This window comes from Diachasmimorpha longicaudata, chromosome 5, assembly GCF_034640455.1.
Source record: "Diachasmimorpha longicaudata isolate KC_UGA_2023 chromosome 5, iyDiaLong2, whole genome shotgun sequence".
In the NCBI taxonomy this organism is placed as follows: domain Eukaryota; kingdom Metazoa; phylum Arthropoda; class Insecta; order Hymenoptera; family Braconidae; genus Diachasmimorpha; species Diachasmimorpha longicaudata.
Window position 1 is genome coordinate 1125853 of NC_087229.1, and position 72089 is coordinate 1197941.

The 72089-nt window shown below is 45.1% G+C and overlaps 4 protein-coding genes across 4 annotated transcripts; 3 read left to right on the forward strand and 1 right to left on the reverse strand.

The window, feature by feature from the left end:
* Positions 1–852: 852 nt before the first annotated feature.
* Positions 853–8902, forward strand: LOC135162607 (uncharacterized). Its single transcript, XM_064121254.1, has 2 exons — positions 853–1040; positions 8076–8902. Exon 2 carries the CDS (start codon positions 8245–8247, stop codon positions 8659–8661), a length of 417 nt encoding a protein of 138 aa, XP_063977324.1. The 5' UTR covers positions 853–1040; positions 8076–8244; the 3' UTR covers positions 8662–8902.
* Positions 8903–34410: 25508 nt separating this feature from the next.
* On the reverse strand, positions 34411–35162 carry LOC135162214 (uncharacterized). The gene is made up of 2 exons (XM_064120425.1): positions 34770–35162; positions 34411–34719 (listed from the first exon to the last, which is right to left on the reverse strand). Exons 1-2 carry the CDS (start codon positions 35160–35162, stop codon positions 34411–34413), a joined length of 702 nt encoding a protein of 233 aa, XP_063976495.1.
* A 663-nt stretch (positions 35163–35825) lies between these two features.
* On the forward strand, positions 35826–45095 carry LOC135162215 (cap-specific mRNA (nucleoside-2'-O-)-methyltransferase 1-like). The gene is made up of 4 exons (XM_064120426.1): positions 35826–36154; positions 43093–43211; positions 43581–44814; positions 44906–45095. Exons 1-4 carry the CDS (start codon positions 35826–35828, stop codon positions 45093–45095), a joined length of 1872 nt encoding a protein of 623 aa, XP_063976496.1.
* Positions 45096–45101: 6 nt separating this feature from the next.
* On the forward strand, positions 45102–46212 carry LOC135162014 (cap-specific mRNA (nucleoside-2'-O-)-methyltransferase 1-like). The gene is made up of 2 exons (XM_064120060.1): positions 45102–45625; positions 45708–46212. The coding sequence occupies exons 1-2, from the start codon at positions 45102–45104 to the stop codon at positions 46192–46194; spliced, it is 1011 nt and encodes a 336-aa protein (XP_063976130.1). The 3' UTR covers positions 46195–46212.
* The last annotated feature ends 25877 nt before the right edge of the window (positions 46213–72089 follow it).

Consider the following 72089-nt stretch of genomic DNA (forward strand, 5'->3'; position numbering starts at 1 on the left):
GATTCTGGCTCAAAAAAATTCGGAAAACCAGGGGTCATCCTTCCAATCGGGCGCGAGGAAAGATACGCTTACTCAGCGCCCAGTAACAGCAATTCAAGCATCGGAGTCGGAAGACGACTCCCAGTAATTTCGGTTCATTTTAAAAATAATGATGATATTCCATTCATAAAAATCGGTTTTAACAAAAATAATGATGAAATAAAATTAATGCTTGATTCGGGAGCGTCACCGAATTTAATTAAAAATAAATACGTGGAAGAAAATGTACAAATAAATAAGTCGAATATAATCGAGTTTCACGGAATTTCCGAAATTCCAGTATTAACTTTAGGAAGTATTAATATGGATGTTGTGACGAGGCAACATAACCTCTAGGTTATGTTGACATTCCCCTCCGCACGCCCCCTATTTTACTAGTATCTACTTATTTATTCACCGTTGGAGAACCCCTTCCCATAAATCCTTCCCCCTCCCCCGATCCCCTACTCGGCGCGCTCGGACAGCGGGAGAAACATCGGAAAGAAGCACCACTGAAGGATGGGATGACGTAGGCCGTCCCCCTCCTTCCTCCGGTCCCCTACTCACCACGCTCCCACTTGGAAAAAGAAGCGAATGACGTAGCGCCTCCCCACCGTAGTCCCCTGTTCACCACGCGTTGCAGGACAATGGGCGCACACGCACGTCCCCCGGCCCCCGAAGATGCCCTAAAGCATCGATCGGTGGATCAGGGGAAGCCGAATATTACACCCCGGAAATGGACGAGAATGGGCAGAGGACCCCCGAATACTTCGAGGAGGTCCTCAAGTGGCTAATCGATCGCCACTCGTCGTTCAGCTGTCAATATAGTCAGTACGTCCGTCAATCATTTATTATCAAATCAATCGCGGAGAAATAGTGAAGTGGCCCAGGATCGCCCGAGTCAAAAGAGAGGCTCATCTGGACCAAAGACAACCTTGGTGGACCCCAGGAAAAAGGTGGACACCTCCTAGAAAAACCCGGAGAGAAGACAGAGAAAAATCAGGACAAAAAGCATCACCCGAGTGAGTACCCTTTCTTTCCCCTCATTACCCAGCGGCGTCATTTCCCCTCAATTACGATTCTCGGAACCCCTCCAACGGTGTCAATTAACCCTATTCTTTTCCTAGATATTATTAATATTATTATTGTATTATTCTTATTATTATTATCATTGGATCCCTCAATTCTCCCCTTTTTTCTCAAATGTAGAGCCACCCCCTTTTTCTTTGTATTAATTCAAAAGTGGTCCGACAAGTGACCTGCCTGCCCCCCACCCCTGAGAATTCCCAGAAACAGGCATTATTTCTTTTCATTGTAATTTGGACATACTCTTGTAAAATTCTATTGATTAGTATTGATAATTAAATATATTTGATATTAACAGCCTCTGCCCCTTTTTATTTAATACTTGACCCGTCCTAATAATTAATAATTAGACAAAAGGTCACAAATTGGCGCCCAACGTGGGGCAGGCGCTGTATATCGGCTATTTTTTGTTCCCCCCCCCCGCAAGTATCTGTTTTTTATTTTCACCGTTGGAGGTGGGAAAAAATTTAATAAAATAGGGAGTAGTGTAATTATTTAGAAAAATATTCCGCCTTCATTTTTTCATTAGATTAATTTCATTTTGTATTATTTTGTATTATTTTATTGGATCAGTGATTATTTCTTTGTCTTCCGAGTGGTACGATTTCCCCCGTACAAACCCCTTTTCTCCCCGCGATTTTTTCCGCCCCTCTTTTCCCGTGACCCCATTCTACATTCTATTGTTAAAATCGCCGTGATTTCAAATCGGCTTCTTTTGTTCACCCTCCCCCACTCAAATCGGGAAAATAATACCCGAATATAATAAAATTAATTCTCGGAAATCCTTGTCGTGAATATTTCACAAAATAATATTTCTTTTTGTACTTGACTCGCGTACAATCAAGAAATTCGTTCGCGTGGCCGTGTTTACATCGGCATGTAAACAGACCCGCCCCTCGAGTTATCGAGGCCTCCTCCATTCCCTATCCATTCCAATTCGATAAAATCTTCAATATTATTTCCGCCCCCCTTTCCCCCTGTCTATTCGCTACTCCCTTCACCCATCCGTCCTAATCCGAAAATAATATTGTAATTTCGGGTTAGAAATAATTATAAATTGAAAATTCACCTTTTTTGATTCTTTTGCAAATCCCCCCCTAATTATTTGATAAACAACACTCTATTGTTTAATCTCTCCTGAATAAAATAAAATCTTTCCTAAATAAAATTAAATTATTTTTGAATAATAATAAAAAAAAAAGAAGATTCCCTAATTACCGGTCTTTTTTGTTCAGTTTTCTTTTCCTTGTTTCTCCTCAAGGATTTTTGATTGATTTTCAATAATTTTGAATGTTTTCGACCTTTTCCCCCTTTATTGAATTTTTTGTTTTTCCCCCACCATGGACCCCACAGATCCCCCAATTACCGGAATCCCTTTGTATTCGGAGGTAGTTGCTACTACTACCTCCCCCCCCGTTACCTGTACGAGTACCACCATGGTTACTCACGTTCACACCCCCTCTTCCCGCTGTACTTGTGCTCCCGGTATTACCGCTGCCGCTAGTACATGCGTCATTACGGCGACGTCTATGGACACCTACCCTCGGATGGTCTCCTCACTGCCTCCCCCTCTCCCACCCCCGGAACCAGGTCCCTCGGAAATATCCCAATTCAGATATGAATTGGAAAATCGATATGACGGTCTACACCCACGCGATCACATGATTTTATTAGATTCGCTGGGTCTATCAACAGTCGGGTCATATGTGACCCTTAAGGATCGGTTCGTTCGGGTCGAAATCAGGCGGAAGTTCGGGCCTCATGCCGCTTATTCGGATACGTCTAATGATTCCATGACGGTTCCCTTAACTACGATCGGTTTTCAACTCGTCCCGGAAGTGGACGATTCCATTCGCGATCGGACTCGCGAATATCTTAGAGCAGGGCAAAGTATGGGCATTTATCAGGATCCCAGCCCCCTCGGGCAGACTCAATGTTCCCCTACCCACGACTCCCCTCAGACTGATCACCGCTCCCCTAATCGAGTCACCCTCAACCTCCCTGTCACCACTTCCTCTTACGCCCCCCTTATTACCACCTCCTCCTACAACCCAATTCCCCTTACCACCCCCCAACCCCTCTCTGCCCACACTGATCCTCAGGTCTCCCTGCCTTATTCCCAGACATACCCCATTCAATCCACTCCCCGTCCCCGGCCCACTACCCTTTTCCCCCCTTTCCCTTCTGCCAATTTCTCCACTGAGTCCCATTCCACTGCCCCTCCCGCTACCTACCCACCCCCTCCTGCCGCTCACTCCACGTAGAATGTGGATGAGCCGGTATTTCCTCCTCGCACCAACCCCAGATATCCCTTTCTCCCCAGTAACAGACCCCGTCCCCCTACCCATAGACCTTCCTGTACCCTGAATTTTGCCTCCCGAATTCCCCCCCCCCTCGCCCTTAATGATTACGATCCTTCTGAACAGCCCCAACCATTCTTTCCCCACACTCCCCATCATACCACTTTCCGCGATCAGGGATCGGCGGACCCTACGTCCCGCGAATTAAAAATTCGTTCGGTTTTTAAGAGGGATGGAATCACTTTCTCGGGAGCGAAAAGTGAGGATCCTTATCTATTTCTGGACCAAATCGGTGATAGTTGCGCAGCATACAACCTCACCGAAGAGGAGACCCTTCGCGCCCTCGCCTTTGCGTTTCGGGGAAACGCCAGAACATGGTACCGTACGGAACATCCGTACTTAATTACTTTCGACGATTTTGTATCGTCCTTTACTGCCACTTTCTGTCCCTTCGGAAGGGAAGAGAGTATTTCGCAGGATATTCGACGACGTACCCAGGCCCCCAAAGAATCAATCCGGGATTACATCATTTGTATGCGTGGTCTTTTCGCGAACCTCCACCCCCCTCCCCCCTTAACCAGACAATTAAATATTGTGCACTCCCAAATGCACCCCTCGTTTGCAAAGGAAATCAAACGAAAATCTTTCACCACGTACGCCCAGCTATTAGAAAGCGCCCATGAAGTAGAATATACCGCGATTAATGCATCCCGTTGCCAACCTCCCCCCTCAGTCGAAGACAGTTATGCTTCGGCTTATGCCTTTAGCACTCCAGCCCCCAAAGGACAGAGACGAAACACGACCCATTATTCGGCTCTGGATGCACAACCCCTGAGAGCCCCCGACGTTCCCCCAGCACAGTTTGCCACTAATCCTTACGCCCCCCCTCCTGATCATACTGACCCCTTTTCCCGTCCTTCATCCACTCGTGGAATCCCAACCAGTCCCCCTCACAGTCCTATTCCCCCAAGACGTTCCCGAACTCCCCCCACTTTCTCCACTCCTGATACCCAATATCGTTCCCCTCCCCCTTTAATGAGTCTGGCAATACCACCCCCTCCTTTCACCACCCCTTATAACAGCGGATCGCTGGAGAACCTGACCCCGACCTTCCCCTTCCACCCCCTGAAAATCTTGCCGATTCCCTGATCCCAGTAACCACCCCCTCACGCCCTGTAACTAACCCTGTAAATCCTACCCCTGAAAATTCCACTGAATCTCCTGCTCCGCTAGCTACCCTTTCAAACCCAGTCATCACCTCTATAAATCCCATCCCTGAACTCCCTACCCAAGAAACCATTCCCCCTTCCCCCGGCCGCTCTACCTCGACCCCTTTACCATCAACCCCCTTGCCCCAAACTTCCTGTATCCCCACACCCCCAAACGTCAAAAAACCCCGACTCCCAGCAACCCTCCCCCCGAAGAAATCCTGACCCTACTGACCCTGACAATTAACGACCTAGACAATCCTGACTTTATTACATATGAAGACTTTTTGACCCTTGTTTATGATGACCCCTCCGAAAATAGATATTTCGCGCAACTTAGTCTAGGCAACATGAAATTACGGACTTTGATCGACTCCGGTGCCAACCGATCTTTGATCAGCACCGAAATAGGACCCCATTTGCGAAATTACGCGGTCGACGTCGGCGAAGACGTTATGCTAGGAAGCGGCGAATCAAGGCCCCTCGAAGGATGCGTCGCAATGCGATTAATTTCCGAGGCTTATCTTAGTATTGTCCCCTTTCGACTTACCAATGCCCTGGCCTTTGATTGCGTTCTCGGGATGGACGCCCTTCGGCAATTAGGGCTTAACCTCGAGTGTCGTAAAAATCATCGGGATGACCCTGCCCCCCCTTTGTTACCTTAACCGCTCAACCCCTCACTATCTGGTACCCCTCAGACGGACCTCCTCCTAAACCCATAAACCTCGACAGACCCCCTCCCTGCACCCTCACCTCCCTAGCCATCATCCCGGAAGATCAATCAGCTTCTCTGAGAGAGAAATTTAAAAGCTGGATCAAACCTGCCCCAGAAGTCGCTAACGTTTGTCCCCTATTGACAATGCACATTGACACCCAAGGACATCCCCCTATACGCAGCCCCACAAGACGATACGCCCCCCAAATTCTGAAAGTTGCCCAAGAAAAGACCAAAAAATTATTGAAACAAGGGATAGTAGAACCGTCCCAAAGCGATTGGTGTAGTTGGCCCGTTTTAGTTCGAAAACCCGATGACAGTTATCGACTGTGCATCGATTACCGCCCCCTCAACGCTGTCACGAAACACCTAGCCGTCCCCATGCAGAGTCTTGAAGATTTACTTGACTGTGCTCATGGAACGGTCTATGTGTCCAAAATCGATGTTAGCCGAGCCTTTCATCATATCCCCCTGGACGACGAAAGCAAGGAAAAAACTGCTTTCGCGATCCCCGGACTACCCCCCGGCTTATTTCAATATAAGCGGATGCCCTTCGGGCTGAAAAATGGCCCTGCCATGTTCCAGCTCCTCACCTACATGATAATCCCCGCCCAATGGTCCACCAATGTCCGTAAATATGCGGACGACTTCCTGATTTTTACCCGAACTCTAGAGGAACACGAATGGTTTGTTTCCCAACTCCTCAAAAGACTGCAGGATAATAACCTGACGGTAAATCCCGACAAATGTTCTTTGCTTTGTGACCGCCTCGAATTCCTTGGATATATCCTCACCCCTGACGGATTAGCTGCTGACCCTGAGAAGACTGCTCCTATAACCAATTAACCCCCACCCCGAAATATCAAGGAATTACAACGATTTCTTGGTATGGTAGGGTGGTACTCCCGATTCCTTCCCCAGTTATCCAACGACAAAGTTCCTCTCCTCCTCCTATTACATAAAGAGCAACCCTGGAGCTGGACCGATGATCAACAGACTGCTTTCGACGTCCTTAAACAATCCCTTACCACTACCCCCGTCCTCGCCCGACCCGACTTTGACAAACCCTTTACAATCCAGACTGACACTAGTGACGTGGCCATCGGAGTCGTACTTACGCAGGAGTCCGAATTTGGCTCCGACCACTTAAACAATAAAGCTTCCCTTGGTTCTGACCGACTCAGTTACTTTGCCAGTCGAGTTCTTACCCCTGCCGAGCGAAATTACACAGTGACGGAACGAGAATGCCACGCCGTCCTGTGGGCCATCAGAAAATTCCGCCCCTACCTTGAGGGAAGTAAGTTTAGAGTCATTACCGATCATGCTAGCCTGAAATGGCTAGTGAATTTCAAAAATGCCACCGGTCGAGTATCCCGTTGGGCCCTCGAACTCCAGTCCCATAACTTTGACCTAGTCCACCGTAAAGGATCCCTTCATATTGTCCCCGACGCCCTTTCCCGTATTTGTCCCCATACCCTAGCTGCCCTTGATTTGATGCAGTCCTCCCCTGATAGATGGTATCAGAAGAAAAAGACAGACGTCAAAGAAAATCCCCATAAATACCCTGACTGGACAGTAGACGACGACGTCCTTTACTTTTTACGCCCTTGTCCCCAGATTGACCCGACAGTCCCTGATCTGAACCGATGGAAGACCGTTCTTCCCCCGGGACTCAGACTTGGCACTGTCCAAGATGCCCATGACAGTCCCCATGCCGCCCATGGAGGTATCGATAAGACCTACCAGAGAGTTTCGACTTATTTTTATTGGCCGGGTATTTATCGCGATGTCTCTAAATATGTCCGAGCTTGTCCCTCCTGTCAACGATATAAATCGATTCAAACCGGACCCCGTGGATTAATGCGCGAGCGGACGACCACCGAGCCCTGGTCCACCGTCGCGGGTGATATTATGGGCCCCTTTCCCCCAGTCGTAGTCAAAATCGATATATCCTTGTCCTAGAGGACGTTTTCACCCGGTATGTGGAATTGAAACCCCTTCGGAAGGCCACAGCAAAAAATATTTGGAAGATCCTGTACGAAACAGTGATCCTGCGCAGGGGAAAACCGCAGTTTTTCCTCAGCGATAATGGTACCGAAGTTGTAGGAAAAGATCTGGCCCAACACCTGAGCCCAGCTAGGAATCACCCACATAACCACCCCTCCCTACCATGCCCAGTCCACTCCTGTCGAACGAGTTAATCGATCCTTGAAACCCATGCTACGCATCTACACGGGAGAAGATCATAGGAATTGGGACCAATTCCTCCCCGAATTTGCCTTCGCCCTCAACACCTGAATCGACTCCTCCCTTGGCCTTTCCCCAGCCTTCCTGAATATGGGTCGCATCCCTGCTCCCCCCAGTGCTATTGCCGAACCGACCCCCAAATCACCTGAACCCCTAACCTCGTCACCCCCGGGACCGTGGCAGTCGCGTGTTGAGCGTATGACTTCTATGATCTCGCACGAAAATATATGGGTGAAGCTTTTGCGAAGCAAGCCGAACGGTATAATCAAGGAAGGAAAGATCTCGCGTTCGCGGTCGGAGACCTGGTTCTGCGAAAACATCGCCCCCTCTCCCATGCCGCTACCCATTTCACCGCGAAGTTAGCCCCTAAATACGATGGCCCTTATCTCGTCTTAAACATAATTTCCCCTATAATGTATGACTTGGAAGACCCCCATGGTAATCGAATCCCCAAAATTCATATTTCTGACCACAGACCCTTTGTCTCCCGCTCCCCTTTAGATATCACCGAGAATGCTAAGGATGAGGAGAACTCCCCTCTTCGGAAGAGGGCCGTATCGGGCCCCAGTGGGAGAAGTAACGCCCAAAACTCCTCCACGCACAGCGGAGTGGTGGGAGATGGAGGTAATGCTCCGCCAAGCTCGGATCGAAACGGATCGGTATCGGACGTATGGCCACCCTCCGGTCAGGAGCCCCCCCCCTGACGAGGACATTGGAGACTCCCACGCACCAGACCCCCGAGACGTCGACCAGGGAAGACTCGGAGGAACTCTCCCTCCCCCCCTCGCCAGTTCCCTCAATGGACATCCCCACCCCTCGCTCACTCTCGGGGGTAGAGTATGCTTGGGCAATGCCAGAAATGCCAGAAAAGGTGACGGTCACGTTGGACAAGCTCGGGGAATGGCATTATGACGCGATCTTCGTCACCACTGACTTGATGGAGGTAGCCTTGAGAAGCGGGGGGCGGCTGCCAACGAACGACGGTGATATCTGGTTCCTCAAGGATGAACGTGTGAAGAACATCACGCTGGGGGAGAATCAGGGGGTAGGACCAAAAGGCGTGATATGTGAATTCTGCCCCACTTGAAATACCTATTAGCCTGGGTGATGGAGGAGATGAGGATGCGCGAGGTAGGAGGGGAGGAGGAGCCGACAGCTGAAGTGTTCAGACGGACGGCGGGGTTAGTAGACATGTACGACCCCGCTGATAGGATCATCTTCCTCATACCGACAAAGACAACGACGTCGGTGGAGTTGGGGGGCGAGAGTTACACAGTGTCGATGACAAACCACAGAGGTGAGCCTCCTGCCAACGGAGTGCCTGTCCATGACGTAGATGCGTCTGTGTCCGAGATGGTCCAATCTGTCACCGACCACCAGTACTCACTCAGGGAAGCGGGTTCGGCGATTATGTTGCGGCTTACTTCCTAAGGGGGGTTAATTGGCTTGAGATTAACTCACTCCTAGTATCCCTGACGGTTAGGTGGCACCAGAGGGTCGAGGTATACGGAGATCATCCAGACTTGATGGAAGTGGGGGCGCCAAATCATGTGCGGGAGGCGATGGGTCAGCGCCCGGCACCTACGATCAACGAGGCGTCGTACGAGGGGTACGGAGGAAGGGCGGCTGTGAACGGACTGGACCAAAGGTTTATCACGCGCTTACAAGCACGAGAAAGTCCGGGAATTGGTTTAGGCACGTGGGGCAACATGGCAAGTATCGCGTTGGCGTCGGATTACGCAACCTACGACACATTCAACGTGGAAGACGCTAATAGCGTGAGGGCAAGGCTATATGCAGGGGGGCTGGACAGGCTGGCAAGGGGCGCCGCGCTCAGGGTTGGTTTCGAGCAATTCAAGAGGGCAGCGGCACAGACAGACAGGATCGCATTCCCGGAGGAGGTGCCTGATGCTATGATATACTGGGCGGGTATCATTAACAGAGCAGACGGGGATGGAGCCACCACTGAATGGTTTGCTAGGACATTCATTACCGATTAGGTCGAATGGGATTGGAACATGAATATCGCACCCGGTCAACGGGGGGTAGGTACATTTACCGGTGTGAGGACCATATCGGGTTGGGGGAGATCCTTGATCAATACGGAGTGGTCGACATGCGTTATCCCTGGGACGGGTAGACCCGTTAATGATGCGTACGTCTTTGACGATACCAGGATGTCATGGACGTATAACATGTACCGTCAACTGGGGAAGGGGGAAGACGACTGTCAACTTGAGGATTTGACGTGTTGCACAGACTTGCTGGCAGCAGACTGGGGGTATACGTATATCACCCATCCACAGTACGCGGAGATGGCAGGTATCCACTTCGTGGTGGATTCGACGTACGGGGGAAGGCTTGCTCGAGAGATGGGGTGGCTGGAGAAAGGGTGTCCCAAACCGGTCGAGGATAAATGGGGGTGGGGGTTGTTCTCCCGCATTAAGGATTACAGGGGTGGGACTCTGAAGACCTTAGTGATTCCGAAAGGTACTGGGGGTGTACTGTGTGCAGCCCACTACAACGATGGGACAATACTCTACAGGGGATGTAGGGACCAGGTGGTCACTGGGTTCCAACAACATTATCTCGACCGAGCGATTGGGGTAGACCCGAAGGGTTTTACAAAACGGGGGGAGCAAGAGGACGGCGCGGGAAGGGCGGCCCCCCGTCAGGAGGTGACCGCGGAGCAGGAGATTGCAACGCTGGAGGAAAGGATAAAACAGTTGAAAGCTGCCAGAGTTGCAGAGCAGAGGATGACCTTCAATTTCGAGGATCCCGACGCTCCAGTGAGGGACAATGCCGGTGTCACAGGGAGGAGGGACAGGCCGCAGCCTACACCCTCTGGGGTGGAAGAACATGGACGGGGGGAGGATCAGAGGGAGCTGGCCGCCGGAGCAGCGAGGAGGAATGCGGACACTGGGGGGACGTAGATCCCATACACCCGGAGTGGTGCTGGAGTCCTGCGTTATTTAAGGTGAAGGTGGAGGACAATCTCAGGGAGGACGAGGAGATGTGGACTGCGGATTACAACTGCGGATGCGGGATTAGTGCGTGGAATATGGCCTACGATACCTTCATGGAGCAAAACATAAAGATGAAAATGAGTGATCACCCTAAGTGTGAGGGTTGTGTTTTGGGGCAGGGGGTATTTGAGGACAACGTACATATCCTCGCCCGGGTAGCGCGTCCACGAAGGGGTTTGGCAATGGTGGAGCGGTTCAATCGGCTCCGTCGGAGGTGGTCAGGAGCATGCCGGCATGGGATATGTAAAGTACTTAAGGTCGAGACAGGTTTTCTGAAGATGGGGGCAACGAAGATCACGCCCTATTGGGGGGAATTCTGTTATTGGGAGACCAGTTATGGCTACGTACCTTACAAGGATGAGGAGGAGCTATGGGGGGAGGTTGAGAACTGGCTCTGTACCCCACTTACACTGGGGGGGCCGCTGGGTGAGGAAGAGTACCTGTGTAGGCTTAACGCCGAGGCGAAGAGGTTCATGGATGAGGAGTGGCAGTTGCCCGTCGATGTACCTACGGTGGCAGAGTGGGTAGTGGGGGGCAAATGGATGGAGGGAAATGCCGGCACCGGAGGGAAGACGGAAATAACAATCGACGGCAAGAGGCAACGGTTGGGGGCGAAACCGGTGGATGGTGTGTTGATGCATGACACGGATGTGGGTCTCGACGTCTTGACTAGCTCACGAGAAAGGATGATTGTGATGCAGAAAAGTGAGACGATGAAAGTCAGTAGAAGGCCAGTAGTTAAGACAGGGAATTCGGTCAATAGGAAGATGAATTGCCTGAGTTCTTACCTAATACCGAACAAATAACAAAAATAATAAACAAAGCATAAGAGAACAATCAAATTTAGGAGAAAAATCCAATGGTCTAAATGAAAGTTTATATTAAATTAAATCGTATTGATATTGATTTTTGATTCCCAAATCTCTTCATACAAACACGGCAAATATTGAACTCAGTCATGGGAACACTCTGAGACTCGTAATGCATCCTCTGCTCTTGGACCTACAGATGTTCAGCATGAAGCAATCAACACCTGCGTCCTCCTCTCATTCAACTGATTCTGCAGAGACGCCTCCTGGAAGTGTTATTCAACAAAAGTCCTCGCATAATGATTGTTAAAAATTAGAATTATCTCGAATGATGATGGAGGGATGGGTGATGGAACAGTGATATGATGAATCAGTTAGTGAACAGGGCTGATACTTCTATTTCATTGAACAAAATTTGAATGCAAAAGCAAGATTGCATTCGCAAACGCAATCTTGGTTTTGTTGAGTAAACAAATGCAAGTGTGGGAGGAATTTTTCCGAGGTTGATCGGAGGCTTTAGGGGTAGGGAACAAAGACGGTCTTATACGGGGAACCACCGAAATTGATAAATAGTTACACGAGAGGCATTGGATCGTGGCGAGGCAGGTCGGAACTTGATCGTCAAAACAAATGACGATCGCCCGATTGATGGTGACCGATACAGCATCAAACATCTTCACTGGGAACAAAATCAGTTCAGCTCCCCCAGTAACGCGGGCGTATAAGCTTCCAATTATTTGTGTCTCAGTTTGCGGCTATAACCAGAATTATCCTGAAATAAAAGAGTTGTTACATTATTTATCCACAAGTAAAATATTTTTTTTATTTGTTTATTTCCTTGATGTTATAACGTATTTCCGTTGTTTTACATCTCCTCCCGCCTCTCTTAGCCTTTCTCCTCTCTTCCTACACTTTTTGTTTTTCCCTTCCCCTGCGGTGCCATGGGACCCACTTTTTTCCCCAACTGTACTGCATTTGCACAGGGGTAGGGGGAAACCATGGAAAACCTCTACCGTACAGTCGGCCGATAGTGCAGGGTCCCAGTGTACCCTTCCGTCACACTGACTCGAAGGGTACACTGGGTCTCCATTCCCGTGCCTTCCGCGCAGTAATTTTTGAGCGAGCGAACGGTGTTCCTAAGCGGTCACCCATCCAAGTAGTATCCCAGTGGAACGCTGCTTAGCCTGGATGATCGCCGGAGCAACACCACACTCGCCCAACCATTACAGTCGGTTCACAAGTAAAATATTTACTACACAAGCGTGTGGTTTTTGAGTAAGCAAATTTAATGAGTCTATTAACTTATCCCTGTTCCAAAACCGATCCCTCCACTGTATTGTACCTAAGTAAATCGACGATTCAGAAAGTTTGAAAAATTATTATTGTTTTTTATTCAGATCATATACAGTTCAATAATTATATAGCTTCTTCAATAGGCAAAGGGACGCCCAGCACTGGTATCTATTGAAGATGCCACAAACGTGGTCAGAGTCTTCATAAACTATTTTAAGACTGTTGTACCTGCCCATGACTCCCCAGTTTGGGACCAGATGATTGATTGGCTTAACAATCGAAATAACGACTATAACTGGGAAAATCACAATATCTACACAAATGTTCGTGAGAACCTAAGAGAATTTTTGAGTGAGGCTCGGAGGCTGGAAGGAGTTATTGTTTCCCCTACGATTCCGAACAAGTCTATCAATAATTCCACACTGCTAGAAAGCAGCTTTGAGGATGACCGAAATGATGAAGATTTCGAGTTGGAACTGGAATCTAAAGGGCTGGACAAATTCACAGTCGTTATCTCTCAGGGCGATTGGAAAGACATGCGAGGAGGGATAAACGAAATTGATCCATCTAAAAAAAATAGATCAAGCTTGGTCAACGATATTTGGCAGTACGGTTTTTTTGAGGCGATATGGGCACAATTAAGACTCCTATGTTCTTACACAATCAACAATGTCAATATATTTGAAAGGCCAGAAAGTATGCATTATATGAGGATCAGAGGTTGTTGCAAAAGCAAGGTGTGCCAAAATCCTTTTTTTGCATATGTGTATGAAAAACCAGGTGAGACTGACTTCGAGTTAACTATACGTACTCATGACATACGTTACAAGGAACATGAAGACATGAAGCGTCCTTGCCGAGGATTAGTTCGTCAAAAGATAGGCAAGCAAGTATTTTTTGAAGGCAGTGCCAATTGGAGACGACGAAGACTGGGGGAAACAACGAAATTGGAAGAGAGCAATCCACTGATTATTCCCCGTCTAAGAACCCTTCATAATGTAAAACAGAGTTACATTGATAGCAAACTTGATGTAGGCCCAGATGACGGGAAGAACGAGCTTTTAACTATTTTAAAGATGCAAAATAGCGCAGATTATTTCAATACCATTCTTGACTTCAATGGGAGACCATTCTTCGTTACTTTTAGCACTCCTTCACAACGTCATGCATACAGCCGATATCGAAAAACTCTTGGGAAACGAGCAACAGTAGGAGTGGATGGGACAGGATCTCTAGTAGGGAGCTTTACACGTCTGGATGGCACGCGATCAGGGCACATTTTCTACTATCCTATTGTCATAAATTATGAAGGCCAAGTGCTCCCCGTTCATGGGCTGTTCAGGGAAAGTCAGACGATAGAAACATTTGAAAGATTCTTTAGGATATGGATAAATCCACCTCGAACGTTCCCTGAGCAACCGAAACCATCACAATTGATCTGTGATGGCTCCCGAGCTTTATTGAACGGAAGTTGTCTTGCTCTTAATGACCAACCTATCTCAGTATACGTGGATACATGCTTTATGTATGCATCAGGTCACGAGGAGTCTCCCTATCGACCTCAAATAAGCACATAGATCAGGCTTGATGTAGCACATTTGGTCAAGATGATGCTGCATCGCAATTCTTTGACCAAATTACCACTTCAAACAGTTCGGAGAATGTATAAATTTTGTCTTGGATTACTCATCAACTATCAGACTCTGCCTGCCTTTTGCGGAGATTTTTCGCCTAGTCTGTATACTTCGATTGCATGAGTATTAAGATGAAATTATCACAGGACTCCCCAATAACGCAACAGTGTTGGATGCTCGGAGAAATTTAGAAGAAAAAATAGCACGCCGTGATGAAGAGTTTTTAAAAAAAGATGGTATTGAAGACGGCTCTGACGGAGACATTAAAAACGATTTTTTTTGTGATGAAGTGAGGACCACGTACCGAAGTCACATTCGTGAATGGATTGATACGATAGTGAAGGAAGCCAAGGTCACGAAAGGTCTAGAGTCACCAACAGAACCAAATGCATTCTATGCTCCTGATTTTGTAGCTGATTTGACAAAATTATGCTATGAGTTTCCACTTTTCACACCGGCTGGACTGCCCTTTTTTGCTGATCACGCATCGACGTCGTTCACCGAAGGTTACTTCAACACTTTGAAACATGAGACTGGATAAATGTCTGAAACTACAATTGCAAGACAACCCGAACAGGGCTAAAGCAGTTGAATCTGAACTAGCAAAGTTTGTTATCCAAGGTAGAAGCGTTGAAACTTCTATGACGAAAAATGTCCAGTTTGAAAAAAGGAATGTCTTAACGCCTAAACCAGGGTTGAACCCATCAGGGCACTGCTCAGTGAGTCCGTGTGAAAATAATTCTCAAGTAACAAAAAAATGTAAATCATCAGCCAGATTCCAGCTCTTCAGCTTCAAGTCAAGCCTTAACGTCTCTACTTGAAGAGAAACCTCGAACGCCAGAGCGACGAAAATTTATTTCTGAATCGGATTCAACTCATTCGGTTGCAGCCACTCTGAACTTGGACATTGGTGATTGGTCGCGGAGATTTGCATCAGATGGCATCCAATTCAGACAGTATACTACTAGACAATTGGAGAAATCGCGGCATTGAAAGGCAACAAATTCAATTATTAGCTATCAAAAATAGAACTAATAATGATGACCCTCAGAGGAACCCGGATAGTCGAAAGACGCGAAAGGCAAAAGGAAGTTCCTTTATTCCGAATCCCGAAATTTCTCATCAAAACAGCCACTTGAAAGATATAAGCAAAGGTCTACTATTACAGAATGGAAACAATGTTGGTGTTTTGGATCTGGATGATGGTACTTATTTCTTTTACGGTACATGCCATTATGATGTTGTTAGTCAGATAATCATGTGTGCAGCATACGATAACGATGCAGTTAAAGATTTCATCGTCAAGAATAAAAATGCAACATTCCAGTTTGTAAGTAACTTGATAAAGCAAGGTCATATTTCTATCAATACTTACGAACAACGAGCAATGATCCTAAGGAATCTATTTAGTAATAGGATAACAGTTGTTCAGGAAACAACAACACGTGTTTTATCGTACGAAGTTGATACCCACAACAATTGTTCAGAAACGTGGACTCAGTCACTTCCCGAATTCCCCAGCCTTTCAATCCAACACCACTGCCAGCATTGCCACAATCAGAGCAAATGCTATCAGCCCACAGTTTTTGTCCCACACTACATTATCAACATTATTACTTTTATTACATTATCTCCATCATTACTTTGATGCTGAAGAAATTCAATGCGATAGTTGTGGAGCCTTTAATTGCTAGGTGACTCGGGAGCCAAATTTTCAACTACTTATTGAATTAGATACCAGTAATGAGACAACTCAGGGGAAAAATTGCTCAATCCGAGCCATCCCAACTCGTTTGGAACTTCCGAAATCATACAGGTAATTTCATTAACTGATTACAATCGAGAAAAATGCCATTCAAAAACATAGTCCATTTACTGAAAAATTATATTGCATTTCTATTCTAGTTTTCAATAGTGGTTCGCCAATTTTATTTAAGGATTTTATACTTAGTTTGAATTTGAGTTCAACAGAAGTGTTAAGCGAAAACCTTACTATGAAGAAAGTTAAGGTACCTCGAGCTTTTCTTGCAACTTACACTATTACGATACTTTCGATAGAAAGCCTCCTTTCAAATTCCAAATATTTTTTTGTTAGATAATGTAAATTCCATGGGGAGAACAATGGAGTGGAGAAAATTTCCCAAATTCAGATTTGGTAGTTATTATGCTATAAATTGACTGAAAAAAATATTGCAATAGAAAAATTTGTGTAAAAATTTGAAATTCTACTAGTTTTTCCTATAGCAGCATAGTAGATCCTCGGACATTTTCCAGTAAGCGATGAGGATTCTCCTACAATACTATTGAATTTGTATATTAGTAATTTGTTGTACCTACAATATTATTGAATTCGAAATGTGATAAATTTTCAGATTGAGCGGTGTTGTTGAGTTCAAAAAGGAAGCTACCGAAAAGAACAGTCATTTCATTGCTCACTGCCGAAGAGCCAATGAACGATGGCAGATTTATAATGATCTGAATGTTAGAATGCAGCCTAGTAGCTCAGGACGTCAAATATATCCGCATTTAGCGATTTACTCAATCGAGGATGTCTCAGCGTCCGCTGTCTTCGAGGGAAAGGCGGATTCTTACATTATTGAAATGGATCGAGGACTCTCAGAGACTGCACTCGATACACAAAGGAATTCGGAAAGTTTAGGCAATACTTCAGAGATTATACCAGCTTCATCAAATGTTTCGTTCGACATATTGGCTCCCCTAAATAATCCCAATTATCATGGAAAGTTGGACGAGATTTCCGAACATGATTTGACAGAAGAGCCTGGAGTCAACTCCAATGACATGATACACTTCCAATGTCCTGCTGACGCTCACACAGATTCGGAACATCTAGACAATGTTGCAGAAACCACGTTCGCATCGACGGATGCTCCTTGCGAAGACATATCGACTGAAGACCCCACAGTCAATTACGATCAATTAATCCAATGCAGCGAAAAAATTGATTCAGGTATTCAACCGGTAAGTTTTGAGGAAATTGACAGATTTATGAACTGTGTGGAGCTCACGGAGAGAAAGTACCACGTGAAATTTGGATCGACTTATGATTGTATTTTGCAAATGTTCGCTGCGACAGCTAACGAGCACGTGGAGACACCGCATGTGAGTGACACCGCATGATCGAATTGACGTATACCAAATTGATGTTTCTGAAAGCATTATAGAGCTCTGGGAAGTCGCTATGAGAAAAAATCCCAGTCTGTTAAAACAATATCTCCGCTACGGATGTGAGGAATTCTACTGCGAAAGTCTGCTCGCATTTACAGCAGTATCCTATTAGCCGCAAAAAAACGATTTTTGAACAAAAAAATTTATAGAATCGTTTGTACTTCGTTAGCAGGTGATTGTACCTTCGTTTTGAACGTTTAAGAGTTGATTATTCTTCTTTAATTCATTAATCAAAATAATGCGTGAAGTTAGCCGACGAAATTTTGAAAAATCAATTATTTTGAGTTTTTTTTTTCATTCGATTCTAAATCGTTTGTACAATCAGCCTCTATAATTATTATCGTTTAAGAGTCCATATTTTTTTATGAATCATATATTTTTCTCAATACCATTTGACATAGGCTCCCCCCCTGTACTATATTAGCCGACAAAGGTCAGAAAAATACAGTATCATAATATTCTCTTCCTGTTATCCACCATTGCCACCGCGGAGGCGGCTGGATCCAAAATACTGTTCCGGAAAATTGTCTGGACGGGCTGGGCTCGGATCCGGAATAAAAACGCCACATTAACAAAGAATCACTTATTTAATCAAATTCTTAAACCCTCTCTCTCATTATCCAGTAGCCGACATTCTCGGTATTAAAACAAACCATCACAAATAAATTAATGATATTGATCCACATTTACAATTAATCAGTTTACCGCTTACAATTGATCAGTCAAAACAAGATAAAATCTAACAGTCGCAGTCGCCTCAGCGACGTCCAAAATAAGATAGATATCAATCACGCAAATTAAAATATTAGTCAAAGACTTTACAATAGGACACCGAAATATATTACAATAAGAAACCGAGAAACTTGAGTTCACTGACACACAATAATATTCGAGACCGAGCAAGGAATTCGGGAATTATCCGGCGATAAGTGAAATTGTCTCGAGGGACGAATACAAAGCCGTGACCTTCAACGGTAATTAAGCAACGAACCCACAAATTCACTCGAGCGTCGTTACACGCTACAATTTCACTTTCCGCGGTAATTTATGGCGAGCGATTCCCCGACTTAAAAATATTATAATTTACTGAACAAATTTGAAATGTCCGACATGAGAGAAATGCGAGTCACATACTATCCGAAACGAGAGTTCCGTAGTTGCACTAGGGTCACTGATTCTCATTAATAAATTTTACAAAATAATTGAATTAAACTACAGAATAACAACGAATGCCACGGTTGGGGCTAAATTTTAAACTCTCCACCGAGCCAGGGGGAAGCCGACAGCAAATTGAACTCCCTCACTAATGGCCTTACAACGCCTGACGCAAAGCGTCTAAGATCAAAAATTTAAAAAATCCAAAAATGGTTGAACAGAAATCACCATTGAATACGAGTCAGTTCCACGCTCACCGTCTCCTCCACTTCAAATCCAAACCTCCAGGATGACCGGGGGAGGATTAGCCGTCCAACTCTCCGCGTTGCCTCTCAGCTTCCACAATTAACACGCGGTGACAGAGACACACAATTTTCCTGCCACACTCGCTGTCGTCCAAACTGGAAGTCACCCGTCACCGTGCTTTCCCGCAGGTGACGGTTCCTTATCGATACTAGCGGGCTCCCCATTGGTCGGTTCTCTGCATCGGTAAGCAACCGATGCTCTAATTGGGTAACTAAACTCGGATCTCTGAACCCTGACCGACTGAGAATCCAAATCCGTTCTCAATAAAACGCAAGGGCTCAATAAAGAGCAAATCTCGTTGCTCCAGCCTGCTGTCGAATCCCAAGCATCCTGAACAATTTCTCGAGGACTTACCCATAATGAGTGGACCCCTAGCCCACGTCCAGGATTTCCACAGATCGTCACTTGACTCCTCTTCCGCTCTGAGACCCCCCACTACCACGGTAGAGTCCAGAACTTTCCACCCGTCAGCTGGCCACATCCTCCCAACGGCTGTCCCAGAACAGGAGCGCGGCAACTACTCAACAATTCAAAACTGCGTTTCCAGCTGCTCGCGCCTTCAGCCCGGTCTACATCCTCCAACAGGTCTCCATAGCCACCAACTCCTCTCCAACGGTGGACGGAGACGGGATGACTCGACGAAATAATAAAAAAACAAACAGTCCAAAATAATCGGAACAAAAAAAACATAAACGAATAAGTCTCGTCTCGCCCTGGTGACTTCCCGCCTGGACGACATAATTTCACCGTCGAACGGTCGAATTAAAATAACACGTTACACTATATATATTATGTGTAGTAGAGTGTACGGTGTGGCTTTTCACGCAGTTCCACGTGGTTCTTTACTACGGTACACATAATCTGTGTTTTATTTAATTTTTCATTTCAATTTTTGACAATAAAATATGTGTGATAGTGATAACTTAGAAGATCAAAGTGATCAACCGTGTGCGAAGAAAGGGAAACTACACTATGGCATACTACCAAGTCATCAGTAATTAGATCGTATTTTTCATGTCTCCATCAATGTAATTATTATATTCATATATTTAATTAATTATATTCATATCAATCATATTAGTAATTTATAAATTATATTAGGATTAATACTGTAACGTGACATTTTCTATGGGGGTCGGAAAATCCCCATCACCTTCGCCCTCCTTCCCCTTTATCTAATTAGACTCAAAAATTTTAATCAATGGGCGCCAGATACTTTTTAAGCCGGAAGTATCAAACCGGTGCTTTGACTGAACCTCAATCGTTAAATCCCAAAATACGCAAAAACGAAAACGTAACTAAAACATATATATATGAAATGCAGGCAGAAGTGAAAACTTCAACTTATGGCGCGTTTGGCACTTTTTTGGGTGAGCATTTTTAGGTGCGCTCGCGACATGAGAAATTGTACATAAAAAATCAAGTTTATCAAAGCAATGTGGGCACTTTTTGAATGGACATGAAGTATAATAATATAGAAACTATATTCGAAGGAAGTGGTTTTATTTAAATGAGTAAATATTAGTAAATAGTAAATACAAAATTTATCAATTCTCATCCATGATTTCAACAACTCTTACATCATCATTATCTGCATTTTCATCAAATTCTATAACTGAAACAATAGGTCTATGGCAACTAAAGTGTGAAATGAACAATTTTTATTTAAATCTATTTATATTTCTTGTGAATACTGCACCACTAGTAGTTTTGTATTTTTTGTGCTAACATTGCGATCATTGGACATCGTTAAATCAAATTCTTCATATAAAACCGCATCCATTTTCAAGACAAATCTATAATCAAAAATAAAAATGTAGATTTTTTTGAAGCTATAATCGTAGCATATATATTTTTTCCGACCATCCGAATTTCCGATCGTCGATTCACGTCCCTAGTGAAATTCTCTACTAAATTGAGTATATTTTCGATTTTTCGGGTTTTCCTACTTTTCCGGCTTTCCCATAATTTTTAGCGATTTCCCGACCGCCGATTCACGTCCCTAGTGAGATTCTCTACTAAATTGAGTGCATTTTCGATTTTTTGGGTTTTTCTACTTTTCCGGCGTTCCCATAATTTTTAGCGATTTTCCGACCATCGGATCACGTCCCTAGTAAAATTCTCTAATAAAACGAGTATATTTTCGATTTTTCAGGTTTTCCTACTTTTCCGGCTTTCCGATAATTTTTAATTCTTAGCTGAAATGAGCATACTGATAATTTTCCTAATTCCCCAAAATTTCGAGATTTTCTGTAATTTTGTGGAAATTTATCAACTTCAAACTTTAAATGCAGCGCCTTTTTAAACGCTAGCGTCAAACTTGTATTCTTTTAATGTAACTGTTGCTAAAACAGGAAGTTGTTTCCCTAGCGGAAGAAAGAAACAGCTCATATATACCTATGCGTATACTAATAGCAGTGATGCCAGACGGGGGCAAAAATCCCACGCGTGGGGGGGTTTCATGCGCAACTCCCTCGCGCAACTACTGCTGCGGAGTGGGGCAGTGGGAGACGTGAGGGTCCCACATCTGGCATCACTGTAAAATCTCATCTGTCGCGAATTTACGAGAAAATGCTCACCCACAAAAGTGCCCAACGCGCCATAAGAAGTTTTCACTTCAAAAAAAGGAGACAATTAGATTTCGGGGGAAAGGTAACGGTCCTCAGGTCGCTCAGTATGCTCGGTTGTGGAGAGAGGGGTGGATTTCAGGTGGAACTAGATGTATTGGCTACAAAATAAGAGGTTTAGGAGGGAAAAATAAAAAAAAAGGAGTCACTAGAACAATTAAATTATGTATATTCTTCCAAATTTTCCGCCCTCCCAATTATCCACAAATGATATGCAAAACTTTCCTAACATTATTTTTCTTCGACATTCCCCTTAATTTCTTTTAATCTTAGCCAGGATTAATAAGCCTGGATAATCTTTAATAAATCCTTAATTACTATCAAAGCTACGGGATAGGTTACCAAATACTTCGCCTAATTCCCTAAATATGTGCCCCTTAAAAATTTCCCTTCAAACAATGTGGAAATAACCAATAAATATTAAAGATCTTGCAGCAAATCTAATATAACGCGTGCGGGAGAGAGAGAGATAGAGAGCGAGAGAGACGGATGCGAAACCCACCACGCATGGGGGAGATTCTTTGGAAGGCCGGAAATCACGCTTCCGGAGATTCACGAAAACGCCTAATCCGTAGAGGCGAACATCAAACATTTTAGCCCATTAAAGCGCGATATTCTAGTAGATGCTCCCAGTAAAATTTCAACGATTTTTAATCATTTCTGGCCGTACAGGATCATCGTAATCCTGTCGGAAACGCGAACACGCTTCAATGGGCCCACCCAAGGTGTTACACCAAGGGGGGAATTAACCGGTAAACCGGCGATTTAACATATCTCGAAAACGGCTGAGTGGGTATCCGAAATCCAAAGACCCATCTTAAGAGAATACCTCCCCGAGCAATCTAACAAAATATGAGAGATTGCGGATCATTAGTAGCCGACCGGGAACTATTATAAGTTCCGGCGGAATTTCGATCGGGATATCGAACGGGTGGAGGATGCAATCCCCACCCCGCTCTATCCTTCACACTACTACGCAGTACCGTAACCATTATTCTATCTTTTATTTACTCATTACGGCTCGGAATTACACAAAAAGAAACACTAATAAAACGCTTCAAGAGGATTTTTGGGCCAGGTAAAACCTGGAGAACACCCGTACTTCATTGACGGGTAAATCGTCATAACTTGGGAAAACATCACTAACTCTAAACATTAACCACCCGGAAGTGGAGAAAGGGCGCTTTGGGCTTAACACAAGGCGAATAAATAAAATAACTAACTCACCATTAAATCTAGGCGTCAACGCCTGCCTTTTCCCTTCATTCTCGATTTCACCGACTATTCACAAATGATTCTAACTCTTACTCCTTACCCCTTCGATTCGCAGATCGCAACTGATCGATCACGTCGATGTGATCGGATGGGGAAGAACCGGGAGGCTCCGCCCTATTTCCCGAGGTCCTCCCGAAATTTTCCGAGGGCACCGGGTAGTGTCATCCTCTCTATTCTAATTAGTCCAATCGTGGTCCTGACTCTCCCCTTTACCGACCGGGTTCTAGGGACGTGATTACTCACTAGTGTTTCTGGGGTTTTGGCGCTTCCTGCGGGTTTGACTCTCCGGGATCTAGGGGGGTTAAATAAACTTAAGCAAAATCAAAAACTAATTCTCCAAATCCAAAACAGCCTGGCAATTCGTCGAAGACAGGGGCTGTACCTGCTTTGAGCGACCTTCCACCAAAAACTAAAACGTAAACAATTAATCCCCCTAAAATCCGTTTTTTGGAGCGCCGGTATTTCAACCGGGCTTATTCAAATGCCCGAACGATTAACTAAGGGTGAACCCCACCAAAATTACCGGATGACTCGTATTTTGGCCCTTCTTCGCGATAATTTTAATGGGACCACAAAACTCCTACTTGGGTCGGTAAAGGACGAGCAAATTCCTTCATTGACCACCCGAGGGTGGAGGGGAAAATCTAAAAATCCCTATTTTCCGGGTTTAGCCACACCGGGGTGGAATAGTACAAAAATAAATAAAAATATTCTCTCTCTCTTCCCTCTCACTCACGCTCTTATTCTATTCGTCGTCTCGGGATTTGGTGGTCTTCCTCCCGTCTTTGGGGTTCCAAACAGACATCCCCAAATGTCTGCTACAATACTCACCCCTGACGTGCTCGATAAACGAGACGAAGGGGACGGTTTGAGTCACCGACTGAGCGCGTCCCCAGGTGGCGGATAGGGGGAAGGCCGGAGAATGGGTGGCAGCTCGGGAACGGAGACAGGAGGCTGAATAACAGCACCTGAATCCGGGATCCTGGGGCCCACTTCGGAACCCGGCTAGCGACGGCTATAACGTCGACCTACGGGAGTACAGACCCGTCCGGAAGACCCAAGGCGTCGCCGCGGACCAGACTCAGGAAGCCAAGGTGGAAATAATCGTGCCGAGGGCTGAATGATACTGGGGAACAGTGTCTCAAACGATATCCTTGGGGAATCAGGCAGCACCCCATTGTATTCATGCCTTACCCCCGTATTCAGGCTCTGTGGAGGTGGACTTCTTTTTGCTGATCACTGGTGGGAATTTCATTGGAACAAACCACTAATAAAAATTTTAACGCCGATGACGGTGCCCTCTCTGAGGGAACGGCAGAGGCTTACAGGGTAGAGGAGAAGATGATCTGCGGTAGGGCCCCAGAAGGGGAACAAGCGCGGATGCAGATGTTGGTGGAGGGGGAGCCAGCTTCAGAGGGGCCTAGCCTTGGTGGGCCCGCTGTCGCGTGACCCTACTCAGGGTAAAAGAAAGAAGGGACGGACGGGCGCGGAGAAGCGCAGGGCCCGCCAGGCTAGGCTGAAAGCCGAGGCCTCCCGGGATCTGCAATCCCCGCAGGTAGCGACCGCGTCAGAGGGCACGGAGGAACAGGGGACAGGGCCCAAGAGGCCCAGGTCCTCTGGTTCCACTCCCCCAGATGTGGCCATGCCCGCGAAGAGGGTGCGGGCGGTGGAAGGACTGGGGGCAGCTTCCTTCAGGGAGGCGGCGAAGGGTGGAGGCAGGGTGGCCGTAGTGTTAACTGGCAACCCTGAGCTGTCCCTGAGGAGGGAGCAGGCCGACCTGGTTCAGGAGGCGCTGGTGGCAGCACTGTTCGGGGCTGACCTAGACGGTCAGCTTCCGAGCTTTGATGGCTACCGATTCGATGATGGTGTGCGGTGGGTGGCATGCAGGGATAGTCGGCCGAAGGACTGGCTGAAGACCGTGGTGCCCACCCTGGAACCCTGGGAAGGGGCCTCCCTTATCCTAGTGGATAAGGAAGCGCTCCAGAAGCTTATCAGGTTTAGGGCCTTTCTGCCGGAAAAATCCGTGGGAGCGGCGGTGGCCCTTGAGAGGCTCAGGTTGCAGAACCAGCCCCTCACCACTGGTAAGTGGAGAGTCTGGGACTGCCGAAGCGGGGGCGAGGGGCTCAATCTGGTGCTGGGAGTGGACCCTAAGTCCCTAGAGGTCCTGAAGGGTCTGGGGATGGCCCCCTTCTACTGCCTCGGCCGGGCTCGTTTTTACGTGACACAGCGGAGAGCGGTGGGAGAAAAGGCGCCCCAGGCACAGCGGGACCCTGGGAACGCGGTCACTGACCAAAGTGGGTCAGGGGCTGCAGGGGATAAGGGTGGGTGGAAGGGAGCGCCAACTGGATCAGATGGTCCGGAGATGGCCCCTGCAACTGCCGGGGAAGGCGGCCGCGAGGGTGGCGCGCAGGAGAGCGGTGAAGATTCTCTCTTACAGAGGGACCCCCTCGCCGTTACACGACCTCCGCTGTGCGGACGTCGAAAGGGCCGTAGAGGAAGGCCGCCTCTGGTGAGAGGGGGCTCGGCGGGAACTGGAAGGAGGTCTCAAGGGACCCTCAACTCGGCCCTGCCGGGTTCATCTCACCCGGGGCAGGTAAGGGGGACAACAGGCGACCCTGCCTAAAAGGCCCACCAATGGCCAGGTTGACGAGGGGTGGAGGAGCAGGAGACGAGATGCGGGAAGACGGCTTAGTCTCACTGCTAGTCCACTGCTCCCAGATCAACTAGGAGCACTGCAAGGCTGCGACTGTCCTGCTGAGTCGCAGCCTTGCGGTAGAGCACGCAGACATATGCCTTATACAAGAGCCCTGCCATCACGGAGGCTCGGTTAAAGACTTATCTGGAGGCGAGGTGGACCTATTCTATGCCCAGGGCGACCTGGGCCCCAGGGCCTGCATTGCTGTCAAAAAAGCGTGCGGAGCCAGGAGAATGGCTAACTTCTGCCACGGGGATTTGGTGGCGGTTGTCGTGAGACTTCGGGGGGAGGTTGAAGCGGAGGACATTGTGTTCTGCTCGGCTTACTTCCTGCATGTCTCGCCGACACCACCACCTACCAAGGAACTGCGTGATTTGGTGTATCACTGCAGAGCCAAAAAGTTGCTACTCATCATATGATGTGACGCAAATGCGCAGAATGTGGTGTGGGGCAGTGAAAGATGTAATGACAGGGGAACTGCTCTCCTGGAATTTATGGCAGACGTGGACCTGGAGATCCTAAACAGGCGCTCGAGGCCGACGTTTGTCACGTTACGCTGTCAATGTATCATTGACGTAACCATGTGCACCCGCCGGCTGGCGGGGCGATGCAGGGACTAGAGAGTGGACCGGGAGGACACACTCTCCGACCATCGACGCATTAGATTTAGCATTAAGGACTGTGCCAAACTACAGCGGGACTGCCTGCCCAGAAACCCAAGGGCCACCGACTGGGACTCCTTTTGCGGGGAACCTGGAGAAAAGGCTCAGGGTAGGGCGCGTAAGGCCCTGCAGGGAGGACAGGTTGGAGGACGAGGTGGAGAGAATCCACGTTGCCCTAACCGAGTCCTTCTAGATGGCATGCCCGGCTAAACGATGCAGGGAAGGAAACCAAGTGCCTTGGTAGAGTCGTGAACTGGATAGGCTGAGAAGCCAGTCCAGGAGACTCGGGAATCGAGCGCACAAATCCAAGAGAGCCGAAGACTGGACACTGTACAGAAATGTGCAGAGGGAGTACGAGAGGCTCATAAAACAATTAAAGGAGCTCACCTGGAAAACATACTGTGAGGAACTGGAGGCGCTTTCAAGCATTTCCACGCTTCGCAGGGTTTTCTCGGGGGGCCCTGCACAAGGGCTGGGTGGAATCACGCTGACAAGCGGAGATATCATCACAGAACTGCGAGAGGTCCTTGAGCATCTGGTTCGCACGCACTTTCCGGACTCTACTATAGAGCACCCTGGGGAGTGTCCTGAGGCGGACTGGACGCGAACAGGAGGCGGCGATCCTGACTGGGAACTAGCCACAAGAATAGTAACGCTGGACAGGCTGCGATGGGCGGTGGACTCCTTTGACATGTACAAGAGTCCGGGTCCGGATGGGATACATCCGGCCCTCTTGCGAAGAGGGGGTCCATGGCTCCTGCGCAGACTGTTACCCGCACTTAGGGCCTGCCTAGCATTGGGCTATGTGCCCAGCAGGTGGCGGGAAGTCAGAGTTGTCTTTATCCCCAAACCGGGTAAATGCAGCTATGACAATGCGAAAGCCTACAGACCAATCAGTCTAAGCTCCTTCTGCTCGACAGGCACATTAAGGAGGGGAAAGGCTGCTCGACAGGCACATTAAGGAGGGGGCACTGAGGTCAGCAGTATCCTATTAGCCGCAAAAAAACGATTTTTGAACAAAAAAACTTATAGAATCGTTTGTACTTCGTTAGCAGGTGATTGTACCTTTGTTTTTAACGTTTAAGAGTTGATTATTCTTCTTTAATTTATTAATCGAAATAATGCGTGAAGTTAGCCGACGAAATTTTGAAAAATCAATTATTTTGAGTTTTTTTTTCATTCGATTGTAAATCGTTTGTATAATCCGCCTCTAAAATTATTATCGTTTAAGAGTCCATATTTTTTTATGAATCATATATTTTTATCAATACCATTTGACATAGGCTCCCCCTCGCCCCTTGCACTATATTAGCTGAGAAAGGTTAGAAAAATATAGTATCTCGATTTCCTTCTTACTATTAATGGCAAATCGTTTGTAGAATGTATTGTAACGTGGTATTTTACCGCGTTACTGGTCCTCGACCGTTCCGCGATTCGGGAGACGTCCACCAGGCGGGAAGTCACCTTCGATGGCGAGGGTTCGAGCAGAGAGGAGGATAGAGTTGGTTATTTATGATTTTATTTTGTTTTAAATTGAACTACGTGCCACCGCGTTCCCGCTGAGGACGACGGCGAGGATCCTGGGGAAGCCGGGAGATGGCGTGAGTCTGCAGGAGCATTGAGAGGATGAAGGAGAGGTTGGGTTGGCCGACGTTGGAGCCACCCTCCAGGAATCCTCTACCCGGAAGTGACGCTGTGGTCGGCGAACTCCGGATTTTGGCTGATGACTGGATTTGCAATGTGGTCTATGAGGGAGCCACAATCCAGCTATTAATTAACACGGAAGTGACGTCTCACCAGAGCACGAGGTCTCGCGATTAATGGGAATATAGGACTACGTTAATCAGTAGGGTTACTAGTCTCATGGGTAGTAATTAACGCACGGATGATGTGGTTAATTGAGCCTAGTTGTAGTTGATGGCACATGCGCAGTAATGAATGGGCATATTGCGCATGGCTGGTCGTGGGGGATTGGTGGGAAATGACGACGATCACCCCCCCCCCCCACTCACAATCACCTGAAATCATCAGGTTGCCGACCTGTTGCGGATTTTCACGTGGCGAGGGAAATCCCTTCCTGGTTGGTGGACATCCAGAGCAGACCTGTGTGTTAATTGTGTGGTGCCACGCGCGCCGTCTCGCACGAGGATCCCGTTGAGGCTGTAAAGCATTTTTGAGGACGGATCCGAGGGAAGGATGGAGTCTCAGGGTGAGCGTGGTGGCCATTTGTCTAGTTTTTTTGGAATTTGTGTAAAGATTGTGGGCAGAGATCCCAGTTTTGTTGGTGTTCTGTACACCTGGGTCCTGCGGACCGTTAGTTGAATTCTTCTGTCCAGGGATCTCTGGCCACTTCTCTCAGCGGATTTTTTTTTACCTCTCTCTCATTCTGCAGATCATGTTAGAATTAGTTTAAATGGGAATTTGTTAATTAACGGTCTGGAGTGAGTCCTGCGACTTCTGTTTGATGATTTGTGTCGCGGACTCGTTACTCTCTCGCTCTGAAAATTTGTTGAGATTTGTTTAAGGATTGTTAAAATTCGGGGCTGTGGAGAAATGTTGGCGAATTTTCTATGATGAGTATTGCGACTTCTGTCCGATGATTCGTGTCGCAGAACTCATCAATCTCTCGCCATCGAATTCTAGTCTGATTTCTGTAATTTCAAGGTCGCGTGACCTCTGGATCATTGTGTATTTATTGATTGGAATTTTGGTTGTTCGAGGTCACGCAGATTTATCGATTTTTGCGTTACGGTTCCGAATCACTGGAGCATTTTGACAATATCATAACGTTTAGATTCTGATTAATTTATCTGACTTTTCCGACAGCGATGGAGCTTTGTGACTCCGTGGTTTGATTTAAATTATGTTTTATGTTTCGGACTATAGCAACCTGCGTCTTGGACCGCGGTTGTTCATTCAGTATTTATTTATGACTCAGTTGACCGTTTTAACCTCTGTGAATTGATTTTCTTGTTGGCTGACTTCAGAAGCGTTTTACTTGATTTTAATTGGACACCAGTGACAGTATCGTATAGGTCAAACTTTTGTGTGATTACGCTTGATCGATGTCCGGGGATTTATCTAATTGATTTCTTTTGATTGTATCGATTATTTTCTTTATGTTCTTTTATTTATTAAACATTGTGATCCCCGACAATTTTGACAATTGCGTTGTTTTTTTTTGCGGCTTTCAAGAAAGTCCCAGTTGCATTCCCCCTTTCAGCTTTTGATTAATTGAATCTCAACGAACCGAGCTGCCGCAGTTATTGAAGCTGAGAGCGGAGGAGTATTTTGTGTACGGTGGTCATTCCGTTTTAATGACCTGGCGCCTAACGGATTTTTCTGATTTGGTTGAGGGGTGTTCCGGTGCCAGAGGGGGGGCGGATGGACGAAGGGTTCCGCGAGCCTTCGAAAATACGTCACAGTATATATCAGTTGTTTATCGTTTATGAGCGAATTTTCTCCTCATTTCAAAAAAACCTTTCAAGGGAACGTGCATGCGGCCCAGATTTGAGAAATAAATGTATTAGTAAATAGTTTAAAGTCTATGCAATACTCTCCAATGAAAAATGCATTCTAATTCATTGCAGTTTTTTTTAACAATCAATCGAAAATTGCATAATTTTGAACCCCGTTTGGGGGGGCTCCGTTTGTACTTTCACAACTGTACAAATGGATGAACTGTAGAGAGAATTTTCAAACGTTGAGAGCACCGGTGTGCAGGGATCCAACTGTCGAGACCAAAATATGGCTGTACATGTGGACCCAGCCCCATATGTACAGCTTAGCTTTTTGTCTCGACAGTTGGATCCCTGCACACCGGTGCTCTCAACGTTTGAAAATTTTCTCTACAGTTCATCCATTTGTACAGTTGTGAAAGTACAAACGGAGCCCCCGCCCGTTTTAACGCTCGTGACGTCATCAGGCGGTGACTCCGGGTTCTTATCGCAGTCGCTAGATGACAGCACTGATGTTTTTCTAAACGTCAGCCGGTGTCAACATACAGCAGAGCTTATCTTATTAAATATAAATAAATAGCAGTTCAGGATTAAATAGCTCATTGCTGAAAATACTAAAAATGTAATTATACGTTCAATTTTATATACCGACGGTAGGAGTGTATGATCCGGTGGATGGCGCCACATGAGGAAGTATAGGACCCACCGAAGACGTCATGAGAGCTTTTGGAACATTTGAAAATTACATTTTTTGAAAAATCGATAATTAATTGTTACCATTAACTATGTAAAAAAATTATAAAAAATCATGCAAGTTCCCTATTATTTTTCTTTTTCACAATACTTGTCTTGATATCTCCTACTTGAAACAAACTCCGCTTTCGAGATGGTTTAATCCTAAACATGTGCTGAAATTTCAACAATGGACCGCGTTCATTTTGAGTCATAAAACTGTTTTTCTTTTCCCTGAGAGCGTTTTCCCTTTGATATAGTTTTCAGTCTCTGGACAACGGTCCTCTACCTAAGACGTGTCTTCCTTGTGGTAATAAAGACTATTCTAAAAAGTATTTTCACTGTGTCTCAAATACTTTGCAACAAGTTAACATTAAAACAATAAAAATGCCACCAACGTGTAGAATTTCCGATGAAGAAGCACTCGCGATTCTGATGAAGTACGAAATTTATTTCCGATCAGGAGAGATTCCGATCTACTCACATAAGGTGTGGAAAGATCTTGAAAAAGAGAAAGACAATGCTTGGTCCCATCATAATTGGTACAATAAACTGAAATAAAATAAAAAGCGTCAAAATAAAGCGGGTTTATGGTCGTGGCTCATGAAGAAATTGTCAGTTGAGTCAGTCCAAAACGAAATGCTGGACAGTACATTGGAGTTATCATGGAAGACCATTGATATTCGATCAATTTGCTTTGATAGTCAATATCTATTTTTTTATTAATTAAAAACTTTTTCAAGCAAAAGTGAGCACCCCATTTTTTATTTTTCGATTGGAGGTCAAAAGTAACCTCGTCATTGGATTGAAAATTGTTTGTAGGTCATATACAGGGTGGCGATCAGGTAGGGGCGAACTCTAAACAGGCATGTTTTGGGGGTGATTCTGAGCAGAAAAGTCCTTTTCTACTTTTCGATCGGACTCACCCCTGCAGAGATATGGGGGTGAAAAGAACGGACAATGGGGCGCGAGCATTGCGCGGCTCTCCGTCCGTGTGCCGCGGGTAAGCAGTGTGCGTGCTTCCCCTTCTCCTCGGGCGGACGTTCCATTCCGCTAGTGAGTAAGAGAGAGACAGGGGGAAAGATATTTCATGACAATCCTTTCAGGGGGGGGGGGGCGCTAGGATGATTAAAAACCGATTATTATTTACCTTAGTATTATTTATTAAAAGACAAGATTCTGAAAACCGCGGGCATCCTCCTTGGCGTTCCAAAGCTAATTATTTAAATGTTAATTATCTCATTATGCAATAGCCCTACAGTGCTTTGTCAAGAGATCTTTTTTATTGTAAATTTAATTTACAACAAGAAAGGTCTGTTTAGTTGAGGAACGTTGTTTTGGGTGGTCGGGCGTCGGAAAAATTGGGATTGGTGTAGTGAGATGCAATTGAAGACACACGACACTAAGTTATAAAAACTTCGTATGTTTATTGTCACTAATTGTAAAAAACTATACAAGTTTCACAAAGTTCGTTGGGTTTCACCCGTGTGAAATCCTGGATCGCTGATATTCTAATTGTAGTTGAGAGACGTTGATAAAGGCGAAATTATAGAATTACGTTGACCGGTACGTTGAAGATACGTTGAAAGACTGATTTGGGGGGGGGTCTCAAGTTGGTGACCGAGACCGATGACCAGTGACCCGATGAACCCCGGAAGTATCCGAAATTCATCGATCACATGTCGTTGAGTTGGGGGGCGTTTTTTAGCTATAGTTTAAACAAGGTCTCTTGACAAAATGCTGTAAAAGAGCCTATTATCGAGATAATTAATAATAAACAATCGCGGGCAAATTTCAGAGGGGATAGCTCGCGATTTTCGCGGAATCCGGAGCAATAACCGCGTTATCTTGATTATCACGTAAACAAATGGATTTACGGCCTTTTGTCACAAGACATTTTTTGCAGAGAATAAAATTATCTACAATAAATGTCTCCTGGTGGAATCCCGTAAATCCATTTGTTTATTGAATAATTGGATTTGAATTTTAAACAACAATCCGCGATTAATTATCAAATTAAGACATCTACGCGATTTTTCGATAAGATCATTAATGTTTAAAATTGCATTTCTCGCAAAAAAGCCGTCTTGACAAAATGTTGTAAACCCATTTGTTTACAAGATAATTGCCAAAACGGGTTTTTTGTTGGAAAAATTCGGAAAATCGTGGGCATCCCCCTTGGCGTTCCAAAGCTAATTATTTAAATGTTAATTATCTCATTATGCAATAGCCCTACAGCATTTTGTCAAGAGACCTTTCTTGTTGTAAATTAAATTTACAATAAAAAAGATCTTTTGACAAAACACTGTAGGGCTATTGCATAATGAGATAATTAACATTTAAATAATTAGCTTTGGAACGCCAAGGGGGATGCCCACGATTTTCCGAATTTTTCCAACAAAAAACCCGTTTTGCCAATTATCTTGTAAACAAATGGGTTTACAACATTTTGTCAAGACGGCTTTTTTGCGAGAAATGCAATTTTAAACATTAATGATCTTATCGAAAAATCGCGTAGATGTCTTAATTTGATAATTAATCGCGGATTGTTGTTTAAAATTCAAATCCAATTATTCAATAAACAAATGGATTTACGGGATTCCACCAGGAGACATTTATTGTAGATAATTTTATTCTCTGCAAAAAATGTCTTGTGACAAAAGGCCGTAAATCCATTTGTTTACGTGATAATCAAGATAACGCGGTTATTGCTCCGGATTCCGCGAAAATCGCGAGCTATCCCCTCTGAAATTTGCCCGCGATTGTTTATTATTAATTATCTCGATAATAGGCTCTTTTACAGCATTTTGTCAAGAGACCTTTCTTGTTGTAAATTAAATTTACAATAAAAAAGATCTCTTGACAAAACACTGTAGGGCTATTGCATAATGAGATAATTAACATTTAAATAATTAGCTTTGGAACGCCAAGGGGGATGCCCGCGGTTTTCAGAGTCTTGTCTTTTAATAAATAATACTAAGGTAAATAATAATCGGTTTTTAATCATCCTAGCGCCTCCCCCCCCTGAAAGGATTGTCCGCCCGAGGAGAAGGGGAAGCACGCACACTGCTTACCCGCGGCACACGGACGGAGAGCCGCGCAATGCTCGCGCCCCATTGGCCGTTCTTTTCACCCCCATATCTCTGCAGGGGTGAGTCCGATCGAAAAGTAGAAAAGGACTTTTCTGCTCAGAATCACGCCCAAAACATGCCTGTTTAGAGTTCGCCCCTATCTGATCGCCACCCTGTATAGTCCATTGTCATTAGTCTATCAATCATCATTTATGGGCTATTAATTAATTAAATAATATTATTCTGACGGACGAGTGCGCATGCGGATGAGTACATGCGCTACAATATAAGCAAAATATCTACTCTTAAACAATAAATGATTTAGATTTAGATACTACAAACGATTTCTTATTGATGACAGGAAGAGAATATTGCGATACTGTATTTTTCTGACCTTTGTCGGCTAATATAGTACAGGGGGGGGGGGAGCCGATGTCAAATGATATTGAGAAAAATATATGATTCATAAAAAAATATGGACTCTTAAACGATAATAATCATAGAGGCGGATTGTACAAACGATTTAGAATCGAATAAAAAAAAAAAAAACTCAAAATAATTGATTTTTCAAAATCTCGGCGGCTAACTTCACGCATTATTTTGATTAATGAATTAAAGAAGAATAATCAACTTTTAAACGTTAAAAACAAAGGTACAATCACCTGCTAAGGAAGTACAAACGATTCTATAAGTTTTTTTGTTCAAAAATCGTTTTTTTGCGGCTAATAGGATACTGCTACTGAGGTCTAACCAAATATGCTCCTCACAACATGCATACCAAGCTGGCAGATCAACTGAGACTGCGCTGCACCACTTGGTAGGCATAATAGAAAACGCAAAGGAAAGGGGGGAAGACACCCTTGGTGTCTTTATAGACATCGAAGGGGCCTTCGATAACACTTTCTTAGAAACGATGGAGAAAGCGGCGGCATTTTTTGGGATCGAGGAGTCGGTCCCCAAATGGATAGCCGCCATGCTCCGAACTAGAGTTGTCCACTCCACCGTTGGCGACAGTGCGGTAAGGGCTGTGGCGAGGCGTGGCTGCCCGCAGGGGGGTGACTATCTCCCCTCTGCTGTGGCTCTTCGTTGTCGACGAACTCCTCACTGGACTCGAGGAGCTGGGGGTAAGGACAGTCGTCCCGCAGGGGGTGTAATGGCTGGTAAAACCGCCCTTACACACGGGGTGTGACGACCCCGCGGACGCTGAGTCCAACTTGGTGTAAGGATTGGGATCCCCCTTTTGGGGGGTCTTAATAATTATACCAAAGGGGGGTTACGGGTGCAGGGTGAACCCCTGCGCCCAAGGGGGGGCTCGGAGGGGGCGGGTCGCGGATTTGGTCCCGGTGGGGTGGGCCGGACTTCAGGAGTCGCGGGGGATGTCCAAATCGGCGGGTGGAGGGGTGGGTCTACGCGGTGGAGGACTGGGTCCACGTGGTGGTGGGCGAAAGCGGCGGGTGGTGGGGCGCGAGACCTACCTATTGGTGGGTTCGGAGGGGGAGGGTCGCGGATTGGACTTCGGGAGACGCGAGGGAGGGCGAAATCGGCTGGTGGAGGGGTGGTTCCACTTGGTGGAGGGCGAAATCGGTTAGCGGTGGGGTGGTTGCACGCGGGGGTGGGGGTTCGGGGGGATAGGCTGCTTCGCAGTGCGAAGGGCATGGACGCTGCGGTTCTCGCAAGTAGTTCCAGCTACGCGTTAGTAGTCGGAACCTCCCGCAACGGTGGAGGCCGGCGAAAACGCGACGCCACACGTGGGGGTTGGGTCAGGGGGAGTGGGTGGGTATCCCTCGGAACAGGGACGGTTCGCGGGCCGGTGCGGGGGAGGGGGGACTGGCTGCTTCGCAGTGCGAAGGGCATGGACATTGCGGTTCGCGCAACTAGTTCCAGCCACGCGTCAGTAGTCGGAACCTCCCGCAACAGTGGAGGCCGGCGAAAACGAGACGCCACACGTGGGGCGGGGCCTCAGGGGGAGTGGGTGGGTATCCCTCCGGAAAGGGACGGTTCGCGGGGTGGGTCGTTGGGTCCAACGGGTGGGTTCCCCCTTTCTGTGGGTCTGCTCCCTCTCTGCTCCTCTTTCGAGGGGAGTCGAGGTGGAGCATCCCGCAGCGCCTCCGCCGGGCCCCGATCCGAGCTACGCAGCTCGGCGGGAACCGGAAGGCCCGTCAGGGACGGTGCCCAGCGTCCCGAGCTACCCAGCTCCGTGCCGCGGGGAACCGCCCCATTTAATCCTTAATCCTCTTATTTTCACTTTCTGTTTTACTTTTCAGCTTTTCAGCTCTTGCCTTTTGGCACGGCCGGCGACCGTATCGTCTACTTCCAACCATGGCAGGGCATTGTTGCAAATTTTTTCCAGAGGCTAAACTGCCCCCAATCGGATCTCCGGGGGGGCACAATAATGCGTCCGTCGTGCGGCGAAGTCTGTGCATCGCTTCCCAGCTTGCCAGAACATCATCTCCAGCGACTACATCGAGGGACCCAAGGAGGGTGGTTCCCTCAAGGGTTCGTAGTCGCCCGCCGTGCGCCGGGGTACTGCCCTCCCGACGAAAGAAAGGTTCCAGCCTTCGTGCTGTGCCACGAGGACGTCGCAGACAACGCGGAATTGACTGCGCAGCCGAGCCAGCCAACGCCGGGATCTTCAAGACCATCAACCGGTGAGTTCACTCATTTATTAGGTAGGATTCGCGAGTGCCACGTTAGTTTAAGTAGGATCGATAGTCATCACGCCGCGACCGGAGGCTCACCGGTACCCCCCGTCCCAATAGGTCATCCTCCCCGGACCCCTGCGATCGAGGGACAGGACGCGCAACGCGACGTTAGAATACTGCAATTGAACATGTCCCGCTCAATTGCAGTAACCGGGGAGGTCTTCCAGCTAATTCGCAAAGAGCGTCTGGACATATTGTTGCTCCAAGAGCCGTATGCCATTCGTGAGGTGAACACCTGGGCCATCCGCGGCCTAGGACTCGGAATGCGTATTGCCGCGAGCTCAACGGAGCGACCGTGGGCGGCCGTCGTTGCGTGCAACTCCATCGTGGAGATTGCTTACGTGTCCCAACTTAGTACAGCACATTGCATCGGTGCTGAAGCCCGCGTCCCCGGTCGATCCTTCTTCGTCGTCTCCAGTTATTTTCAGTACTCGGACGACATGGAAATCCACCTGAGGCAGCTTGAAAAGGTTCTCAGCTGTCTCAGGGGTCGCCGCGTTCTGGTGGCGGCCGATTCCAACGCCCAACACTCCCTTTGGAGCCCCAGGACCACTGACCGTGGTGTCCTCCTGGGTGAGCTCATCGAGTCTTTCGGTCTCCGCGTCGCGAATGATGCTAGGCAGGGCCCAACCTTCAGGAGTGCGGCAGGTACGTCGTTCATCGACGTCAAACTGGCCACTCCTGGCATGTATAAATTCATACGTGCATGGAGGTTGGAGGACGAGAGGTCCACCGGTGACGACACGTCGGTTTTCTTTCGTTTAGCGATCCGGAGTTCCTCACAGCGCGTCAATAACTCGGGAGTCGGCGAGGGATCTACCATGCGGTTCAACGTTCGTCGGGCCGACTGGGAAAAGTTCGAGGCGACCCTCGATGAGGAGGCCCGTGAGAAGCACGCGGACCATCCGCTGGATTCCACAGCGGATGTGGAGAGAATGGCAGAAGTACTGGCTGACGCACTCACGAAAGCCTGCCAAGATTCGATGCCGCGCCGTAGACATTACTGTCGCGCGAATCCGTGGTGGACCGAGGAGCTGACCAGCAAACGCAAACTGGTCAGTCGTCTCCGAAACGGCTACCGAAGGGAGACTAAGTCTGACGCGCGAAAAATTAAACAGAGCAGGTATCGTGTAGTCCTGCGATCGTATACCAGGCTACTTAGGACATCTAAGGAAAATAGCTGGCGCGGTTACATAACGACCGAAAGTAACGCGAATCCCTGGGGCTGCCATTATAAATACGCGGCTGATAAATTACGTGTAGGCACGGTACTCAGCACACTTAGAACCGCGAAAGGCACGACACTTACGATGCGTCAGACTGCTGAGGTATTGTTGGACACACACGTACCTGACGATGACCCCAACGAAGACACACCCGAACAGACTGACATCCGCGAACGCGAGAGGAACCTAACGGTCCAGACAGAGGACGCACGAGACCTGACGGACGACCAACTTAAGGGCCTCGTAAAGACCCTTAAGAATGACAAATCCCCAGGATGCGAATTAGTAGAAGTTAGGGTCTTAAAAGTCGCCGTCATGAGGATGCCTCACATCTTTACAAGACTATTCAACGCCTGCCTTAAGCACCGCGTTTTCCCCACAGTTTGGAAAGTCGGCACACTTCGTGCTCTCCTCAAAGGAGTTCACAAGGATGTGTCCGACCCCAAATCCTACCGTCCCATTTGCCTCTTGTCGGTTGTCGGGAAATTTTTCGAAAAGGTCCTGCACGGGATCCTTACGGCGAAAGTCCTTACTGAGGACAAATTATCAGGGCGTCAATATGGCTTTCTGTCTGGACGCTCCACGGAAGACGCGATAGTAGAGTTGCGTGAATTAGTCGAACGCGGTAACGACAAGAGGTACGTCATTGGACTCCTCTTCGATATCTCAAGTGCCTTTGACAACGTGTGGTGGCCCCTAGTGCTCCAGTCTTTGGCGGATCGAGACTGTCCGAAGAACGTCTTTGAAGTGCTCCGGAGCTACTTCGACAATCGGACCGTCAAGATCGCCTGGCGCAACCAAGAGGTTTCCAAGCCGGCCACCCGGGGCTGTCCGCAAGGATCAGTCCTGGGCCCCGCTTGCTGGTATCTCATGTTCGATGCCCTCCTCAAGAACATCGAGCAAAACTTCGGCGAAATCGAAGTCGCGTACGCGGACGACCTTATCGCGGTCGTATCGGCCGACTCGCGTAAGGAATTAGAGAGAATAGGCCAAGCCGTGGTTAATCACATCGCCTCGTGGTGCGCATCGGCGAGGCTCGAACTCTCGAAGAGCAAGACAGAGGCAATAGTCCTGTCATGCAATTCGCAGAAGAGAGCGCCGCCGACGCAGTACAGGTGGGATCGGGCGCGAAAGCAACGCCGACACGTAAAACCGGTGTTAGATATCCGCCCACCTGAAATTAGGCTCGCCGGGGAGAAGATTCGGTTTAAGGAAAGCGTTAGGTACCTCGGGGTACATTTTAATAGGAACATGCGGGTCCGGACCCATACCGAATACATATAAGAAAAGGCTCGGGTCCTTTTCACTCGGCTATCGGCCCTAATGCACAAGCATTGGGGATTCCGGTACCGATCGGTAAAGATCGTATTTCAGGCTGTCGCGTCGTATGCAGCCCACGGGTGGGTGGACCGGTGTATATCGTATGACTGGCGGAAGCTCCGCACCGCACAGAAGAGCGCGCTGCTAACAGTGACTGGCGCGTATAGGACGGCCTCACACGAAGCACTCTGCGCAGCGGCGGGAGTTCTTCCTGTGGACCTTTTGTTGAGGGAAAGAGCAGCGCGTTACCAAGCCAAGAAAGGCATTCCGGTCAGAATAGAAGATTTAGATATAGACCCCGCGAATCCGCGCAGTGGTAGCAACGGCCGCCCGATCGAGGCCGTCGACGATATAAAAGCAGAGATCCGTAATCTCTGGAAAGCTCGGTTCGAGCGGGCTTCAACTGGGAGGAACGCCTGTGCGTTCTTCCCCGGTACTGCGGCGCGCCTGGAAGCTAAGTGGGTCGAGTGCGACCACTGGATCTCGCAGGTCCTGACAGGGCATGGGCAATTCCGGTCTTATCTTCACGACCGGTGCCTTGCCCAATCACGCAACTGCGAGTGCGACCAGGCTGATGACACAGTCCAGCATCTTATAATGGACTGTCCGATATATACACTACAGCGGGAGTGCATCGCGGGAATAATCGGCAATCGCCCATGGCCCCAGGCGGCACAAGCGCTAGTGTCGTCGAGGGAGTCATTCGCCGTGTTCGCGGAATTTTGTAGAGAATGCATGTGGTTAAAATGCGTGGAAGCTTACGCAGAAATTAGAAATCGCGGCGACGATGAGTGAACGAATGAATGGGACCAACCAGCTCTCGTTGTCGGAGACGAGATTCGTGGGACAGGAACCCGGTAACCTTCTCTGGGTAACCCGTCCCGGTTGGAGATATGAATGAGTATTAGAGTCACCTCTTCTCCTTTCTTCCTCTTCTTCTATTCTATTTCTTTTAATCCCAAATACCCTTATCCACCTTTCACATTCTGGGTGTCAGGCTGACACCAAGGACCACCGCCCCGAGGTTCCCCGTGGGAGCCATTCCTGCGTCAGTCACTTGTGACCCGGCGCCGTCATGGTTGCAAAGTGTCCTTCGGCCATCTGAACCACCTGACAGTATGGATTTTTCCAAACCCCCCCTTTGCAGTGGGTAATGGCCTAAGTGCTTGTTATCATGTAAGTAGAGTAGATTAATAGGCCATGCGAGGTTTCCGAAAACCATAACCTGGCAAGTTTGTTTTCATACCACCGCATTGGGTAAGGCCAGTCGCATACGCCGATGATGTGGCACTGCTGGCAACTAGCAGGGACGCGAGAATGCTACATAGTGAAATGCAGAAGGCGCTGGACTATGGTCAGCACTGGTGGACATCGAAGGGCCTGAGGGTAAACCCAGGCAAGACGGAGATGGTGCACTTCACAAGCAGAAGGAGGGGTGCCGTCAAAGCTCCTTTTATTTATAACACAGTGCTGACATTCTCTGGGGAAGTCAAATACCTAGGTATTTGGCTCGACAAGGAGCTCTGCTAGAACAAGCATATCGCCATGCAAACCAACAAGGTCACTATGACATACTGGGCATGCAGGCGAATGTTCGGGAGCACATGGGTTCTAAGGCCGAAGATGGTCAAGTGGATCTACACGGCTATTAGGACCCCACAGCTAACATACGGAGCCGTAGTGTGGTGGTCAGCCTTGAAGAAGGCCTGCCACAGGAAAGCGGTGGACAGAGTAGGCAGGCTTGCTATGCTGGGCATAACAGGGGCCCTTCGAACGACCCCGAGCTCAGCACTGGAGGCCCTGCTCTTGAAGCAACCGCCACACCTGATTATAAGGGAGGAGGCGGCAAAAGCGGCTGCAAGATTGCGGCTGCAGAGAACGTGGAAGGGAGCCAGGAATGGGCATGCTAGTGTCCTCCGCGCAGACAGAGAGCTGGAAGGGCTACTGTCGCGAGGTGTTGACGCCTGCAGACCCAGATGGCACTTTCGCAGAAAGTTCTCTGTCAACCTTGGATGGGGGAAACCCCGTCAGGAAAGGACGCGGACTGGGCCCCGCCCCGTGGACTAGTCTGCTATACGGATGGATCACGGGTGAGCGGACAGTTAGGAGCGGGGGTCTGGTCAGAGGGGCCCGCAATAGCGAGGGCCATCGGGCTGGACTCGCACGCTACCGTGCTCCAGACTGAGCTGCCCGCCCTAAGGACCTGCGCCAGGAGGATCCTGGAGAGAAGGGACAAGGGCAAAAAGATCTTCATCTACTCAGACAGCAGACGCGCGCTGAGGGCAATACTCAGGTACGAGTGTTGCTCTAAGTCAGTGGGTGAATGTGTTGAGCTGATGGAGGAAATTGCCGTAAATAATCGGCTTGAGGTGGCTTGGATTCCGGACCACGCTGGCATCAAAGGCAATGAGAAAGCTGATGAGCTAGCAAAGAACGGTAGCAGTAGGGCCTCTCAGGGGGAGGTGGAGCACGTAGGCGTGCACACCGACTTCGTGAAGGACCTGGTCAAGGAGCCAGGGGATACCAGGATTGTGGAGAGGTGGGACTGGGAGACGGGTGCCAGACACACGAAATCCCTCTTGGGAAAACCCACTAGGAAGATTGCAGAAACTTTGTTTGGCCTCAACAGGGCAAAGTTCCGTGCTATTGTGGGGCTTATCACTGGACACTGGCCCCTGGCTCTGTATTTGTCAAGGATAGGCAAGGGGACCCCTATGCAAAAGATGCGGGTTGACGGAGGAAGATCCTCTTAACCTATGCACAAGATGCAGCGGGCTCGATCAAGCCAGGTGGGATGTTTTTGGGTCGGCATGCAAAGATATAGGTGTCGACAGGGACGGGATCAAGGGGTTCTATAAGTTAGCTCGTAGGGCACAGATACTGGAGACCAGCGACTAGACGGCCGCCTAACGGCAGGGTGTAAAATGGCCGAGAGGCTGATTCCACCTCTGGTTAGGACCGTCTCAAACAATAAAGTCAATAAAGTCAATAAATATATTTGATATTGATTAGGTGTTTTATGATAAATATTCGTAAAATAATTATTTAACTAAGATTATTTGAGATGTAACAATGAGCCACTCAACAAATTCTTCTTAAACTAATTGTTTAAACGTATCAATGAATCTATCATTCAATATAAAATCTGGGGGCTTCGTTCAGCGCTCGGACTTTTATTACTATTCTTCGAAAACAAAACGGTCAATCGATTCAATTTTTTTTCCGGCATTCAATGATGAGCCTTCAATTTTAAACAATTTTTATTTATAAAATTATCGAGCCGTTATTTTTTAAAAATACTGATCCGTCACGCTTCCTTTGACCACGAGAAAAGCTGTCAAAATTAAACAAATTTCTATGTCAACTTTAAAACAAACAATTTCAAACATCAAGTCATCATTTTGCAGCTATTTATTTAAATTATTCACGATAACAATTAAAAAAAACTCCAGTAAATATTTTACATGACAAGACCTCTAAGGTAAATCCAATATAAAATACTCTACGTTTATTTTATTTTTAATAATAAAAAATATTTACTTCTGTGACCACCAGCGATGAAAAATTATTTGATATAATTAACAATATAATAACGACCAGTATAATCATTAGGCACCTTTGTCTTAATACATAAATTTACAGGTGGAGGGGGCAGGTCTAGTGTCACGCCATAGTGTCGGGCTCCGGATTATTGGGAATTATACGGCCCCTGGGCTGGGGCCGTCCCCACTCTAATCCCCAACAGGCGACCTTCCTTTCCTCCTTCCGTCCTCATAATGACCTATTCCACCTCTCTGATTGGTTCTACTTGTCCACATTTTTGGACAAGTGGAGGGAATAGTCAGGTCTATCGAACTTCCAATTTTGAAAATCATGTCAGATTCGCGCCATCTTCGGTCGTGAGCTTATACCCGTTCGTTTGTATCATGAATCGTTTGAAAAATAGTAAACAATTCACTTCGTGTAGTGAACGAAAATTGAACAATTGAACATTGTCTATTGAATTCTTGTGGAGTATCTTGCTCTGTTTAACTTGTTGGTGAAGTAGTCGTGTGAGTGAGAAAACTATACTCGTGTTAGAAACGCCAGTGCAAAGTGTAAGTTGATATTTTACCAAGTTGTAGAGTTCAAGATTTTAATATTGTTAGATGTTTATATTCTTGAATTAATTTCTTAAAAAGCTAGTTATTATAACGTCTTTTTGGGAAATAATTTCTATTCAGAAGTGTTGAGTTGATTTTTGAGGGAAATAAATTGTTGGAAGTAGAGTTATGGTGGGGTAAATTATCAAACAGTGATTGAATGTTTAACGAAAATAGTGTTAATTGTGTTGTTCAGGTGGAAAATGGATACTGCCAGAGCTTTTGGAGATAACTTGCACGAAGGATCGTCTGCTAGCCTTCCGAGTGAAAAGGACCTGGTGAAAATTGGATCGAGGAAGAAGTTTGGAATTATTGGTATGTATCAAAAAAGTACTAACTAAATTAATAACGCGACAGCTGAATTAGTTTAATCGTCATATTTCAGGACAGATTAATTTTTTAATCAATACAGAGAATTCCGCGGATTCTTGATTATTTTTCTATTCGTTTGAGCTTTTGTCATTTGTTTATTTTTCAGATTATTCGCGAAACGGGAAATAATTTGACAATAATTCGATATCATATTATAAATATTTATTTGATTATTTTTGAAAATTCAGATTAATTAGTTTTATCGTAACATTTCATTTTGAATTATCTAGAAAATCTCATTAATAATGATAAAATCCGATAAATTTACCTCGAGTTCCGTAGCTAGAATCGATTGTTTTCTTGATATTTTAGAATCGTCGCACGGCGATGTCGTCCAGGCTTCCGCTTCGCGCAAAAGGTGTTACGATTACGTCGCTAAACCGGAAGAGACCGGAATTCCAACTTTTGATAATCCTTCGGATATGGTTAAACGGCGAAGAGGATGTGGTTCTCTCTCAACCCCAATGACTCGGGATGGCTCCCTTCTGGAGGAATCCTCTGCTTCTTGCCACGTGACATCAAACCTCGTCCATATAATAATGGAAAATACGGACTTTACTCGTGGCAAGGGCCTGGGTAAGAAAAATCATGGTATCAGTGAGTCCATTCAGGCTTCCTTGCATAAGGTTAGACGAGGTTTGGGTCATAGTAATCAAGCTCTTATCAAAGCCATTGGGAAATGGGATCCATCCCAAGAAATCATAAGCGTTAGGGAAAAAATCTACTGGTTGAGGAATGATCAGGAACCACCAATCGCAGAGGATTTCAGGGGTTGGATGCGCAGGGCTCCCTGGAAAAAAACCATTGATGATGAAACTTTATTTTGCGAGCCCCAGATCCTTCACCAGGTCATAAGCTCGAAGAGCATTTTTGATGGTTTAGAAAAACGTGAAATACAAAGGGCGAGGATTCATTCCAATCCTTTTGAAACAATCAGAGGTGTATTTTTTCTTAATCAAGATGCTGTAAAAATGGCTAATATTGACAGAGCCTGCAATTTCATGTTCACTAATCCAACAACTGCAAATCCACATGAGATTCTCTACTTCGCCGACGTATGCGCCGGTCCTGGGGGTTTCAGTGAATATGTCCTGTGGAGGAGGACGTGGCATGCAAAGGGCTTTGGATTCACCCTGAGGGACTCCAACGACTTTCAACTACATGAATTTTACGCTGGACCACCAGAAACTTTTCATCCTTTTTATGGATCCAAGGGTGATAGTAATATCTATGATCTGGAGAATCAACTCGCCTATCAACAACTTATCATGAACCACACCCAAGGACAGGGTGTTCACTTCATGATGGCTGATGAAGGATTTTCGGTTGAGGGAATAGAAAGTATTCAGGAGATTTTGTCGAAACAGTTATACTTGTGCCAATGCCTGATTGCCCGTAAGATTGTGCGAACAGGTGGACACTTTGTTACTAAGTTGTTGGATCTGTTCACACCATTCAGCGTGGGATTGATTTACTTGCTATACAGATGCTTCGAAAAAATATCAATTTTCAAGCCGAATACTTCAAGACCTGGCAACTCTGAAAGGTGTGTATTGTCTTATTTTTACAAAATAAAATACATTTTTTTTTTCTAAATTTTCCAATAATTTATTTAATTTTTCTTTCCTGTGTTCTAGGTACTTGATTTGCGGGAAGAAGAAGAGTGAAATTGAGGCTGTGATCAACTATCTTTCATATCCTACGGAAGTTCTTCTGAGGGTAGACGGGAACGGCGATATCAGGGAATTGGTACATGTGGAGTTGCTCCAAGATGCCGATAGCTTCCACAACTACATTTGTAGTTCCAACAACGATCTCGGAAGGTAACAAGTGATGGGACACGCTGCCTTTGCCGAGAATCGGCACCTCTCTGAGCCGAAGCAGACGCAGATGAGTAAGGAGTGGCTTGAATATTGGCATCTACCGGACCAGACTAGAATAGTCCCCAAGCACTTGAAACCAGAGGAAAGACTTCGCTCAATCGTCGGAGAATCTGTTGTAAAGTACCTGAGCGCTCCTCCCATGATTTTGACTTCTAAAAATATGACAACGACTATCCTGGAAAATCCCTGTGATTGGTATGCAGTAGTCTGTGGATCGGATCCCAGTGGAACAACACCTAGCAAACAATTGACTTTCAACTTGGGTATGGGAATAACCAAAGTCTTTAGGTTGGTGCAGAATACCTGGGAGAGGGCCGACAATATTGAACTGCCTCCTAATACATTTGTTTATGCTGAACTGGTGGAGGAGTTGAGAGGAATGGAAAATAATATCCGGAGAACTGAAGCAGTGCATATTGTCGATGCTGATCTCCTGGGACGAGAGGATGTCAGCAGAAATTCAGTTCCAGAAAGGTATGTTTTGGACTTTTTAAAAAATTTTATACTGACGTTTAAAATTACTTTTCTAATCTATTTGAAATCATTGCTTTTTTAGGTATGATCTCATCAATAAATTCTGTGAGGCTCTGTGGAAGCCCAAAAACTCTACGTCTTGTCCAGTTCGTGCCAAGGAATTGCATCCAGTGGATCGTGAGTTACCCATGACACTTCATGTACAACCCAGTACATTGATAAACAAGAAGAAAATATTAGTACATTATCTACAACAGTCATACCCGAGGAGGACACGCCCCGATAACGATCCACTATCCTTTGTACCAAATAGTGTGGTATTCTTGAAGACAACTAGTGCACCCTGGACACGTGTTATCAGCAAGAAAACTAGAGATCATTATTACTTCAAATCTATGACGAATGAAAATTTTTATGCTAATTGTCGACCAGAATCAGCTTGTGCCAGCTTCCTCGAGACATTTGTCACTCGAGTGCAGTGGCATTGGCCGGGGGATTCATCTCTGTCAATTAATTATACATACGATAATGTAAAACAGAGGTGCCCTGTTTTACTACCGCAAGATTAGTGACATAGATTCATCAATACTTAGGAAGAATTAATTTTATAATTTCTCATTGAGGTATTTATTGGGTGGTCAGGAAGAACTTATATATTTTTTGTTTAGCAAAATTCTTTCTAAAAAACATTTTTCATTTTTCTTATGATCCCTTAAATACTTAATATATTAAAATAGTAATTAGTTTAGTTTCTCGTATTAAAACCATATTATTGGCTTATTATTGTACATAATTAGTAGCCAGTAAGTGGCAAAAATTGATGAATTCATAAAAATTCATTGGTAAAATTATTCATTCCAAGTTTGCGTGGGAACGATTTGTCTTTGAGAAAAATTCGATTATACATATGCGTTTTTACAAATCGTGGGAATCACTTTTTTTTGGCTGCACCTAGACAAAATTTGGCATCATATTCGGTTTCAGCACGTCGAATAACCAAGGAAACTGATCCAACATCGTTTTGTTCGCGACAACAGCTCACGAAAAACTCAATCATAGAAGTTGATATTCGTGTTAGATACGATGGCATATAACTTGAGTACACATTGTCGTAGGCCAATGAAACCGCAGCTCACGAAAAACTCAATCATAGAAGTTGATATTTGTGTTCGATATGATGGCATATAACTTGAGCACACATCGTCGTAGGCCGATGAAACCGCGTGCAATAGCTTCGTCTCGTCGAACTACATGAGGGCAATGCGCGAAGTTTGCGTGTGAACGATTTGTCTTCGAGAAAAAGTCGATTATACATATGCGTTTTTACGACATCGTGGGAATCACTTTTTTTTGGCTGCACCTAGACAAAATTTGGCATCATATTCGGTTTCAGCACGTCGAATAACCAAGGAAACTGATCCAACATCGTTTTGTTCGCGACCACAGCTCACGAAAAACTCAATCATAGCAGTTGATATTCGTGTTATATACGATGGCATATAACTTGAGTACACATTGTCGTAGGCCAATGAAACTGCGTGCAATAGCTTCGTCTCGTCGAACTACACGAGTGCAATGCGCGAAGTTTGCCTGTGTACAATTTGTCTTCGAGAAAAAGTCGATTATATTGTGACGTATTTTCCAAGGCTCGCGGAACCCTTCGTCCATCCGCCCGCCCTCTGGCGACAGAACACCCCTCAAACCAAATCAAAAAAATCCGTTAGGCGCCAGGTCATTAAAACGGAATGACCACCGTACACCAAATACTCCTCCGCTCTCAGCTTCAATAACTCCGGCAGCTCGGTTCGTTGAGATTCAATTAATCAAAAGCTGAAAGGGGGATGCAACTAGGAATTCAAAGAGTAACACAATTCTCAAAATCGTCGGGGATCACAACGTTTAATAAATAAAAAAAATAAAGAGAACAATATCGATACAATAAAAAAGATAAATCGATTAAATCTATCCCCGGACATCGATCAAGCGTTATCACACAGAAGTTTAATTTATACGATAATGTCACTGTTGTCGAATTAGAATCAAGCAAAACTCTTCTGAAGTCCGCCAATATGAAAGACCAGTCATGAATGTTAAAACGGTCAAAGGAGTCATAATAAATACCAAATGAACAACCGCGTTCCAAGACGCAAGTTGCTAGGGTCCAAGAACATAAAACATAATTTAAATCAAACGACGGAGTCACGAAATCCCATTACAGTCAAATAAATGAATCAGAATCTAAACGTTATAATTTTGGTCAAAATAACCCAGTGACTCGAAACAGTAACGCAAACATCGATAAGGCTGCGTGACCTCGATCAAACAAAACTCCAGAGATAATTACAATACCAGAGACAGCAATAATCCGAAGGTCACGCGACCTCGAAACTATCAGAATCGACCACAATTCGATGGCGAGAGATTGATGAGTTTTGCGACACGAATCATCGGAAAGAAGTCGCAATACTCATCATAGAAAATTCGCTAACATTTCTCAACAGCCCAGAATTTTAACAATCCTTGAACAACTCTCAAGAAATTTTCAGAGCGAGAGAGTAACGAGTCCGCGACACAAATCATCAAACAGAAATCGCAGGACTCACCCCAGACAGTTAATTAACAAATTCCCATTTAAACTAATTCTAACACAATTTGCAGAATGAGAGAGAGAGTTAAAAAAAAAATCGCTGGGAGGAGTGGCCAGAGATTCCCTGACAGAATCATTCAACTAACGGTCCGCAGGACCCAGGTGTACGTAACACCGCCAAAAACTAGAATCTCTGCCCACAATATTCAAAAATCTAAAAAAAACCAAAAGAAATGGCCACAACCCTCACCCGAAGCCTCCACACTTCCTCAAATCCGTCCCACGATGCTTTACAGCCTCCAAAAGCTACTCGGCCGGAAAATGACGTCCGTGGCAACACGAAACTGTCACAGGTCCGCTCTCACTCTCCACCAAACACGAAGTGATTTCCCTCGCCACGTGAAAATCCGCAACAGGTCGGTAACATGGTGATTTCAGTGATTATGAGTGGGGGGGGGGTGATCATCGTCATTTCCCGCCAATCCCCCACGACCAGCCATGCGCAACAGGCCCATTAATTATAGCACATGTGCCTTCAACTACAACTAGGCTCAATTAACCACATCATCCGTGCGTTAATTACTACCCATGAGACTAGTAACCCTACTGATTAACGTAGTCCTATATTCCCATTAATCGCGAGACCTCGTGCTCTGGTGAGACGTCACTTCCGTGTTAATCAATAGCTGGATTGTGGCTCCCTCATCGACCACATTGCAAATCCAGTCATCAGCCAAAATCCGGAGTTTGCGCGACCACTGCGTCACTTCCGGGCACCTGCCCCCGGGATCGTGGCTCCGCTGTCGGCCAACCAATCCGCTCCTTCATCCTCTCAGGTATCCTGGCGACTACTGCCATCTCCCAGCTTCTCCAGGACCCTCGATGACGTCCTCCGTGAGAACGCGGTGGCGCGTCATTTGAATCCAAAACAAAAAAAATAAATAATACGAATACCTCAGCTCATCACTATCACCTCGAACTCTCGCCATCGAAGGTGACTTCCCGCCTGGTGGAGGTCTCTAAAATCGCGCAACGGTCGAGGACCAGTAACTGGTAAAATACCACGTTACAATATATATGCGTTTTTACGACATCGTGGGAATGACTTTTTTTTGGCTGCACCTAGACAAAATCTGGCATCATATTCGGTTTCAGCACGTCGAATAACCAAGGAAACTGATGCAACATCGTTTTCTTCGCGAACACAGCCCACGAAAAACTCAGTCATAGAAGTTGATATTTGAGTTCGACATGCTGGCATATAACTCGAGCACGAATTGGCGTAGGCCGATGAAACCGCGTGCAATAGCTTCGTCTCATCGAACTACACGAGTGCAATGCGCGGAGTTTGCGTGTGAAGCATTTGTCTTCGAGAAAAAGTCGATTATACATATTCGTTTTTACGACATCGTGGGAATCACTTTTTTTCGGCTGCACCTAGACAAAATCTGGCATCATATTCGGTTTCAGCACGTCGAATAACCAAGGAAACTGATGCAACATCGTTTTCTTGGCGAACACAGCTCACGAAAAACTCAATCATAGAAGTTGATATTTGTGTTCGATATGATGGCATATAACTTGAGCACACATTGTCGTAGGCCTATGAAACCGCGTGCAATAGCTTCGTCTCGTCGAACTACACGAGTGCAATGCGCGAAGTTTGCGTGTGAACAATTTGTCTTCGAGAAAAAGTCGATTATACATATGCGTTTTTGCGACATCGAGGGAATGACTTTTTTTTGGCTGCGCCTAGACAAAATCTGGCATCATATTCGGGTTCAGCACGTCGAATAACCAAGGAAACTGATGCAACATCGTTTTCTTCGCTACCACAGCTCACGAAAAACTCAATCATAGAAGTTGATATTTGTGTTCGATATGATGGCATATAACTCGAGCACACATTGTCGTAGGCCGATGAAACCGCGTGCAATAGCTTCGTCTCGTCGAACTACACGAGTGCAATGCGCGAAGTTAGCGTGTGAACAATTTGTGTTCGAGAAAAAGTCGATTATACATATGCGTTTTTACGACATCGTGAGAATCACTTTTTTTCGGCTGCACCTAGACAAAATCTGGCATCCCATTCGGTTTCAGCACGTCGAATAACCAAGGCAACTGATGCAACATCGTTTTCTTCGCGAACACAGCTCACGAAAAACTCAATCATAGAAGTTGATATTTGTGTTCGATATGATGGCATATAACTTGAGCACACATTGTCGTAGGCCGATGAAACCGCGTGCAATAGCTTCGTCTCGTCGAACTACACGAGTGCAATGCGCGAAGTTTGCGTGTGAACAATTTGTCTTCGAGAAAAAGTCGATTATACATATGCGTTTTTGCGACATCGAGGGAATGACTTTTTTTTGGCTGCGCCTAGACAAAATCTGGCATCATATTCGGGTTCAGCACGTCGAATAACCAAGGAAACTGATGCACCATCGTTTTCTTCGCTACCACAGCTCACGAAAAACTCAATCATAGAAGTTGATATTTGTGTTCGATATGATGGCATATAACTCGAGCACACATTGTCGTAGGCCGATGAAACCGCGTGCAATAGCTTCGTCTCGTCGAACTACACGAGTGCAATGCGCGAAGTTAGCGTGTGAACAATTTGTGTTCGAGAAAAAGTCGATTATACATATGCGTTTTTACGACATCGTGAGAATCACTTTTTTTCGGCTGCACCTAGACAAAATCTGGCATCCCATTCGGTTTCAGCACGTCGAATAACCAAGGAAACTGATGCAACATCGTTTTCTTCGCGACCACAGCTCACGAAAAACTCAATCATAGAAGTTGAAATTTGTGTTCGATATGATGGCATATAACTTGAGCACACATTGTCGTAGGCCGATGAGACTTTTTTTTGGCTTCACCTAGACAAAATCTGGCAGCATATTCGGTTTCAGCACGTCGAATAACCAAGGAAACTGATGCAACATCGTTTTCTTCGCGACCACAGCTCACGAAAAACTCAATCATAGAAGTTGATATTTGTGTTCGATATGATGGCATATAACTTGAGCACACATTGTCGTAGGCCGATGAACCCGCGTGTAATAGCTTCGTCTCGTCGAACTACACGAGTGCAATGCGCGAAGTTTGCGTGTGAACAATTTGTCTTCGAGAAAAAGTCGATTATACATATGCGTTTTTACGACATCGTGGGAATCACTTTTTTTCGGCTGCACCTAGACAAAATCTGGCATCAGATTCGGTTTCAGCACGTCGAATAACCAAGGAAACTGATGCAACATCGTTTTCTTGGCGAACACAGCTCACGAAAAACTCAATCATAGAAGTTGATATTTGTGTTCGATATGATGGCATATAACTTGAGCACACATTGTCGTAGGCCAATGAGACTTTTTTTTGGCTTCACCTAGACAAAATCTGGCAGCATATTCGGTTTCAGCACGTCGAATAACCAAGGAAACTGATGCAACATCGTTTTCTTCGCGACCACAGCTCACGAAAAACTCAATCATAGAAGTTGATATTTGTGTTCGATATGATGGCATATAACTCGAGCACACATTGTCGTAGGCCGATGAAACCGCGTGCAATAGCTTCGTCTCGTCGAACTACACGAGTGCAATGCGCGAAGTTTGCGTGTGAACGATTTGTCTTCGAGAAAAAGTCGATTATACATATGCGTTTTTACGACATCGTGGGAATCACTTTTTTTGGCTGCACCTAGACAAAATCTGGCATCATATTCGGTTTCAGCACGTCGAATAACCAAGGAAACTGATGCAACATCGTTTTCTTGGCGAACACAGCTCACGAAAAACTCAATCATAGAAGTTGATATTTGTGTTCGATATGATGGCATATAACTTGAGCACACATTGTCGTAGGCCGATGAGACTTTTTTTTGGCTTCACCTAGACAAAATCTGGTAGCATATTCGGTTTCAGCACGTCGAATAACCAAGGAAACTGATGCAACATCGTTTTCTTCGCGACCACAGCTCACGAAAAACTCAATCATAGAAGTTGATATTTGTGTTCGATATGATGGCATATAACTTGAGCACACATTGTCGTAGGCCGATGAAACCGCGTGTAATAGCTTCGTCTCGTCGAACTACACGAGTGCAATGCGCGAAGTTTGCGTGTGAACAATTTGTCTTCGAGAAAAAGTCGATTATACATATGCGTTTTTGCGACATCGAGGGAATGACTTTTTTTTGGCTGCGCCTAGACAAAATCTGGCATCATATTCGGGTTCAGCACGTCGAATAACCAAGGAAACTGATGCACCATCGTTTTCTTCGCTACCACAGCTCACGAAAAACTCAATCATAGAAGTTGATATTTGTGTTCGATATGATGGCATATAACTCGAGCACACATTGTCGTAGGCCGATGAAACCGCGTGCAATAGCTTCGTCTCGTCGAACTACACGAGTGCAATGCGCGAAGTTAGCGTGTGAACAATTTGTGTTCGAGAAAAAGTCGATTATACATATGCGTTTTTACGACATCGTGAGAATCACTTTTTTTCGGCTGCACCTAGACAAAATCTGGCATCCCATTCGGTTTCAGCACGTCGAATAACCAAGGAAACTGATGCAACATCGTTTTCTTCGCGACCACAGCTCACGAAAAACTCAATCATAGAAGTTGATATTTGTGTTCGATATGATGGCATATAACTTGAGCACACATTGTCGTAGGCCGATGAGACTTTTTTTTGGCTTCACCTAGACAAAATCTGGCAGCATATTCGGTTTCAGCACGTCGAATAACCAAGGAAACTGATGCAACATCGTTTTCTTCGCGACCACAGCTCACGAAAAACTCAATCATAGAAGTTGATATTTGTGTTCGATATGATGGCATATAACTTGAGCACACATTGTCGTAGGCCGATGAAACCGCGTGTAATAGCTTCGTCTCGTCGAACTACACGAGTGCAATGCGCGAAGTTTGCGTGTGAACAATTTGTCTTCGAGAAAAAGTCGATTATACATATGCGTTTTTACGACATAGTGCGAATCACTTTTTTTCGGCTGCACCTAGACAAAATCTGGCATCATATTCGGTTTCAGCACGTCGAATAACCAAGGAAACTGATGCAACATCGTTTTCTTGGCGAACACAGCTCGCGAAAAACTCAATCATAGAAGTTGATATTTGTGTTCGATATGATGGCATATAACTTGAGCACACATTGTCGTAGGCCTATGAAACCGCGTGCAATAGCTTCGTCTCGTCGAACTACACGAGTGCAATGCGCGAAGTTTGCGTGTGAACAATTTGTCTTCGAGAAAAAGTCGATTATACATATGCGTTTTTGCGACATCGAGGGAATGACTTTTGTTTGGCTGCGCCTAGACAAAATCTGGCATCATATTCGGGTTCAGCACGTCGAATAACCAAGGAAACTGATGCAACATCGTTTTCTTCGCTACCACAGCTCACGAAAAACTCAATCATAGAAGTTGATATTTGTGTTCGATATGATGGCATAAAACTCGAGCACACATTGTCATAGGCCGATGAAACCGCGTGCAATAGCTTCGTCTCGTCGAACGACACGAGTGCAATGCGCGAAGTTAGCGTGTGATTAATTTGTGTTCGAGAAAAAGTCGATTATACATATGCGTTTTTACGACATCGTGAGAATCACTTTTTTTCGGCTGCACCTAGACAAAATCTGGCATCCCATTCGGTTTCAGCACGTCGAATAACCAAGGAAACTGATGCAACATCGTTTTCTTCGCGACCACAGCTCACGAAAAACTCAATCATAGAAGTTGATATTTGTGTTCGATATGATGGCATATAACTCGAGCACACATTGTCGTAGGCCGATGAAACCGCGTGCAATAGCTTCGTCTCGTCGAACTACACGAGTGCAATGCGCGAAGTTTGCGTGTGAATGATTTGTCTTCGAGAAAAAGTCGATTATACATATGCGTTTTTACGACATCGTGGGAATCACTTTTTTTGGCTGCACCTAGACAAAATCTGGCATCATATTCGGTTTCAGCACGTCGAATAACCAAGGAAACTCATGCAACATCGTTTTCTTCGCGATCACAGCTCACGAAAAACTCAATCATAGAAGTTGATATTTGTGTTCGATATGATGGCATATAACTTGAGCACACATTGTCGTAGGCCTATGAAACCGCGTGCAATAGCTTCGTCTCGTTGAACTACACGAGTGCATTGCGCGAAGTTTGCGTGTGAACGATTTGTCTTCGAGAAGAAGTCGATTATACATATGCGTTTTTACGACATCGTGGGAATCACTTTTTTGCGGCGGCACCTAGACAAAATCTGGCATCATATTCGGTTTCAGCACGTCGAATAACCAAGGAAACTGATGCAACATCGTTTTCTTGGCGAACACAGCTCACGAAAAACTCAATCATAGAAGTTGATATTTGTGTTCGATATGATGGCATATAACTTGAGCACACATTGTCGTAGGCCGATGAAACCGCGTGTAATAGCTTCGTCTCGTCGAACTACACGAGTGCAATGCGCGAAGTTTGCGTGTGAACAATTTGTCTTCGAGAAAAAGTCGATTATACATATGCGTTTTTACGACATCGTGGGAATCACTTTTTTTCGGCTGCACCTAGACAAAATCTGGCATCATATTCGGTTTCAGCACGTCGAATAACCAAGGAAACTGATGCAACATCGTTTTCTTGGCGAACACAGCTCACGGAAAACTCAATCATAGAAGTTGATATTTGTGTTCGATATGATGGCATATAACTTGAGCACACATTGTCGTAGGCCGATGAGACTTTTTTTTGGCTTCACCTTGACAAAATCTGGCAGATATATTCGGTTTCAGCACGTCGAATAACCAAGGAAACTGATGCAACATCGTTTTCTTCGCGACCACAGCTCACGAAAAACTCAATCATAGAAGTTGATATTTGTGTTCGATATGATGGCATATAACTCGAGCACACATTGTCGTAGGCCGATGAAACCGCGTGCAATAGCTTCGTCTCGTCGAACTACACGAGTGCAATGCGCGAAGTTTGCGTGTGAACGATTTGTCTTCGAGAAAAAGTCGATTATACATATGCGTTTTTAAGACATCGTGGGAATCACTTTTTTTGGCTGCACCTAGACAAAATCTGGCATCATATTCGGTTTCAGCACGTCGAATAACCAAGGAAACTCATGCAACATCGTTTTCTTCGCGATCACAGCTCACGAAAAACTCAATCATAGAAGTTGATATTTGTGTTCGATATGATGACATATAACTTGAGCACACATTGTCGTAGGCCTATGAAACCGCGTGCAATAGCTTCGTCTCGTTGAACTACACGAGTGCATTGCGCGAAGTTTGCGTGTGAACGATTTGTCTTCGAGAAGAAGTCGATTATACATATGCGTTTTTACGACATCGTGGGAATCACTTTTTTGCGGCGGCACCTAGACAAAATCTGGCATCATATTCGGTTTCAGCACGTCGAATAACCAAGGAAACTGATGCAACATCGTTTTCTTGGCGAACACAGCTCACGAAAAACTCAATCATAGAAGTTGATATTTGTGTTCGATATGATGGCATATAACTTGAGCACACATTGTCGTAGGCCGATGAAACCGCGTGTAATAGCTTCGTCTCGTCGAACTACACGAGTGCAATGCGCGAAGTTTGCGTGTGAACAATTTGTCTTCGAGAAAAAGTCGATTATACATATGCGTTTTTACGACATCGTGGGAATCACTTTTTTTCGGCTGCACCTAGACAAAATCTGGCATCATATTCGGTTTCAGCACGTCGAATAACCAAGGAAACTGATGCAACATCGTTTTCTTGGCGAACACAGCTCACGGAAAACTCAATCATAGAAGTTGATATTTGTGTTCGATATGATGGCATATAACTTGAGCACACATTGTCGTAGGCCGATGAGACTTTTTTTTGGCTTCACCTTGACAAAATCTGGCAGATATATTCGGTTTCAGCACGTCGAATAACCAAGGAAACTGATGCAACATCGTTTTCTTCGCGACCACAGCTCACGAAAAACTCAATCATAGAAGTTGATATTTGTGTTCGATATGATGGCATATAACTCGAGCACACATTGTCGTAGGCCGATGAAACCGCGTGCAATAGCTTCGTCTCGTCGAACTACACGAGTGCAATGCGCGAAGTTTGCGTGTGAACGATTTGTCTTCGAGAAAAAGTCGATTATACATATGCGTTTTTAAGACATCGTGGGAATCACTTTTTTTGGCTGCACCTAGACAAAATCTGGCATCATATTCGGTTTCAGCACGTCGAATAACCAAGGAAACTGATGCAACATCGTTTTCTTCGCGAACACAGCTCACGAAAAACTCAATCATAGAAGTTGATATTTGTGTTCGATATGGTGGCATATAACTTGAGCACACATTGTCGTAGGCCGATGAAACCGCGTGCAATAGCTTCGTCTCGTTGAACTACACGAGTGCAATGCGCGAAGTTTGCGTGTGAACAATTTGTCTTCGAGAAAAAATCGATTATACATATGCGTTTTTACGACATCGTGGGAATCACTTTTTTTTGGCTGCACCAAGACAAAATCTGGCATCATATTCGGTTTCAGCACGTCGAATAACCAAGGAAACTGATGCAACATCGTTTTCTTCGCGAACACAGCTCACGAATAACTCAATCATAGAAGTTGATATTTGTGTTCGATATGGTGGCATATAACTTGAGCACACATTGTCGTAGGCCGATGAAACCGCGTGCAATAGCTTCGTCTCGTTGAACTACACGATTGCAATGCGCGAAGTTTGCGTGTGAACGATTTGTCTTCGAGAAAAAGTCGATTATACATATGCGTTTTTACGACATCGTGGGAATCACTTTTTTTTGGCTGCACCTAGACAAAATCTGGCATCATATTCGGTTTCAGCACGTCGAATAACCAAGGAAACTGATGCAACATCGTTTTCTTCGCGAACACAGCTCACGAATAACTCAATCATAGAAGTTGATATTTGTTTTCGATATGGTGGCATATAACTTGAGCACACATTGTCGTAAGCCGATGAAACCGCGTGCAATAGCTTCGTCTCGTCGAACTACACGATTGCAATGCGCGAAGTTTCCGTGTGAACGATTTGTCTTCGAGAAAAAGTCGATTATACATATGCGTTTTTACGACATCGTGGGAATCACTTTTTTTTGGCTGCACCTAGACAAAATCTGGCATCATATTCGGTTTCAGCACGTCGAATAACCAAGGAAACTGATGCAACATCGTTTTCTTCGCGAACACAGCTCATGAAAAACTCAATCATAGAAGTTGATATTTGTGTTCGATATGATGGCATATAACTCGAGCACACATTGTCGTAGGCCGATGAAACCGCGTGCAATAGCTTCGTCTCGTCGAACTACACGAGTGCAATGCGCGAAGTTTGCGTGTGAACGATTTGTCTTCGAGAAAAAGTCGATTATACATATGCGTTTTTACGACATCGTGGGAATCACTTTTTTTTGGCTGCACCTAGACAAAATCTGGCATCATATTCGGTTTCAGCACGTCGAATAACCAAGGAAACTGATGCAACATCGTTTTCTTCGCGAACACAGCTCACGAATAACTCAATCACAGAAGTTGATATTTGTTTGCGATATGGTGGCATATAACTTGAGCACACATTGTCGTAGGCCGATGAAACCGCGTGCAATAGTTTCGTCTCGTTGAACTACACGAGTGCAATGCGCGAAGTTTGCGTGTGAACGATTTGTCTTCGAGAAAAAGTCGATTATACATATGCGTTTTTACGACATCGTAGGAATCACTTTTTTTTGGCTGCACCTAGACAAAATCTGGCATCATATTCGGTTTCAGCACGTCGAATAACCAAGGAAACTGATGCAACATCGTTTTCTTCGCGAACACAGCTCACGAAAAACTCAATCATAGAAGTTGATACTTGTGTTCGATATGATGGCATATAACTCGAGCACACATTGTCGTAGGCCGATGAAACCGCGTGCATTAGCTTCGTCTCGTTGAACTACACGAGTGCAATGCGCGAAGTTTGCGTGTGAACGATTTGTCTTCGAGAAAAAGTCGATTATACATATGCGTTTTTACGACATCGTGGGAATCACTTTTTTTTGGCTGCACCTAGACAAAATCTGGCATCATATTCGGTTTCAGCACGTCGAATAACCAAGGAAACTGATGCAACCTCGTTTTCTTCGCGAACACAGCTCACGAAAAACTCAATCATAGAAGTTGATACTTGTGTTCGATATGATGGCATATAACTCGAGCACACATTGTCGTAGGCCGATGAAACCGCGTGCAATAGCTTCGTCTCGGCGAACTACACGAGTGCAATGCGCGAAGTTTGCGTGTGAACAATTTGTCTTTGAGACAAAGTCGATTATACATATGCGTTTTTACGACATCGTGGGAATCACTTTTTTTTGGCTGCACCTAGACAAAATCTGGCATCATATTCGGTTTCAGCACGTCGAATAACCAAGGAAACTGATGCAACATCGTTTTCTTCGCGAACACAGCTCACGAAAAACTCAATCATAGAAGTTGATATTTGTGTTCGATATGGTGGCATATAACTTGAGCACACATTGTCGTAGGCCGATGAAACCGCGTGCAATAGCTTCGTCTCGTTGAACTACACGAGTGCAATGCGCGAAGTTTGCGTGTGAACGATTTGTCTTCGAGAAAAAGTCGATTATACATATGCGTTTTTACGACATCGTGGGAATCACTTTTTTTTGGCTGCACCTAGACAAAATCTGGCATCATATTCGGTTTCAGCACGTCGAATAACCAAGGAAACTGATGCAACATCGTTTTCTTCGCGAACACAGCTCACGAATAACTCAATCATAGAAGTTGATATTTGTGTTCGATATGGTGGCATATAACTTGAGCACACATTGTCGTAGGCCGATGAAACCGCGTGCAATAGCTTCGTCTCGTTGAACTACACGAGTGCAATGCGCGAAGTTTGCGTGTGAACGATTTGTCTTCGAGAAAAAGTCGATTATACATATGCGTTTTTACGACATCGTGGGAATCACTTTTTTTTGGCTGCACCTAGACAAAATCTGGCATCATATTCGGTTTCAGCACGTCGAATAACCAAGGAAACTGATGCAACATCGTTTTCTTCGCGAACACAGCTCACGAATAACTCAATCATAGAAGTTGATATTTGTTTTCGATATGGTGGCATATAACTTGAGCACACATTGTCGTAGGCCGATGAAACCGCGTGCAATAGCTTCGTCTCGTTGAACTACACGAGTGCAATGCGCGAAGTTTGCGTGTGAACGATTTGTCTTCGAGAAAAAGTCGATTATACATATGCGTTTTTACGACATCGTGGGAATCACTTTTTTTTGGCTGCACCTAGACAAAATCTGGCATCATATTCGGTTTCAGCACGTCGAATAACCAAGGAAACTGATGCAACATCGTTTTCTTCGCGAACACAGCTCACGAATAACTCAATCATAGAAGTTGATATTTGTTTTCGATATGGTGGCATATAACTTGAGCACACATTGTCGTAGGCCGATGAAACCGCGTGCAATAGCTTCGTCTCGTTGAACTACACGAGTGCAATGCGCGAAGTTTGCGTGTGAACGATTTGTCTTCGAGAAAAAGTCGATTATACATATGCGTTTTTACGACATCGTGCGAATCACTTTTTTTTGGCTGCACCTAGACAAAATCTCGCATCATATTCGGTTTCAGCACGTCGAATAACCAAGGAAACTGATGCAACATCGTTTTCTTCGCAAACACAGCTCACGAAAAACTCAATCATAGAAGTTGATACTTGTGTTCGATATGATGGCATATAACTCGAGCACACATTGTCGTAGGCCGATGAAACCGCGTGCAATAGCTTCGTCTCGTTGAACTACACGAGTGCAATGCGCGAAGTTTGCGTGTGAACGATTTGTCTTCAAGAAAAAGTCGATTATACATATGCGTTTTTACGACATCGTGGGAATCACTTTTTTTTGGCTGCACCTAGACAAAATCTGGCATCATATTCGGTTTCAGCACGTCGAATAACCAAGGAAACTGATGCAACATCGTTTTCTTCGCGAACACAGCTCACGAATAACTCAATCATAGAAGTTGATATTTGTGTTCGATATGGTGGCATATAACTTGAGCACACATTGTCGTAGGCCGATGAAACCCCGTGCAATAGCTTCGTCTCGTTGAACTACACGAGTGCAATGCGCGAAGTTTGCGTGTGAACGATTTGTCTTCGAGAAAAAGTCGATTATACATATGCGTTTTTACGACATCGTGGGAATCACTTTTTTTTGGCTGCACCTAGACAAAATCTGGCATCATATTCGGTTTCAGCACGTCGAATATCCAAGGAAACTGATGCAACATCGTTTTCTTCGCGAACACAGCTCACGAAAAACTCAATCATAGAAGTTGATATTTGTGTTCGATATGATGGCATATAACTCGAGCACACATTGTCGTAGGCCGATGAAACCGCGTGCAATAGCTTCGTCTCGTCGAACTACACGAGTGCAATGCGCGAAGTTTGCGTGTGAACGATTTGTCTTTGAGACAAAGTCGATTATACATATGCGTTTTTACGACATCGTGGGAATCACTTTTTTTTGGCTGCACCTAGACAAAATCTGGCATCATATTCGGTTTCAGCACGTCGAATAACCAAGGAAACTGATGCAACATCGTTTTCTTCGCGAACACAGCTAACGAAAACCCAATCATAGAAGTTGATATTTGTGTTCGATATGGTGGCATATAACTTGAGCACACATTGTCGTAGGCCGATGAAACCGCGTGCAATAGCTTCGTCTCGTTGAACTACACGAGTGCAATGCGCGAAGTTTGCGTGTGAACGATTTGTCTTCGAGACAAAGTCGATTATACATATGCGTTTTTACGACATCGTGGGAATCACTTTTTTTTGGCTGCACCTAGACAAAATCTGGCATCATATTCGGTTTCAGCACGTCGAATAACCAAGGAAACTGATGCAACATCGTTTTCTTCGCGAACACAGCTCACGAATAACTCAATCATAGAAGTTGATATTTGTGTTCGATATGGTGGCATATAACTTGAGCACACATTGTCGTAGGCCGATGAAACCGCGTGCAATAGCTTCGTCTCGTTGAACTACACGAGTGCAATGCGCGAAGTTTGCGTGTGAACGATTTGTCTTCGAGAAAAAGTCGATTATACATATGCGTTTTTACGACATCGTGGGAATCACTTTTTTTTGGCTGCACCTAGACAAAATCTGGCATCATATTCGGTTTCAGCACGTCGAATAACTAAGGAAACTGATGCAACATCGTTTTCTTCGCGAACACAGCTCACGAAAAACTCAATCATAGAAGTTGATATTTGTGTTCGATATGATGGCATATAACTCGAGCACACATTGTCGTAGGCCGATGAAACCGCGTGCAATAGCTTCGTCTCGTCGAACTACACGAGTGCAATGCGCGAAGTTTGCGTGTGAACAATTTGTCTTCGAGAAAAAGTCGATTATACATATGCGTTTTTACGACATCGTGGGAATCACTTTTTTTTGGCTGCACCTAGACAAAATCTGGCATCATATTCGGTTTCAGCACGTCGAATAACCAAGGAAACTGATGCAACATCGTTTTCTTCGCGAACACAGCTCACGAAAAACTCAATCATAGAAGTTGATATTTGTGTTCGATATGGTGGCATATAACTTTAGCACACATTGTCGTAGGCCGATGAAACCGCGTGCAATAGCTTCGTCTCGTTGAACTACACGAGTGCAATGCGCGAAGTTTGCGTGTGAACGATTTGTCTTCGAGAAAAAGTCGATTATACATATGCGTTTTTACGACATCGTGGGAATCACTTTTTTTTGGCTGCACCTAGACGAAATCTGGCATCATATTCGGTTTCAGCACGTCGAATAACCAAGGAAACTGATGCAACATCGTTTTCTTCGCGAACACAGCTCACGAAAAACTCAATCATAGAAGTTGATACTTGTGTTCGATATGGTGGCATATAACTTGAGCACACATTGTCGTAGGCCGATGAAACCGCGTGCAATAGCTTCGTCTCGTTGAACTACACGAGTGCAATGCGCGAAGTTTGCGTGTGAACGATTTGTCTTCGAGACAAAGTCGATTATACATATGCGTTTTTACGACATCGTGGGAATCACTTTTTTTGGCTGCACCTAGACAAAATCTGGCATCATATTCGGTTTCAGCACGTCGAATAACCAAGGAAACTGATGCAACATCGTTTTCTTCGCGAACACAGCTCACGAATAACTCAATCATAGAAGTTGATATTTGTGTTCGATATGGTGGCATATAACTTGAGCACACATTGTCGTAGGCCGATGAAACCGCGTGCAATAGCTTCGTCTCGTTGAACTACACGAGTGCAATGCGCGAAGTTTGCGTGTGAACGATTTGTCTTCGAGAAAAAGTCGATTATACATATGCGTTTTTACGACATCGTGGGAATCACTTTTTTTTGGCTGCACCTAGACAAAATCTGGCATCATATTCGGTTTCAGCACGTCGAATAACCAAGGAAACTGATGCAACATCGTTTTCTTCGCGAACACAGCTCACGAAAAACTCAATCATAGAAGTTGATATTTGTGTTCGATATGGTGGTATATAACTTGAGCACACATTGTCGTAGGCCGATGAAACCGCGTGCAATAGCTTCGTCTCGTTGAACTACACGAGTGCAATGCGCGAAGTTTGCGTGTGAACGATTTGTCTTCGAGAAAAAGTCGATTATACATATGCGTTTTTACGACATCGTGGGAATCACTTTTTTTTGGCTGCACCTAGACAAAATCTCGCATCATATTCGGTTTCAGCACGTCGAATAACCAAGGAAACTGATGCAACATCGTTTTCTTCGCGAACACAGCTCACGAAAAACTCAATCATAGAAGATTATATTTGTGTTCGATATGATGGCATATAACTCGAGCACACATTGTCGTAGGCCGATGAAACCGCGTGCAATAGCTTCGTCTCGTCGAACTACACGAGTGCAATGCGCGAAGTTTGCGTGTGAACAATTTGTCTTCGAGAAAAAGTCGATTATACATATGCGTTTTTACGACATCGTGGGAATCACTTTTTTTTGGCTGCACCTAGACAAAATCTGGCATCATATTCGGTTTCAGCACGTCGAATAACCAAGGAAACTGATGCAACATCGTTTTCTTCGCGAACACAGCTCACGAAAAACTCAATCATAGAAGTTGATACTTGTGTTCGATATGGTGGCATATAACTTGAGCACACATTGTCGTAGGCCGATGAAACCGCGTGCAATAGCTTCCTCTCGTTGAACTACACGAGTGCAATGCGCGAAGTTTGCGTGTGAACGATTTGTCTTCGAGACAAAGTCGATTATACATATGCGTTTTTACGACATCGTGGGAATCACTTTTTTTTGGCTGCACCTAGACAAAATCTGGCATCATATTCGGTTTCAGCACGTCGAATAACCAAGGAAACTGATGCAACATCGTTTTCTTCGCGAACACAGCTCACGAATAACTCAATCATAGAAGTTGATATTTGTGTTCGATATGGTGGCATATAACTTGAGCACACATTGTCGTAGGCCGATGAAACCGCATGCAATAGCTTCGTCTCGTTGAACTACACGAGTGCAATGCGCGAAGTTTGCGTGTGAACGATTTGTCTTCGAGAAAAAGTCGATTATACATATGCGTTTTTACGACATCGTGGGAATCACTTTTTTTTGGCTGCACCTAGACAAAATCTGGCATCATATTCGGTTTCAGCACGTCGAATAACCAAGGAAACTGATGCAACATCGTTTTCTTCGCGAACACAGCTCACGAATAACTCAATCATAGAAGTTGATATTTGTGTTCGATATGGTGGCATATAACTTGAGCACACATTGTCGTAGGCCGATGAAACCGCATGCAATAGCTTCGTCTCGTTGAACTACACGAGTGCAATGCGCGAAGTTTGCGTGTGAACGATTTGTCTTCGAGAAAAAGTCGATTATACATATGCGTTTTTACGACATCGTGGGAATCACTTTTTTTTGGCTGCACCTAGACAAAATCTGGCATCATATTCGGTTTCAGCACGTCGAATAACCAAGGAAACTGATGCAACATCGTTTTCTTCGCGAACACAGCTCACGAATAACTCAATCATAGAAGTTGATATTTGTGTTCGATATGGTGGCATATAACTTGAGCACACATTGTCGTAGGCCGATGAAACCGCGTGCAATAGCTTCGTCTCGTTGAACTACACGAGTGCAATGCGCGAAGTTTGCGTGTGAACGATTTGTCTTCGAGCAAAAGTCGATTATACATATGCGTTTTTACGACATCGTGGGAATCACTTTTTTTTGGCTGCACCTAGACAAAATCTGGCATCATATTCGGTTTCAGCACGTCGAATAACTAAGGAAACTGATGCAACATCGTTTTCTTCGCGAACACAGCTCACGAAAAACTCAATCATAGAAGTTGATATTTGTGTTCGATATGATGGCATATAACTCGAGCACACATTGTCGTAGGCCGATGAAACCGCGTGCAATAGCTTCGTCTCGTCGAACTACACGAGTGCACTGCGCGAAGTTTGCGTGTGAACAATTTGTCTTCAAGAAAAAGTCGATTATACATATGCGTTTTTACGACATCGTGGGAATCACTTTTTTTTGGCTGCACCTAGACAAAATCTGGCATCATATTCGGTTTCAGCACGTCGAATAACCAAGGAAACTGATGCAACATCGTTTTCTTCGCGAACACAGCTCACGAAAAACTCAATCATAGAAGTTGATATTTGTGTTCGATATGGTGGCATATAACTTTAGCACACATTGTCGTAGGCCGATGAAACCGCGTGCAATAGCTTCGTCTCGTTGAACTACACGAGTGCAATGCGCGAAGTTTGCGTGTGAACGATTTGTCTTCGAGAAAAAGTCGATTATACATATGCGTTTTTACGACATCGTGGGAATCACTTTTTTTTGGCTGCACCTAGACAAAATCTCGCATCATATTCGGTTTCAGCACGTCGAATAACCAAGGAAACTGATGCAACATCGTTTTCTTCGCGAACACAGCTCACGAAAAACTCAATCATAGAAGTTGATATTTGTGTTCGATATGATGGCATATAACTCGAGCACACATTGTCGTAGGCCGATGAAACCGCGTGCAATAGCTTCGTCTCGTCGAACTACACGAGTGCAATGCGCGAAGTTTGCGTGTGAACAATTTGTCTTCGAGAAAAAGTCGATTATACATATGCGTTTTTACGACATCGTGGGAATCACTTTTTTTTGGCTGCACCTAGACAAAATCTCGCATCATATTCGGTTTCAGCACGTCGAATAACCAAGGAAACTGATGCAACATCGTTTTCTTCGCGAACACAGCTCACGAAAAACTCAATCATAGAAGTTGATATTTGTGTTCGATATGATGGCATATAACTCGAGCACACATTGTCGTAGGCCGATGAAACCGCGTGCAATAGCTTCGTCTCGTCGAACTACACGAGTGCAATGCGCGAAGTTTGCGTGTGAACAATTTGTCTTCGAGAAAAAGTCGATTATACATATGCGTTTTTACGACATCGTGGGAATCACTTTTTTTTGGCTGCACCTAGACAAAATCTGGCATCATATTCGGTTTCAGCACGTCGAATAACCAAGGAAACTGATGCAACATCGTTTTCTTCGCGAACACAGCTCACGAAAAACTCAATCATAGAAGTTGATACTTGTGTTCGATATGGTGGCATATAACTTGAGCACACATTGTCGTAGGCCGATGAAACCGCGTGCAATAGCTTCCTCTCGTTGAACTACACGAGTGCAATGCGCGAAGTTTGCGTGTGAACGATTTGTCTTCGAGACAAAGTCGATTATACATATGCGTTTTTACGACATCGTGGGAATCACTTTTTTTTGGCTGCACCTAGACAAAATCTGGCATCATATTCGGTTTCAGCACGTCGAATAACCAAGGAAACTGATGCAACATCGTTTTCTTCGCGAACACAGCTCACGAATAACTCAATCATAGAAGTTGATATTTGTGTTCGATATGGTGGCATATAACTTGAGCACACATTGTCGTAGGCCGATGAAACCGCATGCAATAGCTTCGTCTCGTTGAACTACACGAGTGCAATGCGCGAAGTTTGCGTGTGAACGATTTGTCTTCGAGAAAAAGTCGATTATACATATGCGTTTTTACGACATCGTGGGAATCACTTTTTTTTGGCTGCACCTAGACAAAATCTGGCATCATATTCGGTTTCAGCACGTCGAATAACCAAGGAAACTGATGCAACATCGTTTTCTTCGCGAACACAGCTCACGAATAACTCAATCATAGAAGTTGATATTTGTGTTCGATATGGTGGCATATAACTTGAGCACACATTGTCGTAGGCCGATGAAACCGCATGCAATAGCTTCGTCTCGTTGAACTACACGAGTGCAATGCGCGAAGTTTGCGTGTGAACGATTTGTCTTCGAGAAAAAGTCGATTATACATATGCGTTTTTACGACATCGTGGGAATCACTTTTTTTTGGCTGCACCTAGACAAAATCTGGCATCATATTCGGTTTCAGCACGTCGAATAACCAAGGAAACTGATGCAACATCGTTTTCTTCGCGAACACAGCTCACGAATAACTCAATCATAGAAGTTGATATTTGTGTTCGATATGGTGGCATATAACTTGAGCACACATTGTCGTAGGCCGATGAAACCGCGTGCAATAGCTTCGTCTCGTTGAACTACACGAGTGCAATGCGCGAAGTTTGCGTGTGAACGATTTGTCTTCGAGAAAAAGTCGATTATACATATGCGTTTTTACGACATCGTGGGAATCACTTTTTTTTGGCTGCACCTAGACAAAATCTGGCATCATATTCGGTTTCAGCACGTCGAATAACCAAGGAAACTGATGCAACATCGTTTTCTTCGCGAACACAGCTCACGAAAAACTCAATCATAGAAGTTGATATTTGTGTTCGATATGGTGGCATATAACTTGAGCACACATTGTCGTAGGCCGATGAAACCGCGTGCAATAGCTTCGTCTCGTTGAACTACACGAGTGCAATGCGCGAAGTTTGCGTGTGAACGATTTGTCTTCGAGAAAAAGTCGATTATACATATGCGTTTTTACGACATCGTGGGAATCACTTTTTTTTGGCTGCACCTAGACAAAATCTCGCATCATATTCGGTTTCAGCACGTCGAATAACCAAGGAAACTGATGCAACATCGTTTTCTTCGCGAACACAGCTCACGAAAAACTCAATCATAGAAGATTATATTTGTGTTCGATATGATGGCATATAACTCGAGCACACATTGTCGTAGGCCGATGAAACCGCGTGCAATAGCTTCGACTCGTTGAACTACACGAGTGCAATGCGCGAAGTTTGCGTGTGAACGATTTGTCTTCGAGAAAAAGTCGATTATACATATGCGTTTTTACGACATCGTGGGAATCACTTTTTTTTGGCTGCACCTAGACAAAATCTGGCATCATATTCGGTTTCAGCACGTCGAATAACCAAGGAAACTGATGCAACATCGTTTTCTTCGCGAACACAGCTCACGAAAAACTCAATCATAGAAGTTGATATTTGTGTTCGATATGGTGGCATATAACTTGAGCACACATTGTCGTAGGCCGATGAAACCGCGTGCAATAGCTTCGTCTCGTTGAACTACACGAGTGCAATGCGCGAAGTTTGCGTGTGAACGATTTGTCTTCGAGAAAAAGTCGATTATACATATGCGTTTTTACGACATCGTGGGAATCACTTTTTTTTGGCTGCACCTAGACAAAATCTCGCATCATATTCGGTTTCAGCACGTCGAATAACCAAGGAAACTGATGCAACATCGTTTTCTTCGCGAACACAGCTCACGAAAAACTCAATCATAGAAGATTATATTTGTGTTCGATATGATGGCATATAACTCGAGCACACATTGTCGTAGGCCGATGAAACCGCGTGCAATAGCTTCGTCTCGTCGAACTACACGAGTGCAATGCGCGAAGTTTGCGTGTGAACAATTTGTCTTCGAGAAAAAGTCGATTATACATATGCGTTTTTACGACATCGTGGGAATCACTTTTTTTTGGCTGCACCTAGACAAAATCTGGCATCATATTCGGTTTCAGCACGTCGAATAACCAAGGAAACTGATGCAACATCGTTTTCTTCGCGAACACAGCTCACGAAAAACTCAATCATAGAAGTTGATACTTGTGTTCGATATGGTGGCATATAACTTGAGCACACATTGTCGTAGGCCGATGAAACCGCGTGCAATAGCTTCGTCTCGTTGAACTACACGAGTGCAATGCGCGAAGTTTGCGTGTGAACGATTTGTCTTCGAGACAAAGTCGATTATACATATGCGTTTTTACGACATCGTGGGAATCACTTTTTTTTGGCTGCACCTAGACAAAATCTGGCATCATATTCGGTTTCAGCACGTCGAATAACCAAGGAAACTGATGCAACATCGTTTTCTTCGCGAACACAGCTCACGAAAAACTCAATCATAGAAGATTATATTTGTGTTCGATATGATGGCATATAACTCGAGCACACATTGTCGTAGGCCGATGAAACCGCGTGCAATAGCTTCGTCTCGTCGAACTACACGAGTGCAATGCGCGAAGTTTGCGTGTGAACAATTTGTCTTCGAGAAAAAGTCGATTATACATATGCGTTTTTACGACATCGTGGGAATCACTTTTTTTTGGCTGCACCTAGACAAAATCTGGCATCATATTCGGTTTCAGCACGTCGAATAACCAAGGAAACTGATGCAACATCGTTTTCTTCGCGAACACAGCTCACGAAAAACTCAATCATAGAAGTTGATACTTGTGTTCGATATGGTGGCATATAACTTGAGCACACATTGTCGTAGGCCGATGAAACCGCGTGCAATAGCTTCGTCTCGTTGAACTACACGAGTGCAATGCGCGAAGTTTGCGTGTGAACGATTTGTCTTCGAGACAAAGTCGATTATACATATGCGTTTTTACGACATCGTGGGAATCACTTTTTTTTGGCTGCACCTAGACAAAATCTGGCATCATATTCGGTTTCAGCACGTCGAATAACCAAGGAAACTGATGCAACATCGTTTTCTTCGCGAACACAGCTCACGAAAAACTCAATCATAGAAGATTATATTTGTGTTCGATATGATGGCATATAACTCGAGCACACATTGTCGTAGGCCGATGAAACCGCGTGCAATAGCTTCGTCTCGTCGAACTACACGAGTGCAATGCGCGAAGTTTGCGTGTGAACAATTTGTCTTCGAGAAAAAGTCGATTATACATATGCGTTTTTACGACATCGTGGGAATCACTTTTTTTTGGCTGCACCTAGACAAAATCTCGCATCATATTCGGTTTCAGCACGTCGAATAACCAAGGAAACTGATGCAACATCGTTTTCTTCGCGAACACAGCTCACGAAAAACTCAATCATAGAAGTTGATATTTGTGTTCGATATGGTGGCATATAACTTGAGCACACATTGTCGTAGGTCGATGAAACCGCGTGCAATAGCTTCGTCTCGTTGAACTACACGAGTGCAATGCGCGAAGTTTGCGTGTGAACGATTTGTCTTCGAGAAAAAGTGGATTATACATATGCGTTTTTACGACATCGTGGGAATCACTTTTTTTTGGCTGCACCTAGACAAAATCTGGCATCATATTCGGTTTCAGCACGTCGAATAACCAGGGAAACTGATGCAACATCGTTTTCTTCGCGAACACAGCTCACGAAAAACTCAATCATAGAAGTTGATACTTGTGTTCGATATGGTGGCATATAACTTGAGCACACATTGTCGTAGGCCGATGAAACCGCGTGCAATAGCTTCGTCTCGTTGAACTACACGAGTGCAATGCGCGAAGTTTGCGTGTGAACGATTTGTCTTCGAGACAAAGTCGATTATACATATGCGTTTTTACGACATCGTGGGAATCACTTTTTTTTGGCTGCACCTAGACAAAATCTGGCATCATATTCGGTTTCAGCACGTCGAATAACCAAGGAAACTGATGCAACATCGTTTTCTTCGCGAACACAGCTCACGAATAACTCAATCATAGAAGTTGATATTTGTGTTCGATATGGTGGCATATAACTTGAGCACACATTGTCGTAGGCCGATGAAACCGCGTGCAATAGCTTCGTCTCGTTGAACTACACGAGTGCAATGCGCGAAGTTTGCGTGTGAACGATTTGTCTTCGATAAAAAGTCGATTATACATATGCGTTTTTACGACATCGTGGGAATCACTTTTTTTTGGCTGCACCTAGACAAAATCTGGCATCATATTCGGTTTCAGCACGTCGAATAACCAAGGAAACTGATGCAACATCGTTTTCTTCGCGAACACAGCTGACGAATAACTCAATCATAGAAGTTGATATTTGTGTTCGATATGGTGGCATATAACTTGAGCACACATTGTCGTAGGCCGATGAAACCACGTGCAATAGCTTCGTCTCGTTGAACTACACGAGTGCAATGCGCGAAGTTTGCGTGTGAACGATTTGTCTTCGAGAAAAAGTCGATTATACATATGCGTTTTTACGACATCGTGGGAATCACTTTTTTTTGGCTGCACCTAGACAAAATCTGGCATCATATTCGGTTTCAGCACGTCGAATAACCAAGGAAACTGATGCAACATCGTTTTCTTCGCGAACACAGCTCACGAAAAACTCAATCATAGAAGTTGATATTTGTGTTCGATATGGTGGCATATAACTTGAGCACACATTGTCGTAGGCCGTTGAAACCGCGTGCAATAGCTTCGTCTCGTTGAACTGCACGAGTGCAATGCGCGAAGTTTGCGTGTGAACGATTTGTCTTCGAGAAAAAGTCGATTATACATATGCGTTTTTACGACATCGTGGGAATCACTTTTTTTTGGCTGCACCTAGACAAAATCTGGCATCATATTCGGTTTCAGCACGTCGAATAACCAAGGAAACTGATGCAACATCGTTTTCTTCGCGAACACAGCTCACGAAAAACTCAATCATAGAAGTTGATATTTGTGTTCGATATGATGGCATATAACTTGAGCACACATTGTCGTAGGCCGATGAAACCGCGTGCAATAGCTTCGTCTCGTTGAACTACACGAGTGCAATGCGCGAAGTTTGCGTGTGAACGATTTGTCTTCGAGAAAAAGTCGATTATACATATGCGTTTTTACGACATCGTGGGAATCACTTTTTTTTGGCTGCACCTAGACAAAATCTGGCATCATATTCGGTTTCAGCACGTCGAATAACCAAGGAAACTGATGCAACATCGTTTTCTTCGCGAACACAGCTCACGAAAAACTCAATCATAGAAGTTGATATTTGTGTTCGATATGATGGCATATAACTCGAGCACACATTGTCGTAGGCCGATGAAACCGCGTGCAATAGCTTCGTCTCGTCGAACTACACGAGTGCAATGCGCGAAGTTTGCGTGTGAACAATTTGTCTTCGAGAAAAAGTCGATTATACATATGCGTTTTTACGACATCGTGGGAATCACTTTTTTTTGGCTGCACCTAGACAAAATCTGGCATCATATTCGGTTTCAGCACGTCGAATAACCAAGGAAACTGATGCAACATCGTTTTCTTCGCGAACACAGCTCACGAAAAACTCAATCATAGAAGTTGATATTTGTGTTCGATATGGTGGCATATAACTTGAGCACACATTGTCGTAGGCCGATGAAACCGCGTGCAATAGCTTCGT

Bases quoted from the DNA above. Each gene is read 5' to 3' on its own strand.
- LOC135162215 (XM_064120426.1), top strand. From the start codon at position 35,826: ATGGCAGGGCATTGTTGCAAATTTTTTCCAGAGGCTAAACTGCCCCCA. The intron at 36,155-43,092 runs GTGAGTTCACTC...TGTGTTGTTCAG, and splicing joins ATCTTCAAGACCATCAACCG to GTGGAAAATGGATACTGCCA. The intron at 43,212-43,580 runs GTATGTATCAAA...TTGATATTTTAG, and splicing joins GAAGAAGTTTGGAATTATTG to AATCGTCGCACGGCGATGTC.
- LOC135162014 (XM_064120060.1), top strand. From the start codon at position 45,102: ATGGGACACGCTGCCTTTGCCGAGAATCGGCACCTCTCTGAGCCGAAG. The intron at 45,626-45,707 runs GTATGTTTTGGA...TTGCTTTTTTAG, and splicing joins AGAAATTCAGTTCCAGAAAG to GTATGATCTCATCAATAAAT.
- LOC135162607 (XM_064121254.1), top strand. From the start codon at position 8,245: ATGGCCACCCTCCGGTCAGGAGCCCCCCCCCTGACGAGGACATTGGAG.
- LOC135162214 (XM_064120425.1), bottom strand. From the start codon at position 35,162: ATGCCCTTCGCACTGCGAAGCAGCCTATCCCCCCGAACCCCCACCCCC. The intron at 34,720-34,769 runs GTATAATTATTA...CCTTACACCAAG, and splicing joins GCACCCGTAACCCCCCTTTG to TTGGACTCAGCGTCCGCGGG.